Raw genomic sequence first — 71,155 nt, forward strand, 5'->3', positions numbered from 1 at the left:
CCAGGGATAGGGTTTCAATCTCCTCCCTGGGCAGCCTGTGCCAGTCCTTGAGACCCCTTTCAGTCCATGAGTTTCTTCTCATCTCCAACCTGAACCTCCCCTGGGACAACCTCTGTGAGCAGCCAGTTTCCCCAGGAGGATGTTGTGGGAGACAGTGAAAAAAAAAAAATCACAGAATCCTAGAATGATAGAATTGTTTCTGTTGGAAGAGACTTCCAAGGTCATGCAGTCCAACCATCCACCCAACATCACTATGGCCATTAACCCACATCCCAAAGTGCCACCTCCAACACCTCCGTGGTGACTCCTCCACCTCCCTGGGCAACCTGCTCCTGCTAAGGTCGAGGTAAGCCACATCCACACCTACTGCTGTGTTGGAGATGTGTCCTTTGGGAGCAGAGCCCATGGAGGCCATGCCCCTGTACCAGCAGAGCACTGTAAGATGAGCAGAAGAGTCCTCTCTGTCCCATGAGGACAGACTGAGAGAGTTGGGGCTGTTCAGTCTGGAGAAGAGAAGGCTCTGAGGAGACCTTCTTGTGGCCTTCCAGGATCTGAAGGGGGCTACAAGAAAGCTGGGGAGGGACTTTTGAGAGTGTCAGGGAGCGATAGGATTGGGGGAATGGATTCAAGCTAGAGGAGGGAAGATTCAGATTGGATGTTAGGAAGAAATTCTTCCCCATGAGGGTGGTGAGAGACTGGCACAGGTTGCCCAGGGAGGTGGTGGAAGCCTCACCCCTGGAGGTTTTGCAGCCAGGCTGGATGTGGCTGTGAGCAACCTGCTGTGGAGTGAGGTGTCCCTGCCCATGGCAGGGGGCTGGAACTGGCTGAGCCTTGAGGTCCCTTCCAACCCTGACAATTCTGTGGTGCCATGATTCTAAGAGGGGGAGATCCACTTCTGCCTTCATCCCAACCAGCCCTCCACCATCTGCAGATCTCAAGAGCTAGCAACTTTCTTATCAGCCCCCTGAAAATATGCTGCTCAAAGGAAAATTCTTCAAGATCTTCAGTTCCAACCAAATTTTAATGATTAATTAAGAGCATGTGAATAAATTTGAATAAATCAGGGTGGTTTGGGGGTGTTCAACTGTTTGTTATCTTCATCTTCTTATTTTGGGGAATGTCATGGCTATACAGCAATCCTGTTTGCTGAGAAGAAGAGGCAGCAGAGGAATTGGGGAAAGGAAGATGCTCAATTAATTAGTAGGGTACTAGTTCCTGCTCCTAATTAAAATCTAACTAAAAGAGGAATTTGACAGGTGTTTGGCCAGAAAGGGAACATCAGACACTTTTTAACCTTTGGGGAAGCGAGGAGGGAAAGAGAGAGCTTGAAACGCATTTTGAGGGCATTTTGTAATAGCGTTTATCTCATGATTTAATAAATTCTCTCTGACAGCAAGGCCAGGACAGGCTGTTTTCATTCTTCTTCTTTTTTTTTTTTTTAATCAAATATATTTATTTTTAACATCAAATCACTGCATTCCCAGCCTTTGTTTCTCCCTAGATGTCATAAATCACCTGGGAGGCTCTTGATTAATTTTTTTCCCTCTTTCTTTTTTTTTTTTTGGGTCTTAAAATTCTTCCTTTTTCTGTGTTTATGTCTGAGTGCTTTGTATTCCCCACTAATTACTCCCTGAGAAGTCAAAAGCTTAAGCCCTGATCATCCTGATCTCATTGGAGGTGTCCATGGTGACTGCAGGGGGGTTGGCCAAGGTGACCCTTGAGGGTCCCTTCCAACCTGATGCAATCTGTGAACTTCCACCACCCCACCTCATCCTGCAAATCTGTGCAAAAGCCTTTTGGAGGAAGGACACCTGCTGAAGGTTCTCTTGGACTTGATGATCTCAGAAGTCTTCTCCAGCCTTAATGACTCTATGAGCCTATGATCCTTCCATTTTCTCCTGTATGGACAGGAGAGAGGAGCTCCAGCACAGAGAAAGCTGCAAGGTGCTTTCAAGTTAGATCTGGAAGATGGTTTATAAATGTGCAGCCAAAAATCCTTTAGTATTATAGAATGGGTTGGGTTGGAAGGGATCACAAAGATCATCCAGCTCCAACCCCCTGCCATGGGCAGGGACACCTCCCACCAGCCCAGCTTGCTCAGAGCCTCATGCAGCCTGGCCTTGAACACCTCCAGGGAGGACAGAGGGCATCTACAAGCCCCCTGGGCAACTCGTTCCAGTGTCTCCCCACCCTCACTGTGAAGAACTGAATCCAGTACTCAAGGTGTGGCCTCACTGGTGCTGGGTTCAGGAGGACAATCACTGTCCTACTCCTGCTAGTTCCTGATACAGGCCAGGACACCACTGGTCACAGCTGGTTAACAGCAAGAGGAGACTTCACTGTGAGACAGCTTCTGACCAGAACCCTTTCCATGGGCAGACCACTTGGCTGTTGAGGCTGTCCCAGGCAGCCCCACACCAGGTCTCTGGCTGCAGATGACATCACAGGGTGGAAACAAGGAGCACATTTTGGTTTGGAAACGAGGAATCTGTCCCTGCTGCAGTGGTGCTGTGGTGCTTCCTAAAGCAGATGTTGTGGAATTAGAGGTTTACAAAAGTGTCATCAGGGAGGGCTTGCATGGCTGTGATTTTGCCACTTCAGGCTGTCCTTGCTAAGAACTCACCTGCAGCACTGTGTTCAGCTTTGAAGCCCTCAACACAGGAAGGACATGGACCTGATGGAGCAGGTCCAGAGGAGGCCATGAAAATGATCAGGGTGATGGACAACCTCTGCTGTGAGACAGGCTGAGGGAGCTGGGGGTGTTCAGCCTGCAGAAGGGAAGGCTCCAAAGACACCTAATAGCAGCCTGCCAGGACCTTAAGGGACTACAAGAAGGCTGCAGAGGGACTGATTGCAAAGGCCTGCAGGGACAGGCCCAGGGGCAATGGTTTGAAATGAGAGCAGAGCAGATTGAGATTGGATGTGAGGAACAAGTTCTGCACCAGGAGGCTGCTGGAACACTGCAACAGGTTGCCCAGGGAGGTAGCTGAGGCTCCATGCCTGGAGCTATTCAAAGTCAGGCTCAATAAGGCTCTGAGCAACCTGCTCTAGTGGAGGATGTCCCTGCTGACTGCAGGGGGGTGGACTGGATGATCTTTGGAGCTCCCTTCCAACCCAAACCATTCTAGGATTCTAGGACTTGCTTTATAGAAATTTCATCTCCAAAACCTTGTCTCATTTCTGGGCCGGATCTAACAGCAAAAAAGAAAAAAAAAGATAAAAGAAAAAAATTCCTTGTTGGAAACAAAGGTGATTCCAAATGAACAGCAAGCCTCAGGAGTCCTGCAGATGACTTTGTCAGAGCAGAGCAGAGCCAGTTTATCTGCAAATTATTCAACTAACTTGTCAAGGGAGCAGCTGAAGAAATTGTATTGTGCTGGAACCAAGATGATTATTACATGGTCCAGAATAATTAGGCATTTTTCCACCTAGATGATTCTTCCTTCTGTCTAAAGGTATAAAAGCAAAAGCTGCCTCCTGACCTGTGAATACATTTCTCCACTCTGTGTCCATTCAACAATTGCATTCAGAGAGGACAGGCTGCAGTTGGGTCTGTGACTAATTTCTCCAGGGACAATCCCATGCTATTCAGCTCTCTGTGCTAGGAAGCAGAGAGAGAGTTTTTTTGTAGAATGAATGTAGAAGTTCAAGCTTTTGCTGTTCAACAGAGAAGCACAGAATGGGTTGGGTTGGGTTGGAAGAGACCAGCCTGCACCCAAAATAGTTCTCAGAGGACTTGATGGGTCTGAGTCATAGAATCAGAGTCATGGAATCATAGAATCATGGAGTCAGAGAATCATAGAATCAGAGTAATAGAATCAGACAATCACAGAATCATAGAATCAGAGAGTCATAGAATCATAGATTTATAGAGACACAGAATAGTTTGGGTTGGAAGGGACCTTAAAGCTCATCTGGTCCCAACCCCCTGCCATGGGCAGGGACACCTCCCCCCAGCCCAGGTTCCCCAAGGACTCATCCAACCTGGCCTTGAACACCTCCAGGGAGCGGGGACCCATGGCACAATAAAGCCACAGCTGGCAGGCACTATTCTTTTTTCCCCTTAGCATTTGATAATATAATTAATTGGTGAGTGGAAAGCTTGCAATCCTTTTCCTGCTGTAAGCTGCCCTCGGCTATCATTATGAACAGATGTTAAAGTTCAAGCTAATTGCAGTTCACTTAATAATGCAGAAACAGATTTGCATCAGTCATCAAGGTGGGGTTTTGACAAGTTCTTGTAGTGTAGAACATCAGTTATCTCCAGAGAGAGAGATGTTCAGGTCAGCATGAAGAGTTCAGGGCAATGGAGTGGTTCTACTGCAGCATCCTGATACTTGGTGCTGGAGCAGGTCCAGAAAAAGGCACCAAAGCTGGGGAAGGGTCTGGAGAAGAGGGCTGGGGAGGAGCAGTTGAGGGAGCTGGGGTGTGCAGTGTGGAGAAGAGGAGGCTGAGGGAGACCTCATTGCTCTCTACAGCTCCTGAGAGAAGGCTGCCGTCAGCTGGGGGTTGGGCTCTGCTCCCTAGTGATAGAATGCGAGGAAATGGCCTCAAGTTGCACCAGGGGAGGGTTAGGTTGGAAAGGAGGAAAAATTTCTTTGGTTCAAGCATGCTCAGGGATTGGCACAGGCTGCCCAGGGAGTGGTGGAGTCCCCACCCTTGGAGGTGTTCCAGAGCCCTGTGGCCATGGCACTTGGGGCCATGGTTTGGTGGCCATGGTGGGGTTGGGTTGCTGGTTGGCCTGGATGCTCTCAGAGGGCTTTTTCAACAAACTAAAATGATTTTATGATTCTATGTACCCAGTCCCTCTACCTCCTTTTCTTTAGTGCCAGCACTCCCACAGCATTTCATCAAGCACAGAGTGGGAAGGGTGGGGAGAAGAAGATGTCTCTTTTCCTAGTACCCTACAAAGCTGAAGTGATGCCCAGCAGTTGCAGTGGAGTTATCTGTGGTAGTCCAAGAGATTACTCCAGCCCCATTAAGGACATTTATCATTTAGTCACTCTGCTTATGCAACACTTATTCTAATGTTGGAAAAAAAAAAACACCAAAAAAAACCCCACCAAAACACCTTGCCAGCTTGATATTAGAGCTGGGTGAATTCCTTCTGATCAAATGAGAATGCTTCTTAATTTTCCCCAGCCCTGTAACTGAACCAAAACCTAATGTTCATCCATCATTATTTCAGAGCTGAGAGCTGATGCTCTGCAAGCAAGGCCTCAATGCAGCAGCTCAGCAAAGTCCCTAATGCAATAGTGGAGGGCAGAGAAGAAGAAGCTGACCAGAATGAAACAGATTATTGGGGAATTTCTTCATCCCTTTCCATCTGCAAACTTCTCTCCTAGGCTTCTTGCCAGTGGTGAAGCCACAGTGAGGATATAATCTGCTGGCAGGCCAAAAGAAGCACAGTGTCAGCAGTAGGGATTGATAGATAGACTTAGGAAGAGCTGGAATTGAACTCCAGCATGAAACTTCTACTCAGCTTCATCCTGGGAAATGCTAACCAGGAAAATGCTGCACAGTTGGGGTTTTTTCAACTTCTTTCTACTATTTTGACTGGTGGCATTTTTAGTCACATTTCTTTATTTATGAGGCACTGCAATATTCATGGCACTCAGGAGCAGCTGGCAGCAAGTTCTGCTTCTGCAGGTTCACAGAGAATCAGAGGATGGTAGGGGTTGGAAGGCATTTCCTAAGATCACAGAGTCCACCCCCCTGCCAGAGCAGGGTCATCCAGGGCAGGTCACACCAGGAACACATCCAGATGGGCCTTGAAAGTCTCTAGAGATGGAAACTCCACAACCTCTCTGAGTAGCCTGCTCCAGGGCTCCAGCAGCCTCACACCATAGAAGTTTGCCTCATGTTGAGGTGAAACTTCCTGGGTTCCAGTTTGTGTCCATTGCCTCTTGCCCTGTCTCAGGACACCACTGAGCCTGGCCCCTGCTTCTTGACACCTACCCCTCAGATATTTATCAGCAAGATCCCCTCTCAGCCTTCTTTTCTCTAAGCTAACCAGCACCAGGTCTCCCAACCTTTCCTCCTCACACTGCTGTTCCAGTCCCTTAAAACCATCCTGATAGCCTGCATTGGACACTCTCCAGTATATCCCTGTCCCTCCTGAACTGGGGAGCCCAGAACTGGACAGAATGTATCTGTAATTAGAGCAAAATTCATAGAAGCATTGAATTATAGACTGGTTTGAGTTGGAAAAGGCCTTGAAGCTCACCCAGTCCAACCAGTCTCTAACTGTCAAGACTGGGACTAAACCACGGCCCTTAGCACCACATCTCTGCCTCTTGGAAACACCTCCAGGGATAAGGATTCAGTCTCCTCCCTGGGCAGCCTGTATCCTTGAGACCCCTTTCAGTCAACAAGTTTCTTCTCATCTCCAACTAAACCTCCCCTGGGGCAACTTCCTCTCCTCCTATCACTTGTGACCAGGGAGAAGAGACCAACTCCACCCCACCCCTGAGGCCACAAAGCTGACCAGAGGGCTGGAGAACCTCCCCTGTGGGGACAGGGTGAGAGAGCTGGCACTGTTCAGGCTGGAGAAGAGAAGGCCCCAAGGAGACCTTAAAGAAGCCTTCCAGTACTTGAAGGGGGATACAGCAGAGCTGGGGAGGGACTTGTGACAAGGGCTGGGAGTGATAGGACCAGGGGCAATGGCTTTGAGCTGGGAGAGGGGAGATTGAGACTGGAGATGAGGTAAAAATTCTTGACAGTGAAAGTGGAGAGACACTGAAATAGGTTGCCCAGGGAGGCTGTGGCTGCCTCCTCCCTGGAGGTGTTCAAGGCCAGGTTGGATGAGGCCTTGGGGAACCTGGGCTGGTGGGAGGTGTCCCTGCCCATGGCAGGGGCTTGGAACTGGATGAGCTTTGGGGTCCCTTTCAAACCAAAGCATTCTGTGATGAATCTCTGATCTCAGTCTCAGTGAGGCTGAACATAACTGCCAAGATTCTGCTTTACAAAATAGTTTTGCAGAGTTATTAAAGCCATTAAGCATCTCCATAAGAGAGACAGAATTGCTCTTGTAGCCAACTCTGGAGCACTTTATAGCTGCATTTCTTAACCAGAACAGCACTTTAAATCAATTAGATCCTGTTCTAATGATCTCTTTGTGCTAAAACACATGATTTGTGGCATCTGGAGGAGACGAGGCTGAGGAGAGACCTCACTGCTCTCTACAACTCCTTGAAAGGAGGTTAGAGCCAGGTGGGGGTTGGGCTCTTCTCCCAAGTCTCAGGTGACAGGAAGCTAGGAAATGACCTGAAATATGCCAGGGAAGGGTTAGGTTGGTGATGAGGAAAAGCTTCTTTGCTGCAAGAGTGGTCAGGGATTGGCACAGGCTGCCCAGGGAGGTGCTGGAGTCCCCATGCCTGGAGGTGTTCACAGAACATGTGGCACTTTGGGCCATGGTTTGGTGGCCATGGTGGGGTTGGGTTGCTGGTTGGACTGGGTGATCTCAGAGGTGTTTTTCAACCAAAACAATTCTATGATGGACTTGAATATCTCTCCTTTGAGGAAAGCTTGAGAGACTTGGGGGTGTTTAACCTGGTGAAGAGAAGGCTGAGAAGGGATCTTACCAATGTCTATAAATATCTGAGGGGTGGGTGTCAGGATGAAGGTGCCAGGGTGTCAGGGTGAAGGTGCCAGGGTGTCAGGATGAAGGTGCCAGGCTCTGCTCAGAGATGTCCAATGATAGAAAAGGAACAAGAGGAACAAGCTGGAACACAAGAGGCTCCACCTCAACATGAGGAGAAGTTTCTTTGTCACCGTAAGTGTGCTGGAGCCCTGGATCAGGCTGCCCAGAGAAGTTGTGGAGTCTCCTCTGCACACTTTCAGAACCCACCTGGCTGTGTCCCTTGATGACCTGCCCTGGGTGACCCTGCTCTGGCAGGGGGATGGGCTCCATGATCTCTGGAAGTCCCTTCCAGCCCATTACATTCTGTGACTCTGTGATTCCACTCTGGTGTTTATTTTTAGATACTAACAATTAGCAGTTTGAGTACAGAGCTTCAGACTAAGGACTGAGTTTCAGACTAAGGACACAGCTTCAGAATAAGGACAGACTTCCAGAGTAAGGACAGAGCTTCAGACTGAGGACAGACTTCCAGAGTAAGGACAGAGCTTCAGATTAAGGACAGAGCTTCAGACTAAGGACAGAGTTTCAGACTAAGGACAGACTTCCAGAGTAAGGACAAAGCTTCAGACTGAGGACAGACTTCCAGAGTAAGGACAGAGCTTCATACTACAGACAGAACTTCAGACTAAGGACAGACTTCCAGAGTAAGGACAGAACTTCAGACTAAGGACAGACTTCCAGAGTAAGGACAGAACTCCAGAGTAAGGACAGAACTTCAGACTAAGGACAGACTTCCAGAGTAAGGACTGAGCTTCAGACTAAGGACAGACTTCCAGAGTAAGGACAGCGCTTCATACTACAGACAGAACTTCAGACTAAGGACAGACTTCCAGAGTAAGGACAGAACTTCAGACTAAGGACAGAGCTTCACACTGAAGACAGAGCTTCAGACTGAAGCCAGACTTCCAGAGTAAGGACATCTCCCTCCACCCATAATTCTCACAGGGCTTGGTCCTGTCTAAGCTGCTGAGAAAAGGCTGTGACCTCATCCAACAGAGCTCTCTAGAAGAAGGACTTCAGCCTGAATGGAAGCCTTGGCTCAGGATCTTCTGTTTTCTCTCAGTTCACAGTCAGCTGGTGAGTAATATTCACCAAAGTTTGCTTGTGTGTGTGTGAGTTCTTGCTCCCATTTGTTGCTCTGTGCTGTATTGTACTTTGGTGTAATAATTACAGGCTAATGTAATTACAGACTTCTTAGTTTTAATTTATTTTCATGGCAACAGTTGTAGGGATTTTTTTTTAATTAAAAAAAAAAAACCAACTACCAAAAAAATCACAAACAAACACAACCCAACACATACAAATTGTAATCAAAATAATGAGTAATTTAGGGGGAATCTGTGCAAACAGATCAGTAAAAACATCAAGTTAATGGCACAGATGAAAAAGCAACCAGCTAGGGAATAACCTCCCCAGGTTGGAAAGCAGGTAAAAAAAAAAAACACAGAATCTCAGAATGCCAGGGGCTGGACCTCCAGAGACCATTGAGTCCAACCCCCTGCCAGAGCAGGGGCACCCAGGGCAGGGCACACAGGAATAGCTCCAGGTGGATTTGGGAAGTCTCCAGAGAAGGAGACTCCACAACCTCTTTGGGCAGCCTGTTCCAGGCACCAGCACCCTCACAGGGACAAAGTTATCCCTTCTGTTCCCATGGCACCTCCTCTGCTGCACCTTGCCCCCACTGCCCCTTGGCCTGTCCTTGGACATCCCTGAGCAGAGCCTGGCTCTGTCCTCCCCCTTGTCCTGTCACCCCCAGCCCTGTTGAAATTCCCTCTCCTCCCCTACAAGGTTTCTTGTAGCCCCTTCAGGTAGGGGAAGGCTGCTCTAAGGTCTCCCCAGAGCCTTTTCTTCTCCAGGCTGAACATCCTGAACTCTCTCAGCCTGTCCTCAAAGCTGTAGGTGACTGAGAGCAAAGTAAATTCTTCTCCATTATCAGTCCTCACCCAGGTCAGATTCTGGCTGCCTCATCCAGCCTGGCCTTGAACACCTCCAGGGAGGGGACACCCACAGCCTCCCTGGGCAACCTGTGCCAGTGTCTCCCCACCCTCACTCTTAAGAATTTCTTCCTCGTCTCCAGTCTCAATCTCCCCTCTTCCAGCTCAAAGCCACTGGGCAAACTGTTTCTCAGCTGAAGATGTCTTCCAAAGTTCTCTGGGTGTTGGCATTCAATCTATCATCAACATGTGACCAAAAAACTGTCAACTCAGATGAACAATGGAACTTCAAACCCTACCTCAGACAGCTGCAGAAAGAGCTTTGTGTGACACTGATCACTGCAGGACGTGAAAGAGATTCCATTCGGAGATGATCTTGAACTAAATCAGAAGGCTGTGAGGCTGTTGTAGGCTTCACAAATTGTTTATGTTCTAGACAAATACCAGTTTTCTATCTCAAAACTGCAAACAAACCTAGGGTGCCAAAGGCATTTGTCTCCCAGCGCAGGAGAATGCTACACACAGGTTTAGAGAAGAAGTGGAAAATAACATCGAATTGAGGCAGCCAAGGGAATTGAGGTAGACAGAACCTAATTACCCATGCTGGACTTTGGCCAAGACACTGGGGCTGACACTCTTTCCCTTTTGAAAAGTGCCAGGAGATCTTTAATGAGAACAAGTACCCAGGGATCTCTAATGAGCACAAGGTCAGGACCTTCATTTGATATCTCAGCTGAAACACAGCAATCTCAGCAGCACCACGCTGCCTAACACCAGGCTGGGCCAGCAGTTCACATCTGACTCAGAAAGAAGAGTGGCACCAAGAGGATCACTGCCACCTTCTCCCACACCTTGCTCTCCAGGGTTTGCTCCCACTCTGCAGCTCAGCAAAGAACTGATTGTCAGGTGGAGTAGAACACAAGGAGACTCCAATCCTGCAGCTCTGCTGTCCCCAGCAGGAGAAGGACACAGAGCTGCTGGAGAGAGTCCAGAGGAGGCCACAAAAATGAATCAAGGGCTGGAGCAGCTCTGCTGTGAGCACAGGCTGAGGGAGCTGGGGGTGTGCAGCCTGCAGAGGAGAAGGCTCCAGGGGCACCTCAGAGCTGCCTGCCAGGACCTGAAGGGATCCTGCAGGAAGGCTGCAGAGAGATTTTTGCTGAGGGTGTCTGAGACAGGCCAAGGGGGAATGGTTTGAAGCTGAGGCAGAGCTGGATTAGATTGAATAATCTTTGTGGCCTCCTCTGGACTCACTCCACCAGCTCTGTGTCCTCCTTATGCTGGGGACACCAGATCTGCAGGCAGGATTGGAGGTGAGGTTTCAGCAGAGCAAAGGAAAGGGGCAGAATCCCCTGTCTTGCCCTGCTGCCCACACTCCTCTTGATGCAGCCTAGGACACAATTTGCCTCCTGGGCTGCACTACCATTCCATGTCCCAGGCATGGCACATCAGAGCCTATTTGCCCACTATGTGACATTCCCCAAAGAGCTACAAAGACAAAACAAAGGCAAGGGGGGACAAAAGGCAGCTTTGTTTTCAGACACTCCTCAATTCAAAGGGAATAAAGAGTCCAGGTTCCAGAGGCACTCAGCACACTCTCTTGGTCTTGGTTTTATTTCTACTTGATGGCACATGACCACATGTTAAAAATGTCCCTGGCAGGATGAGGTCCCCCTTCCAAACTGAAACAAACCAGTTTATAGACACTTGAATGGTATTTGCAAGGGCAGCAAAGAGAATGGCAGGCAGAGGCTCTCTTGTCTTCCATTTAGGTCAACAAGAAGCACAGCTGGGCCCAGATGGCTCCTGGCTTGCACAGCCAGAGGTCACTGTCCTGGATTGATTGATCAAGCTACAAAACACCCTCAGTGCTACCACAGAATTGGCAGAATCATAGAACTGTTTTGGTTGGAAAACACCTCTGAGATCATTGAGTCCAACCATCAACCCAACACTAATGTGGCCGTTAAACTATGTCCCAAAGGGCCATTCCCACACATCTTGAACACCTCCAGGGATGGGGACTCCACCAACCTCCCTGGGCAGCCTGTTCCAATCCCTGACCACTCTTTCAGCAAAGAAATTTCTTCTAATACCCAACCTAAACCCTCCCCTGGTGAAACTTGAGGCCATTTTCTCTTGTCCTATCACCTGATCTTAGGGAGAAGAAACCAACCTCCACCTCACTGCAGCCTCCTCTCAGGGAGCTGTAGAGAGCAATGAGGTCTCCCTCAGCCTCCTCTTCTCCAGCTCCCTCAGCTGCTCCTCCCCAGCCCTCTTCTCCAGACCCTTCCCCAGCTTTGTTGCCTTTACAGGTGGTAATGTCCCCCCCTCCAAACACTGCAGATACCACCATAAGAAAGGTTTAGCTCTGACTCTGTTTCCTTTTCTTTTATGCTCACTATCTCCAAGGCTGGGAGTTGATCCTCAAAGTAACACCAAAGAAAAGCATCCCTGATTCATCTGCACCAAACAGAAAGACAGATCTCCCCAGCTGGACAAGCCACCCTGTCCATACGCTTTGGCAAGCTCACCACTGCATCAGTCTGTTGATGGACTTCATGCATTGCAGTATAGGAGCATCACTGCTTAATATCTTATGGTCAAAGCTTCAGCTTTGACTTCTCTATGAAAAAGAGACCTTTCCTACAAAGACAGGGTGAAAGAATTGGCACTGTTCAGCCTGGAAAAGAAAGGCTCTGGGGAGATGTTAGAGAAGCCTTGCAGTATGTGAATGGTACCTACGAGAAGGCTGGAGAGGGACTGTTTAGAAGGGCCTGTGGTGATAGGATGAGGGGCAAGGGTTTGAAACTGGAGCAGGGGAGATTTAGGTTGGACATCAAGAGGAAGTTCTGCACAGTGAGGGTGGAACAGGTTACCCAGGGATATGATCAAGGCCCCGTCCCTGGAGACATTGAAGATCGGCCTGGATGTGTCCCTGGGCAGCCTGCTCTAGCTGGAGGTGTCCCTGCTGCCTGCAGGGGGTTGGACAAGATGCCCTTTGAGGCTCCCTTTCAACCAAAAGCAATCTGTGATTCTGTGAGTTACAGAGAGCCAGAAGGTCTCTCCTCAGACTCCTCAAACACCCCCAGGTCCCTCACCAGACCTGTTCTCCAGACCCTTCCCCAGCTTCTTCAGACCCAAGGACAAAACCAACATCTCAGAGCCTTCTACAAGGTTTAGCTGTGGCAATTCACAAAGGGTTAAAGGCAAAGAGAGTTTGTGTTTTATGAACCCTGCCTCACTCTTTCTTTGTTAAGATACTGCCTAAGCCCCAGTATGGTAGGAAAGAAGCTGAAGAGGTCTTTGCTTGGCAGTGGGTCAAGAACAGCTGTGAAAATAAATGATGACTAGAGAGAGAGAGGGAGAAAGTGTCTGAGGTTCCAGTGTGCCTTCCCCTGCTTTTAAATTTATGCTGCAGATGGTGGGGTGGTTTGGAATCTCAGCACTCTGAAATAACTAACCTGGCAGGTGCACACCTGGTGGACTTCTAAGGGGAGAGAGCTCAGATGAGAGAGCAGAGCCCTTCCAGTTGCTCAAGGTGCAGAACTGCACAGCCAGGCAGTTTGTGGTGCTTTGGTTTCTCTTAGGGGGGTGGGGTTTGGGTTGTTTTATATTTTCTTAGCTGCATGCCAAATCTGCACTTCAAACCCCAGGCAGAGATTAAAGTCTGCAGATGGATTCATGGACAGAGACACTGTGAGGGTGACAGAGCCCTGGAGCAGGCTGCTCAGAGAGATTGTGGAGCTTCCTTTACTGGAGATAACCAAAACCTATCTGGATGTGCTGCTGGGTGACCTGCTCTAGGTGATCCTGCCCTGGCAGGGGTGTTGGACTGGATGAGCTTTTGAGGTCCCTTCAAGCCCTACTCTGACTCTGGGACTGCTTCATGCAAAGCTCCACTCATGAGGAGCTGGAGTTGAGGGCAGATTGGAGCATTCCAAACCATTTTAATTATTTCTTTCATATTTTTATTTCAGCTTTCTTTTTTTCTTTCTCTTTATTTCTTTTTTTTCCCACCCCTTGCCTTCTTATTATCTCCTGTCCTGCTAGCAGGAAGAAGGCTCTACCTCCAAGTCACAAACAGAACACAAATCTCCCTCAGCCAACGTGAGTCCTTTTCAACATCTGCCTCTTTTCTTCTCTTTCACAGAAAGCAGGCATGGATAATCACGAGCACAGTGCTGCTGTTAATTGTCAAAAATCATTAGCAAACTTCCAGGTGCTGTTTACTAGAGAACCATTGTAATTTTCTATCCTAAAATCAGCAGCTCACCAACATCATTGTCTGCCCTGGGGCATGGGGGATTGTGCAGCATTTTTCCATTGTCAAAGGCAGTTGCAGCCCCATTTGCCAGCAGTGAAAGGAATGGATCCACACCTGCAGCGTTGGAGGCAATAATTCCCAATATTAGGCAGACCTCATGAGGAGAAGGCCTTTTTTTTTCCCCTTTTCACCAATCCTTTATGATTCAACACTTTACAATCCATTTGGAAATCATTTAAATATTCTTTTCTTTAGTGACTCCTACCCCCATGTTTATTCTTCCTTTCATTTCTCCCTCTCCTGAAGCAGACCTAGGAATAAGAGATAGGCACCAGACCCTACCATACCTATGCAGCTCCTAAATAAGCTGGAGAATGAAAAACCACCTCTGATTTTAGAGCCTGAATTATTAGACCTTGGCAAGAGAAGGGCAGAGAGATATTCCACAACACACAGTGACTAAATACAGCTGAAACCCAAATCTCACTTCTCCACAAAGCTGGTGGAGGGTCTCTGATTCCAAGGCAGTGTGGAAGGCTGCAAAAGAACCAAGAAAGACTAATTTAATGTAAAGGAGGTTCTGTTCCTGGGGGATTTAGGGGCATTCGCTCCAAGAAGGACACTGAGGGGCTGGAACAGGTCCAGAGATGGGCTACAAAGGTGGGGAAGGGTCTGGAGAAGAGGGCTGGGGAGGAGCAGCTGAGGGAGCTGGGGGTGGTTAGTGTGGAGAAGAGGAGGCTGAGGGGAGACCTCAGTGCTCTCCACAGCTCCCTGAAATGAGATTGAAGAGAGGTGGTTCTTGGTCTCCTCTCCCCAATACCCAGTGACAAGAGGAGAGGAAATGCCCTCAGGTTGCACAAGGGGAGGTTTAGGTTGGATCTGAGAAGAAACTTGTTGACTTTTCTCCCTCCTCAGGAAGGCTGTGGAATCCCATCCCTGGAGGTGTTTGAAAGAGGCAGAGATGTGGTGCTGAGAGCCACGGTTTAGCCCCAGCCTTGGCAGAATCAGATTAGGAAAAATTTCTTTGCTGTAAGAGTGGTCAGGGTGGTGGTGGAGTGAAATTAGCATATTCTGGATGCCCAAGAGGTTGCCCAGGGAGGTTGTGCAGTCCCCATCCCTGAAGGTGTTCAAGAAATGTGTGGATGTGGCACTTGGGGACAGGATTTGATGGCCATGGTGGCGCTGGGTTGATGGTTGGACTTGACATCTTAGAGTTCTTCTCCAGTTGAAGCAGTTCTATGATATTATAACATCTGTTTCTACCTAAAAAAAACAACCAAAACAAACAAACACAACAAAGTTATTTCAAAGTCAGGATGGAATCTCTGGGCCAGAAAAATCTTCATCCCATGTGCCAAGCTAGAGACAGCAAGACCTCAGCTGGCTCAAATCAGCCTTCCAAAGTCCCTCTCAATCATTGCTTGGGAATTGGTAGCTTGATCTGTGTCTCTGGAATGCCTCCAGAATGGGCACCTTCAGCTTCCCCAACAGACCTTGCTCAGAACAATTAGGCTGCCCAGGGAGGTGGTGGAGTCACCATCCCTGGAGTTGTTCAAGAAATGTGTGGACTTGGCACTTCAGGACGTGGTTCAGTGGCCATGGTGGTGGTCAATGGCTCAGAGGTCTTCTCCAACCTGATGAGGAAATCCTGGGAGCCCTGGGGCTGTTTAGTCTGCAGCAGAGCAGCCTGAGGGGGATCTGATCAATGCTGATCAATACTTTAAGGGTGGGTGTCAGGAGGGTGGCACCAGGCTGTGTTCAGTGGTGCCCAGGGACAGGACAAGGGGTAAGGGGGACAGAGTGGAGCAGCAGAAGTTCATCTGAACAGGAGGAGGAACTTCTGTGATTGAAGGGTGTGAGAGCCCTGGAGCAGGCTGTCCAGAGAGGTGGTGGAGTCTCCATCTCTGGAGTCATTCCAAACCCACCTGGATGTGTTCTGTGTGACCTTCTCTAGGTGACCCTCCCTTGGCAGGGGGGTTGGACTGGATGACCTCCAGAGGTCCCTTCCACCCCTCACCATTCCATGGTTGTGTGCAAAGACAATTCAAACCATCCCAACCACAACGTGGCTCCTGATAAACTTCAGATGATGCTGGCTGCCTGTCCAGAACTTGTTGAAAATTTGATAAGAGTGAATTTCATCCTTAGCATCCCATAAATAGCATTCCTGGGGTAAAATTAATGCTAAACCACCTTCCCATAGCTATTTTTTGACACAGCACACTCTTGACAGGATCAGTTCTGAGGAGCTGTTCTCAACTACAAATTTACAACTTGTAGCATAAGACAAGAGTTGAAAAGCCACCTGAGAACACTTCTTTAGATGCACCAGAAAATTAGAACAGGATTTAGAAAATGTCTGCTTTTCATGAGCTGGTTTGGGAGGCAGTGAAGGCGTTGGGAAGGGGTAGAGGTCAAAGGAAGGGAGTGGAGGCCCTGACTGCTATAGTGCTGAGTCCCCAAAGAGCTTGTGGGGTCTCTGAGAAGTGGTGAATGGAGCCAAGCTCAAAAGAAGAGGGACTGAGAAAAAAAAACCAGAGGAAAAACTCAGAAACCTCCTGGAATTCACTAAAGGCAGTGTAGGGTCCTGCATCTGGGGACCACAACCCCAGGGGTCAGTGCAGCCTGGGGGCTGAGCTGGAGAGCAGCTCTGAGGGAAAGTACCTGGCAGTCTGGTGGGCAACAGCATGCCCAGGAGCCAGCAATGTGCCCTTGGGCCAAGAAGGCCAGGGGCCTTGTAAGGATTTGTAAGCTATTTTCCGTACTTTTAACCTTCTACTCAATGGGAGACCCCTTGAAACATAGCCTGAACTAATTTGGGAAGCCCTAAGACCCCTGTGAAGACATCTAGGAAGGCTTTAATCTGCCTTCTCAAACAGTCAGCCTGATTCCAAGCACTTGGAAGTAAATGCAAAAAAACTTTAATAGTCATCAACAGGTTAGAGTGGAGATGAGGAAGAAATTCTAAAGAGTGAGGGTGAGGAGGCACTGGAACAGGTTGCCCAGAGAGGTTGTGGATGCCTCCTCCATGGAGGTGTTCAGGGCCAGGCTGGATTAGGCAGGCAGAGAATCTGACTCGTGAGGACTGATAATGGAGAAGAATTCAGTTTGCTATCAGTCACCTACAGCTATGGGGACAGGCTGGGAGAGTTGGGGCTGTTCAGCCTGGAGATGAGAAGGATCCAGGGAGACCTTAGAGCAGCCTTCCAGTACATGAAGAAGCTACAAGTAACATGGAGATGGAATTTTAACAAGGGTTTGGAGTGACAGGACGAGGGGAATGGCTTTGAGCTGGGAGAGGGGAGATTGACACTGGAGATGAGGAAGAAATTCTTGCCAGTGAGGGTGGGGAGACACTGGAACAGGTTGCCCAGGGAGGCTGTGGATGCCTCCTCCCTGGAGGTGTTCAAGGCCAGGCTGGATGAGGCCTTGAGCAGCCTTTGGCTGGTGGGAGGTGTCCCTGCCCATGGCAGGGGGTTGGAACTGGATGAGCTTTAAGATCCCTTCCATCCCAAACTATCCTATGACTACGATTCTGTGATTCTATGACTCTGATATGATTGAGACCCACCAGAGAACCTCTCTGGGTGCAGGCTGCCTACTCTGCTCCTCACCTTTATTCCTGACTCTCTTCTGCATCCCCAGAAATGTCTTTAAAGTCTGCTCCATAAACACTCAGGTATTTACCCTCAGCACTATTACAGTCTCATTTCCCTCCTTGGCTTCCACATAGATTGTTCCAGATCCTCAACATGGAAGGTTTTTAGTGGGTTTAATTTTCATAACTCTGAGAAGTTTGTTCCAAGATTTCCAGGTGTGTCTGATCACTGAGTTATTCGTCTTTAAATCTTGCAGGGTGAATTCTTGGTAGGTGCCAACCTTGCCTGTGTCTGTTAATTGATGCTCTGTTTTCACCCATGGCAATTGCACTTCAGCTGCCTGCCAGCACTGGAAAGCTTGAGCCAAATTCAAAGCCCACTGCTAGAGCTCCACATTGGGTAATTCCAAACCTTCATATCTAAGGTTGGCAAAAGGTTTTCTACTTCCCATCCTCAACGTGGGTCAGTGCCAACTGCAGGAGGTTCAACAAGTCAAAGTGCAAGGTCCTGCATCTGGGTTGGGCCAATCCCAGGCACACATCCAGGCTGGGTGCAGAATGGGTTGAGAGGATCTCTGAAGAAAGAGCCTTGGGGGTGGTGGTTGCTGAGCAGCTCCCCAGGAGCCAGCAGTGCCCTCCTGCAGCCCAGCAGGCAGCTGTGTGCTGGGCTGCAACCAGAGGAGTGTGGGCAGCAGGGCAGGAGAGGGGATTCTGCCCCTGGGCTCTGCTCTGCTCGGACCTCACCTCCAATCCTGACTCCAGCTCTGCTGTCCCCAGCAGGAGAAGGACACAGAGCTGTGGAGAGAGGCCAGAGGAGCCACAAAGATGAGCCAAGGGCTGGAGCAGCTCTGCTGTGAGCACAGGCTGAGGGAGCTGGGGGTGTGCAGCCTGCAGAGGAGAAGGCTCCAGGGGCACCTCAGAGCTGCCTGCCAGGACCTGAAGGGATCCTGCAGGAAGGCTGCAGAGAGACTTTTCCTGAGGGTGTCTGAGACAGGCCAAGGGGGAATGGTTTGAAGCTGAGGCAGAGCAGGGTTAGAGTGGAGCTGAGGAAGAAGTTCTTCAGTCCCAGGGTGGTGAGACTCTGGCACAGGCTGCCCAGGGAGGCTGTGGCTGCCTCCTGCCTGGGGGTGTTGAAGGCCAGGCTGGATGAGGCCTTGAGCAGCTGAGTCTAGCTGAGAGGTGTCCCTGGGCATGGCAGGGGCACTGGGACTAAATGATCTTTAAGGTCCTTTCCAACCTAACCCATTCTGTGAATCTAAAAAAGCTGAATTGTTCTGCAGCCTTTCAATCTTCTGTCAGAAGCTGTTTCCTCATCCACCATCTCCTCAGTGCCTTTCTCCAGCAAGCAGGATGGTTTTGCTCTGAATTCAAACCTATTTGGTGTTTAATGTGATTTTTTTTTTAAAGTGATTATTTAAGGCACAATTTCTGTTTATGGTCCCAGGGTATATTCTAATCACCTTTGTTTACTTCATATTCCTTTCCTAATTAACTGACAACCTATTAGCATATATTTTATATTTACTTTTTTTGTTTTAATCCCAGGAGTATTAATTATACATAATTTATATCATAAGCAGTTATTCCTTATCAGTCAGCTGAATAAAACATTTACCTGTTTATAGCTACTGGAGGTTAACACTTTTATACAAAAAACTCACCTGAGACTCCAAATCAAATCATCAGATTTTTAATTTTCTCTTACATAATGATCCTGGATTAGTCATTGTGGTATTTTTCTTTTTTTTCACTCTTCCACTCTAGGCTAAACAATCATTTAGTGGAGCAGAGTGTGTTGGCAGCATTAATTAACCAATGATACATGCTCAGTTGAACAATAAGCTGCAAAGAATCAAAATGCAAGAGGAGATAATGTACAGAGCTTTGGTGTTAATTGGGTGCTGGAGAGCTGCACTAAAGCCTGCCCTCCACTCTGCACAGCCAAGGGTGGGCTCTGGCTGACAAGGAAGGACTGAACACAGAGAAGTGATTTATGGGTGAGTCTCTGGAAGGTTCTTGGTATTAAAGAGTAGAAATCAGAGAATCAGAGTATCATAGAATATCAGGGGCTGGAAGGGACCTTGAGAGATCACCCAGTCCAAACCCCTGCCAGAGCAGGGTCACCTAGAGCAGTCACACAGGAATAGCTCCAGCTGGGTTTGGAATGTCTCCAGAGAAGGAGACTCCACAACCTCTCTCACCATCACGAATCACAGAATGTTAGGGGTTGGAAGGGACCTCCAAAGATCACCCAGTCCAAACCCCTGCCACAGCAGGATCACACAGGAACACATCCAGGTGGGGTTGGAAGCTCTCCAGAGAAGGAGACTCCATAACCTCTCTGGGCAACCTGCTCCAGGGCTACAGCAGCCTCACAGTAACAAAGTTTTCCCTTCTGTTCCCAGGGCACCTCCTCTGCTCCAGCTTGCCCCCAGTGCCCCTTGTGCTGTCCTTGGACATCCCTGAGCAGAGCCTGGCTCTGTCCTCCCCACACTACCCTGCACATATTTGCAAACATGAATGAGGTCTTGGTTCTCCTGTTGGCCTCCTCTTTTTTTGCCTCTCACCCCTCATTCCTTCTATTCTGAGTGGTCAGGGCATTTTTTCAGTCCTTCTGTGAATTTCTGAACTATTTCCACATTATTCACCCATTGTGAATTTGTTATTTTCATAAAATATCTTCTTTGCCCATTTGGTTTTCAGTTTCCATTCCCCTTCCACCCACTCCTGTGGCACTGTGACTTTTCACCCTTAGTCTCCAGCATGTTTCCTACTTCATCTCCTGCTTCTTTCTCCCATTCCCTTTTGTTTCTGGTCTTTTCTGCTATCAGTGTCCATCTACTCCCCTCTCCCTCACTGTAGTTCTCTATTTACTTAGCTTTGACTTCATTTCCTATTCATTATTCTCCTGCTTTTTGTGCAGGCATTGTGCCTTAGAGCTCTGGCCACAGAGCAGGCTCAGTGGAGCCTGTGGAAACACAAAGCAAATCACATGAGTCTCTGACCCAAGCAGCCACATACAAGAGGAGAAACTAGAAGAGATGATTGTAAGATCAAAAGAAAACTTTCTCCTTTCACCCCTTCCACACAGATTGTCCAATTTCCTTTAGAAGGGGGAGAATAAGGACAGTGTTGTTAAACAAAAGGAGTCAGGGTTGGAAGCACATGAGCATTTAGGGGGAAAAATGATAAAACAACACAGGAGAAAAGCTGAAAAGACAAAAATTTTCATGGTGGGAGACCTCTAAGGGCAAGAAGCAGAGAGGAGGCCACTGAAAAGAACATCCAACGTGCATGGAACACAGCTAAAATGATCACTTCTTGAGGCCAGGATTCATCTGCCCAAGTTAGAGATCTAAAATCTCACCTAGGTTCTTGATTCTTTCTCCAGTCAGCCAACAAAGAGAGCTTTGTGGGCTGCAATTCATCACTGAAGTAAATGTCTAAAATAATCAAACTTGACTGCACCTTGAAATTGTGTCCACCTTTCCCTTTTGACTGAAAATCTGCCTGAACAACCTCAAAGTTTAACTCTCTGGAAACTTAAAGCCAGGCAAGAGATACTCTGCAGGGCAGGTCCATCCTTCATAACAAACTGGCCCCAGTCCTAATTTTGTCCTTTGTGCTCCTGTGAGCCCAGCAGCAGCAAACCAAGGCATTGCTGGAGGTGTGTGGGAGGCCCCTGCCCAAGCACAGAATCAGGTGTGACAGCACCTCAGGGCTCTGCCAGGATTTCCTCCTCCTCCTCCTCTGTCAGCCAGGATGGTGACTTTGGGCTCTCAGAAGACAGGCAAGGCCAAGAGACTCAATTACCTTCTGTATCTTGTCTCAAAGCTCATCACTGTCTTTTGCAACACCATGGAATCATCAAATTGCTTAGGTGGGAAGGGAGCTTAGAGCTCATCTACTCCAACCCCCTCTCATGGGCAGGGACACCTCTCCACTAGACTTGGCTGCCCAAGACCTCATCCAACCTGGCCTTGAACACCCCCAGGAAGGAGGCAGCCACAACCACTCTGGGCAACCTATTCCAGAGTCTCACCACCCTCAAGGTGCTACTTTGAGGTCTTCTTACCCTGCCATGGCTGACCTCTTAATTTTGAATACTATTTTTGATTGGATTGGATATTCAGAGAGTGCTGCAGATGTAACCTCCATGCACCTCTAGGTTTGTCAGGAGCAGAATGATCCCAAGATGCTAATATTACAAGATCTTGTCTGGGTTTTATTAACAGGATCTAAGACCATGACATTATCTTGTGATGCCCATGGCATAGAGCTTAGAACCAGATGATCTTTAAGGTCCCTTCCCATTCTATGAATCTATGATTCTACGCCCTTACTTGTTACAAGAAGGTGAAGACCTTGAAAGATCATTTTCCTGACTGCTTCTAAGATGCTTCTTTTGCTTCTTAAGACCAGTTTGCTTCTTCCTGTGCAGTTCTACTTTTCTAAACACAAAATCAAGCAGTTAGGCTTCCCCCTGGACATTAGTGACTGGTGGTGGTTAAATTTAAACAGTGCTTGGACCAAAAGAATTTCCTTATTTCCACAGATTGCTTTTAGGCTGGATGTTAGGAAGAAATTCTTCCCAGAAAGAGAGATTGGCCATTGGAATGTGCTGCCCAGGGAGGTGGTGGAGTCACTGTCCCTGGAAGTGTTTAAAATAAGACTGGATGAGGAACTTAGTGCCATGGTTTAGTTGATCAGATGGTGTTGGGTGATAGGTTGGACTTGATGATCTCAAAGGTCTTTTCCAACCTGGTTAACTCTGTGATTCTGTGAAAACTCTGATCTCCAGAGATGCCAGAGGTCTCAGGGAGTGACTGAGGTGCTCTTTGTGGAAGTTCCTTGGCTCGTTGCTGTGAGTAGTCTGCACTGAACAAATCTTCCCTACTCCCAGATCCTTGGAGAAGAGAAAGTAATTCCTTTGGCTGGAGACCCTGTCCATGGATGTCCACACAGACATCTCCATTGTAGTCAGCCCTTCCTTCAGGATGAGCTTCCTGTCTCCCTTGATGTTTTCGTTTTTATCCAGCAGTTGACAAAGGAGGCTGGGATTTTGCAGAGGTTCAAAACATTTTCTGAATCAAGTTCTCCTGTCTGTATTCATTGGCCAAGAAGGTCATGAGCAGCCTGGCCTGGATCAGCAATGGTGTGGGCAGCAGGACCAGGGCAGGAATTGATCCCCTGGAATTGGCACTGATGAGGCCACAGCTTGAGTCCTGGGGTCAGTTTTGGGTCCCTCACTCCCAGAAGGACTTTGAGCTGCTGGAGCAGGTCCAGAGGAGGGCAACAAAGCTGGGGAAGGGTCTGGAGAAGAGGGCTGGGGAGGAGCAGCTAAGGGAGCTGGAGAAGAGGAGGCTGAGGGGAGACCTCATTGCTCTCTACAGCTCCCTGAGAGGAGGCTGCAGCCAGGTGGGAGTTGTGCTCTGCTCCCTAGTCACAAGGGATAGGATGAGAGGAAATGGCCTCAACTCACACCAGGGGAGCTTCAGGTTGGAAATAAGGAAAAAATTCTTGAGTGCAAGAGTGGTCAGGGATTGGCACAGGCTGCCCAGGGAGGTGGCTGAATCCCCATCCCTGGAGGTGTTTCCAAGAGGCAGAGACGTGGTGCTGAGGGCCATGGCTCAGCCCCAGCCTTGGCAGAGGTAGAGAACGCTTGGACTGCGTGCTCTGAAAGGGCTTTTCTGACCCAACCATTCTATGATTCTGTCTGTGATTCCCTCTTTACTTTCGCAACTCCAAAGGCCCTCTCCCAGAAGCAGAGCGAGGCTTCTCCAGTTCACTGCACCGGGCAAGCCTGGATGGCAGCTGCGGGACTCTCCCCTCGGGGCCAGCCTCCTCCCGGCAGCGCCTCTGCCCCGCTCCCGGCAGGGCACTGCGCTGCGCCGGGCAGGGCCGAGCTGAGCCCCGGGCTGGCAGCCGGGCCCGGCAGCTGGTGCTGCAGGCAGCCTGCCCGGCCGCTCCCCCGCGCTGGCTGCTCGCCGCCGCTGCCACCTGCCAAGCCTGGCCGGCGAAGGAGGCTGCCTGCTGCCCAGCCGCGCCTGGGGCTCGGCCCTCTCAGAATCACAGCCTGGAGGAGGTTGGAAGGGACCTCTGGAGATTCATAGAGTCCGACCCTCCTGCCTCACTCTGAGGCAGCACCTGAGTCACTCCTTTGCTCATTCTGCTTTCCTCCGGCAGAAAAAAATTCCACCTGACATTCATCGTGTATTAGAAGAATCTTGGTTGCTGAAAGGGTTCTCAAGGACTGGCCCAGGCTGCCCAGGGAGGTGGCTGAATCCCCATCCCTGGAGGGGTTTGAGAGAGGCAGAGATGTGGTGCTGAGGGCCATGGCTCAGCCCCAGCCTTGGCAGAGTTAGAGAGAGGTTGAACTGGATGAGCTTTTAAAGATCCATGAAAAAGACACAAAGATGATCCAAGGGCTGGAGCAGCTCTGCTCTGAGGCCAGGCTGAGGGAGCTGGGGGTGTTCAGCCCGCAGAAGAGAAGGCTCCAGGCAGACCTAATAGCAGCCTGAAACATGAAGGAGGCTATAAGGCACCTGCAGAGGGATTGTTCCCAGAGGGCTGCAGACACAGGACCAGGGGCAATGGTTTCAAACTAGAGCAGAGCAGATTGAGATTGGGTGTGAGGAACAAGTTCTGCACCAGCAGGCTGCAGGAATACTGCAGCAGGTTGCCCAGGGAGGTGGTTGAGTTTCCATCCCTGGAGATATTCAAGGGGAGGCTGGAGAAGGCTGTGAGCAACCTGCTCTAGTGGAGGATGTCCCTGATGAGTGCAGGGGGTTGGACTGGCTGAGCTTCGGAGCTCCCTTCCAACCCAAACCATTCTGTGATCTTTACCAAACAAAACAATTTTATGACTTCATGTTTGTATGAACAGAGAATGTTTAAAGACCTTCCCTCCCTCTCTGATATTGTTGTGGTGCTGCTTTCCTATTTCTTCAGAACCTGGAGGTCTTGGTGACTATTTCTTCAAGACCATGGGGATTAATTCTTCAGACCTGAGGAATATTTCTTCCATTTCTTGCTCCTAAGTTTCACCTCCTACCAGCAGTAACCACCAAGTAGGTAACTGGTATCTTTGTTCTGGCCCCAGCTTTCCTCTAGGCTATATTCCCATATGTTAAAAGTTTTGAGTCAATTTTATAGCCTCTAAATGTATTTTTGTTGGTTTTTCTTTTTTTTTGGTGTATTGTGGCTTTTTTTTTTTATCAATACTGTTCACAATTTAATTACAATAATTAACGTAGTTTTCCAATATTTTTTTTTGTGTGCCTTTGATTATATGCTTTAAAAAATGTTGCAGCTGTGTTTACCTACAATCCCTTTTGTCTCAGGCTTCATCTGAAATGAGAATATCATTTTATATATAGCTTTCCCACTGCCTTTGTGAACTGGTTTTTGATAATACCCCAGTTTAGCTTCATACACATTCATACAAAGGAGTGTCCTCAGCTCTCTCAGTTTGAGTGGTTTCTGGAACAGAAAGCAGGAAAAGGCAAAAATTTCCCAGTGTATATTGTGGGACTCTTCAAGAAACAGGAAAATATCTGTTGGAACAACACAAAAAAATAAATGTAACCCAGAGAATGGTGCAAAAAAACCCAGTGGTGGACAGAAACACCTTTGCCTATTGCTTTTGAACAGAGAGAAGGACCTGGAGCTTTGGAGCAGGTCCAGAGGAGCCCACAAAGATGATCAGAGGGCTGCAGAACCTCCTCTATGGGCACAGGCTGGGAGAGTTGGGGCTGTTCAGTCAGGAGAAGAGAAGGCTCCAAGGAGACCTTAGAGCTGCCTTCTAGTACCTGAAGGGCTGCAGGAGAGCTGAGGAGGGACTTTTGACAAGGGCTGGGAGTGCCAGGATGAGAGACAATGGCTTTGAGCTGGGAGAGGGGAGACTGAGACTGGAGATGAGGAAGAAATTCTTGCCAGTGAGGGTGGGGAGAGACTGGAACAGGTTGCCCAGGGAGGCTGTGGCTGTCCCCTCCCTGGAGGTGTTCAGGCCAGGTTGGATGAAGCCTGGAGCAAGCTGTGCTGGTGGGAGGTATCCCTGCCCATGGCAGGAGGTTGGAACTGGATGAGCTTTAAGGTCCCTTCCAACCCAAACTATTCTACAGATCTATGATTCTGTGCTGTAAGAAAAGGGGTTTGGTTTGAAAATTTACTTGTTTGTTTTTCTCCGTGTTTTAGCAATCCATGCAAGGACTAAATGCTCTTCTCTCATCTTTTGTCCAGAGTGCCTAGTTTATCTTCCATGCAGCTGACCTACTTCTGGGAAAAGGGCAAGGTGAGATATAATTAAGCTTTGTACAGCTGATGTGGACAAGAGATCTCTCACTCATTATCAGAGCGTCAGCTACCATATGTGGTCTGCAGAGCAGCCAAACATTTGTGGGCCAGCAGCTGCGAACACGAATTTCTGATGGATTAGGCTTAGGAGTCTCTTCATAGATTTCATTGGGAATTGGGAAAGTCCACAGAGTTTCCAGGCTGGTTATTGGGATTCCTTTCCTTCATGAACAGAATCTAAGAGGGCCTATCTGAAAGCAATTGTTTCATCTAGATTGCTCTGCTGCCAGCTCCTGGAGTCAGCTAACCAACAGAGAAGAGCTGCTGCTGGGGTGGGAATTTTCATAGAATCATTGAACTGATTTGGTTAGAAGAGGCCCTTAAGATCATCAGAGAGTCCAAGTCAGCACAGCTAGGTCCACCACTAAACCATGTCCCTTAGCACCACCTCTACACAGCTTTTAAATCCATCCAGGGATGGGGACTCCACCAGCTCCCTGGGCAGCCTGGGACAGGGCTCAACAACCCTTTTAGGGAAGACATTTCTTCCTAATATCCAACCCAAGCCTCCCCTGGCCCAGCTTGATGCCATTTCCTCTTGTCAGAGCTCACCAAAGGAGTTGAGAACTGGTAACTAGGCAAAGATAAGGTTAATGTAAAGATGTTAATTATGCAAAGATAAGGCTCATGTTGATCTGCATCAGTGCAGGCTTCTGATGTACTATGAATCAGACTGGAGATGTTGGCTGCCTTCTCAAGGAGCAAACCCTGTTATTTAAGGTGCTGATGTTCTTATTATGTGCTCTCTGGTTTAAGTAAGATAATTTGACCTTATATATTTATTTATTATTATGTATTTCATCATAAATTATTATTTATTTAATAATAATTTATTATTTAATAAAATAATTTGATCTTTTGTCTGTTCCATAGGGGAGGTTCTCCAGCCCTCTGATCATCTTCATGGCCTCCTCTGGACCCCTTCCACACTTCCATGTCCTCCATGTGTTGGGGACCCCAGAACTGGACTCAGTACTGCAGGTAGTGTCTCTGACCAAAAAAAGCACAATGCTGTGTCCAAGCTCAGCTGAGCAGAGACTAACACAAATACTACAACCTGCTGAGGAATTGGTTGTAATGACAGAAATGAGCAACAGATTGGGGTTCCTCCATTTCTGGGCTCTAAAGGTTGAAAGTTTAGGTTTTGTCTTCTTTTGCTTTTGCTGAGGAATCACAGAATGGTAGGGCTTGGAAGGGACCTCCAGAGAACACCAAGTCCAAACCCCCCTGTAAAGCAGGATCCCTTAGGGCAGGTCACACAAGAACATGTTCAGGGGGGGTTTGAAGGTATCTAGAGAAAGAGACTCCACAACCTCCCTTGGCAGCCTGCTTCAGTTCTTCAGAACCCTTTCAGTTTCTTCTCATAGCCAACCTAAACCTCCCCTGGTGCAGCTTGAGGCCATTTCCTCTCTTCCTGTCACTTGATACTGGGGAGAAGAGACCAACCCCCAGCTTGCTCCAACCTCCTTTCAGGGAGTTATAGACAGCAGTGAGGTGTCCCCTCAACCTCCTCTTCTCCAGACCAAACAACCCCAGTCCTTTGCTCCATGTAGGCTGTGAAACCTCAGTAGTCCTGAGCAGAGCCTGAAGAACAGAGTCACCTACTCTTGAAAGGCAAGCAAGCCTTAAAGCAGGGTGTGAGAAGACACCACAGACCTGAAGAGCTGCCCACTCCATGTTTGTAGAGGTGAGCTTCTGCTGCTTTTCCATCCAGAAACTGTTTTTTCTCAGTTGGTCTTGTGGAAGGAGAGCTGACACCTTCCTTTCACACAGAAACCATTTTAAGAGGAAAGGAGAGAAATGAGAGAAGTCATTTTAGGATGATTTCCACCTCATGCTTGGCTTTTGCATCACTTCAAACCCAATAGCTACTCATTAAGATAAAGCAAGGATGAGCAGACTGCAGCCCCTGAACAGAGCCTGCTGGCAGCACAGAGCAGCAATTTAATGACATTAAGACTCAGGTTTTTTAAAACATTCAAAAAATAAATCAAATTTTAAAAGAAAGGGAAAAAAAAAGATAAAAACCACAAACCAGTCCAACACTGTCTGAACAGCACAGAGTCACTTGGAGGTCCTTTGTAAATGTGGAGGGATTGGCTTCACCTAGAGCCCCTAACTGCTGCAGCTGGTCATTACCTGAGCACTAAATCCCTTTGGAGGGGTCAGCAATGGATAAAGAATCCCCATCCAGCCCCTGCCTTCCACCTTCCTCAGTGAGCCTCCACAATTAATTAACGCTGGGACCAAACCCAGAGTCTCCAGCTTCCAAAACAAATGCTCAGCCACGGAGCCAGCAGCACAGTTCCAGTGGCACAAGCCAATTTACTGTCTGTTTTATTAAACTTTCACAGTGTTTAGAATCACTAAGTCACTGTGGTGGGCCTGGCACATCAGGAGATGAAGTTTGGTGAGCATTTTCTGGCCCTCACAAACATGCTTCCAAGCCTGTGTTGGTAATTCCTCTATCTGAGGAGTTGCTGGTTTGCTCCAGATCAGGTGTAACAATGGGAATCATGGAATCACAGAATGGTTTTCGTTGGAAAAGGCCTTTAAGGCCATCATGTCCAACCAACATCTGATTCTGTCAAGGCTGGTGCTAAACCATGGCCCTCAGCACCACATCTCTGCCTCTTTCAAACACCTGCAGGGATGGGGATTCCACAGTGTCTCTGAGGAGGGAGAAAAGTCAACAAATTTCTTCTCAGATCCAACCTAAACCTCACATTATGCAAACTGAGGGCATTTCCTCTCCTCCTATCACTGGGTACTGGGGAGAGGAGACCAACAACCAGCCTAACCTGGTGGTAGGGAATAGAACATCTCAGATAGATGGAAGCCTAACCTGGTGGTAGGGAGCAGAGCACTGTATTTAAAACTAATTATTTTTATAGACATAAAAAACAACTTATGTGTAGACTTAATGTTCCATTGATCAGCTCATTAATGTCTCCTGAAGAGAAAATCCCAACATTTCATAGAATCATGGAATAATGGAATCATGGAATCACAGAATCATGAAATCATAGAGGTCATTTCCAATCATAACCACTCTAAGATCATCAAATCTTTACTGCAAGAATGGTCAGGGATTGACACAGGCTGCCCAGGGAGGTGGTGGAGTCCCCATCCCTGGTGGTGTTCCAGAAGTGTGTGGCCATGGCGATGTTGGGTTGGTGGTTGGACTGGTTGACCTTGGAGGGCTTTTCCAACTCCAACAAATCTATGATCAGAAGTAGTCTCAAAGACAAAGGACAAAGCCTGTGCCATTTGCTTTGACCTGAGCAATTTCATCCAGGACCTTTTTCTGTTCCACTTCAGCACCTTTCTGCTCAGATCTTAGCATCCTTCTGCCAAATTCTTTTTGCCTTTCTTTTGCCCTCCTTCCCAACACTCTGATCTTTTCTACTGATGTTCTAAATGATGTTCTGATGAGGTCATGTATTATTACCCATCAGCTAATAGGACCCAGGAGTTCCAGTGTGCCACATTTCAGTGCCATATATCCTCCAGAACTTTGCATTTGCTGCTGCTTTTGGGGCCAAGTGCCTTGACTGAGCCGAAACCAGTGGAACTGAGAGCAGTTTCTGAACCTTCACACCCAAAACTAAAGGTATCAGCTGAACAGAATGAGAAGCAAGAGCCATGTCAACACTTTTCCAGGGTAATTTGGCTTGGTGCTAATGCCTCAAATTCATTTTGTTGGAGTGACTGATCTGCTGTGGATGTGTGTAATGAGTGGCCAGCTAGGTTAATGTCAATGGGCTGTTAAAGGCAGGAGCCAAAAATTCTCTTTAATGTGGCCTCATTAGGAAGCCCCTGTGGCAGCATCTTTCCCAGAGTACTGCTGTGAGAATCTGCGTGCCTGGTGCTGGGAGGGATCCCCCCCCAGGTGCCAAACATGACATTTCTGGACAGGCTGCTGAACCCTCAGCAGGTGACATGTGTGAAGCAGCCTTTCATCTTCCTGTCTGTCAGTGGCTGCCTACCTGCAAGGGGTGGGGGTCCCAGAGAGGCTCTATGAATGCAGCCTGTCTGTTTCTCCCAGCTGGGCATCCACAGCCACAAGCTGAGGAGCCCAGAGTTTGAGCTTCCAGTGTCAACATCTGCTCTCAGAGCCTCTTTTGTCCATTTCTCTCTTTCTGTGCTGACAGCTAAAGCCCCATCCAGCCATTATAAACTCTCTGATCAGCAGAACACAATCTCCTGCCTGTTTACAGCTTACAAGCAATAGATGACTTCTGTAACTTCTGCACTGTATGTAAGTGAAGAGGAGAATGATGGACCAGCAGACAAGATGGGGAAGTTTAGGTAATTTCTAGTTGCTGTAAGAAGAAGAAAAACAAAGAAAACTTTAAAGCATAATCCAAGAGAAAATTTACTGATACACTTGAGAAGGTTGGACTTGATGGTCTTGGAGTCTTTTCCAACCTTAATGGTTCTATGAGTCTATGATTTTATGCTAATAACATGAGAAGCACTAAATTGTTAAATGATTGATCACAGAGTCATAGAATCATCAGTATCCTCCTGAGCCATAGCCTGGGCTGCAGCCAGAGGAGTGTGGGCAGCAGGGCAGGAGAGGGGATTCTGCCCCTGGGCTCTGCTCTGCTCAGACCTCACCTCCAAGCCTGCCTCCAGCTCTGGTGTCCCCAGCAGAAGAAGTACAATGAGCTGCTGGAGAGAGTCCAGAGGAGGCCACAAAGATGAGCCAAGGGCTGGAGCAGCTCTGCTGTGAGCACAGGCTGAGGGAGCTGGGGGTGTGCAGCCTGCAGAGGAGAAGGCTCCAGGGGCACCTCAGAGCTGCCTGCCAGGACCTGAAGGGATCCTGCAGGAAGGCTGCAGAGAGACTTTTGCTGAGGGTGTCTGAGACAGGCCACGGGGGAATGGTTTGAAGCTGAGGCAAAGCAGGGTTAGACTGGAGCTGAGGAAGAAGTTCTTCAGTCCCAGGGTGGTGAGACTCTGGCACAGGCTGCCCAGGGAGGCTGTGGCTGCCTCCTGCCTGGGGATGTTGAAGGCCAGGCTGGATGAGGCCTTGAGCAGCTGAGTCTAGCTGAGAGGTGTCCCTGGGCATGGTGGGCAGGTTGGAGCAGAGGAGCTCTGAGGTCCCTTCCAGCCTGAGTCACTTCAGGATTGTACGATTCTGTGATTCCCTGGTCATGCAATCAGAACCATAGACTCATGGACTCAAACTCATAGACTCATAGGATGGTAGTGACTGGGATGCACCACACACCTTTCTCTTTCATTGTATCTTGCATAGTTAAAGTAACTTTTTTCTGAAATTAAAAAAATTAAATAGATATTAAATAAAAAACAACACAAAATGGAAGAATAAAGAGGAAAACTGCTTTGCTTTTCTCCTTTCCACTCTGCCACCCAAAAGGCAAATGCTCTTCTCCATTCCAGGGGCTGCTCCATGTAATGTATTCAAGGCAATTAATGTTCTCACAATGAATACCAAATGAGTTGCTAATGGTTGGCCACCCTCTTCTCAAACATTTACCTTTCCATCTGTCTGTTTTGCTGAAGGGACTTTTCACAGCATATGTTTCTTTTGGCTCTTTCAGTGCCACCAGCAAAGGCAGAGTCACCCATCAGAAGGACATTCACATCAACAGCAAGCAGAAAGTTGCTTGAGAGCATTTCTGTGGCTTTGCTAGATCCTGCTGGTAGAGTTTTCTTCATAGAATCCTCAAATAGCTTGGGATGGAAGGGACCTCCAAAGCTCATCCAGTCTAACCCTCCTGCACTCAGCAGGGACACCCTCCACTAGATGATCTAGTAGAGCAACCTGAGGTTGCTCACAGCCTTGTCCAGCCTCACCTTGAATATCTCCAGGGATGGAGCCCCAACCACCTCCCTGGGCAATGTTCAAGCAGCCTCCTGGTGCAGAACTTGTCCCTCACATCCAATCTCATTCTGCTCTGCTCTCATTTCAAACCATTGCCCCTGGTCCTGTCCCTGCAGCCCTTTACAAGCAGACTCTCTGCAGCTTTCTTGTAGCCTCTTCAGGTTCTGGCAGGCCACCATCAGGTGTCCTTGGAGCCTTCTCTTCTCCAGGCTGAACACCCCCAGCTCCCTCAGCCTGTCCTTGTAGCAGGGGTGCTCCAATGCCCTGATCATTGTTGTGGCCCTCCCCTGGACCCACTCCATCAGGTCCATGTCCTTGATGTGTTGAGAGCTCCAGAGCTGGATGCAGTGCTCCAGGCCAGGTTTTCCATGATCCTTTTGTTTAGAGCAGATTCCTTATAAAAAGGATTCTCTGAAACCACTGATGGTCTTTTGCTTGGTGTTGACCAGTAAGGAGGGCAGGGAAGCCCCCTAGTTGTGCCTGGAACTCTGCTTTTTAAGTCCTGTTGCCTTCAAATGAGGTCATCTCCAGTTCTTAGAGACTGTTGGCATGAAAATGCTCTAATTTCTTGCAGACTTATTTCCTTAATGGCAGGTATGCAATTATTTTGTCACTTTGAAGTGCAGAACATCACTTTAAAAAAAAAAATCCCAAAACCAAAAGAACCTGAAAAGAAAAAAAAAAAAAAAACAACAAATTGGGAACAAAATTAGGTGTCCAAGACATTAATAAACTGTTAAGAGTGTTGGCTAGTGAAGAATGTGGTGAGTAGGTCAGGGGAGGTTCTCTTCCCCCTCTGCTCTGCCCTGCTGAGGCCACATCTGGAATATTGTGTCTAGTTCTGGGCACCTCAGCTCAAGAAGGACCTCAGAGAACTGCTTGAATGAATCCAGCACGAAGGCACAAGGATGCTGTGCGCAGTGGAACATCTCCTGTGAGGCCAGGCTGAGGGAGCTGGGGCTGGGAGCAGAGGAGCCTGAGGGCTGCCCTCATGGCTGGGGATAAAGATGTGCAGGGCTGGAGCCAGGCTCTGCTCAGGGATGTCCAAGGACAGCACAAGGGGCACTGGGGGCAAGCTGGAGCAGAGGAGGTGCCACAGGAACAGAAGGGAAACCTTTGTCCCTGTGAGGCTGCTGGAGCCTGGAGCAGGCTGTCCAGAGAGGTTGTGGAGTCTCCTTCCATGGAGACTTTCCAACCCCACCTGGATGTGTTCTGTGTGCCCTGTTCTGGCAGGGGGTTAGACTCCATGATTTTTCAAGGTCATTTTCCAACTTCAACCATTCTGTGTAGTGGAGACCCATCAGCCGTGAACAAACCTTCTTTGTGTCTTTGAATTTATTGACCAAGTGCATTTTTTTGTTTGCTTTTGTGTTTAAGGCTTATCATTTTTTATTGATCTATTGTCAAGGCATTTGCATGCTCATCTTTGTGGGAACAATGCTGCCTTCCATCTGATTCTCATTTGGTGGCAGGGAAGGGAAAGGGCAGAATCCTTCAACATTTATCTGTGCTGTTTGAAAGTGCTCTGCAAAAGAAGCCACCCTGTCTCTGGTGGGGGCCCTTTGATGGAAGTTGGGATGAAGTTAATGTAGCAGAGAGAGCCTTGGGAAGCCCCCAGCCAGGGGGCTGCGGTGTGTCAAGCGGTCAAACGATTCCAGCTGTAGACCAAGCTGCTACTGGAAGCATTTATCAACCTCCCAGTTGTTTAATTGAGGATCCTGCTGCTCCCACACTCGATCTGGATTTTGTCATTTACCAGAGCAGCACCCTGGTTAGGGAAGCGAAACCATCCAACTGTCTCAGCTGCTCTCAGATGCCTCTTTCAGAAACCAGGAATACTTCAAAAGCTTCAATCTCCTTAAAACCTTCAACACATACTCAGAGTTTTGGGGTTGGTGTCTTTTTTGGGGGGGAGGAGTTTTTTGGGTTGCATTTTGGGTTGTTTTTTTTTTTTTTTAGACCAATGATGGAGTTTTGAGTGAAGGATTCCTTGGACACTTCACTGACAGTGTTAAGTAAACTCTACTAACTCCATTCTAAGCCCAGCTCTATACTAGAGGGACTCAAAGCAATAGGAGCTCTCCTCCCTTGAACTTGTAAAAATCCAGATCTGATGTTTATAGCTTCAGTCTTCTTCTCCAAACAGCTCAATCCAGCAGCCTCAGACAGCTTATTTAACACTTGGTCCTCCTCTCCCTCAGCTTCACCAGCAGCTTTCTAACAGATCAGCTGTGGACCCGTGGAAGCTCTCAAAACAAGGGGACCTGAGAATTTCTCCTCTCAGATCATTTCATAGAATCACCTGGTTGGAAAACACCTTCAGATCACCAAGTCCAACCCTCACCTAACATCTCCCTGTACACTACTCTAAATCTCTTTTAAACACCTCCATGGATGGGGACTCCACCACCTCCCTGTTCCTGTGCCTGATGACCCCTTTGAAGAGGAAATTTTCCTAATCTCCAACCTGAACTTCCCCTGGGGCAACTTGAAGCCATTTCCTCTTGCGCTGTCACTCTTTACCTGGGAGAAGAGCCCAACCCTCACCTGGCTTCAACCTCCTCTCAGGAGCTGTAGAGAGCAATGAGGTCTCCCTCAGCCTCCTCTTCTCCACACCAAACCCCCCTAGATCCCTTAGCTGCTCCTCCCCAGCCCTCTTCTCCTGACCCTTCCCCAGCTTTGTTGCCCTTCTCTAGCCCTAAATGCCCTTCTTGGAGCGAGGGCCCCAAAACTGACCCCAGCAGTCAAGGTGTCCTCACCAGTCCAGGGCACAATCCCTTCCCTGGCCCTGCTGCCCACACCATTGCGGATCCAGGCCAGGATGCTGGTGGGCTATACCTGAGAAAGAGAGAAAAAAACACCATGAGAGGGGAAGGAAAACAGGAAAAGGCATGGAATGGAAGCCCATTGCCATGGTTTCTAGGTGGCAACCATGCTGGATATGTTGATCTCATTGCTCTTTGGAACAGAGCATTGCAGCTCTCATTCCAGTGCTGGCAGCCTGGTTAGAATATCCTCTTGCTCAGTGTGATCTAGGCACCAATACCTTCCTGTTGGAAGCAGTTACAATAGGACTGCTTTCAGAATATTTTTTGCCTTTGATAGAGGCAAGAATTAATTTCAGGCACAATAACTTGCCTTCCTGTCAGCTATGTCTGCTATACTTCTCCCATTCAAACCATTATAAAGGAAAAGAAAAGCAGAAGGAAGAATGAAAGCTGACAAATAAATAGAGGAGGGAGGGGAGGAAGGAGAGGAGAAAATGATAATAAAACACCCAGATTCAGAGTCATAGAATTGTTTGGGTTGGAAAAGGCCTTTAAGATCATCCAGTCCAACCAGCAACCCAACCCCACCGTGGCCATTAAACCATTGGCCACCAGTTTCTGGAACACCTCCAGGGATGAGGACTCCACCACTTCTCTGGGCAGCCGGTGCCAATCCCTGACCACTCTTGCAGCAAAGAAACGTTTCCTGATGTCCAACCTAACCCTCCCGTGGCACTATTTCTAGGCCATTTCAAAGGGTCAACCTTACCCACATTCTCCCCAAAAGACAGACATCCCCTCAAAAGATGACAATGCCATGCTTTAGTCTTGCTAAGGAGAAATAGACCTCCAGGGAGCAGGACCATCCTCCCCCCTGCCTAAACAGCTCCTGCTCCACCACCACCATCATTTTTGCACCCATCCCAGAGCTGTGAGCAAGACCCTCAGCCAGCCAAGATAGCAGACAGAGGAGCTCAGCCCCACTAGGGAAGCAGAGCCAGCATCTATGGATGATATTGGAGTAGTCATTTGCCCTATTCCTACCTGACCAGGGGGCCACCAGGCCCCCCGGCCTTTTGGGATCACCATCACCCAGTGTGCACCAGAGGTACTCACTAGGGAGGAGAGGATCCTCAGCCCAGATGGGCTCAGCTTGGGGCTCCTGCTTCTCCTGGCAAGGATTAAATAGGGGAGTGGGTGGGGAGGGCAAAGTGGCCACACCTGGGGTGGGAGGAGACTGCAATAGAGCCCAGGTGCTCTGGGATTTGAGGGGGAAAATGAGGCAGGTGGCGTGGCAAAGAGTGTGAAACCAGTGTTGTTGAGAAAGAATGGAGATTAAAATAATATTCAACTAGGAATTATTGACTTACAGTGGTTGCTGGATGCTCAGTCTGGCTCCTTTCAGGGTGTTCCACTCCTCTTGGACATTAGATAACTTATTGATAAACCCAGACATGATTTTGATAGACCAATATTCATTTCAATAAACAAAAAACCCCACACAGTTTCTGCTAAGCTAATTGCATGGCTATCACCTCAGCGAAGTCTTTATCTCCTTCCTCCAGCAGGAGAGCTGCACTGGTCTACCAGGAGCTGTTCTCTGGTCCTTAGGACATGGGCATCAGATCCAAGTCTGAGTAGGGGAAGATCTGGATGAGGCACTCAGTGCCATGGTTTGGTTGATTGGGTGGTGCTGGGTGATAGGTTGGACTTGAGGATCTCAAAGGTCTTTTCCAGCCCGGGTGATTCTGTGGTTCTGTGATCTCCAGAGCTGACTGCACTGGGGGCTGAAGTAAGCATGAGTGGGAATGAGTGGGAAAAGCAGCCCTGTAGAACCATAGCAGCAGTAAGGCTGGAAAAAACCTTTGGTACCCTTGGCTTGATTGACAAGAGGCCAGGCCTGCTGGCAACAGATGGGAACAGCCTATCCCACAAGGGGAAAAAAGGGTTTTGGGAAGGGAGTTGGCAGGGCTCATTGACAGGGCTCTGAACTAGACTTGAAGGTGGAAGGGGACAGAGTCACAGTTGATAATCACAGAATCAGACAGCTTGGAAGAGACCTCCAAGATCATCAAGTCCAACCGATCACCCAACCCTAACTAATCAACCAGACCATGGCACCAAGTGCCTCATCCAGGCTCTTCTTAAACACCTCCAGGGATGGTGACTCCACCACCTCCCTGGGCAGCACATTCCCATGGCCAATCTCTCTCTCTGTGAAGATCTTTCTAAGACCAAGCCTAAACTTCCCCCTGCACACCTTGAGGCTGTGTCCTCTCCTTCTGTCACTGGTTGCTTGGGAGAAGAGACCAACCCCCACCTGGCTACAACCTCCCTTCAGGTAGTTGTAGACAGCAATGAGGTCTCCCCTGAGCCTCCTCTTCTCCAGGCTAAACACCCCCATCTCCCTCAGCCTCTCCTCACAGGGCTGTGCTCCAGACCCCTCCCCAGCTTCGTTGCCCTTCTCTGGACATGTTCCAGCATCTCAACATCTTTCTTGAACTGAGGAGCCCAGAACTGGACACAGCACTCAAGGTGTGGCCTGACCAGTGCTGAGCACAGGGCAGGATGACTTCCCTGCTCCTGCTGGCCACACTATTCCGGATCCAGGCCAGGATGCCATTGGCCTTCTTGGCCACCTGGGCACAAAACCAGTCTCTGCAGACAGGAGACTGAGGGTGGTGAGCCAAAGTCAGGGTGAAACCAGCAGCCCAACTGCAGTGCAAGTACAGCAATGCAGGCAGTGTGGGGAACAAACAAGAGGAGCTGGAAGCCTTGGTGCAGCAGGAAAGCTGTGATGTAGTCACCATCACAGGAACCTGGTGGGATGGCTCACACCATGGAGAGTTGTCATTGATGGCTGCAGGCTCTTCAGGAGAGACAGGCCAGGGAGAAGGGGTGGAGGGGTGGCACTGTGCATAAGGGAGGCTCTAGAGGCCATGGAACTAGAGACTAAGGAAGATAAGGCCGAATGCCTGGGGGTGAGAGTTAGAGGGAAGGTCTGTCACAGACCACCCAACCAGGATGAAGAGGTTGATGAATTCTTCTATAAGCAGCTGGAGGCTGTCTCAAGATCACCAGCCCTTGTCCTTGTGGGTGACCTTAACCTGCCAGGGATCTGCTGGGAACTTAACTCAGCAGAGAGGAGGCAGCCTGGAAGGTTCCTGGAGTGTCTGGGGGATAGCTGCTTGTCACTGCTGCTGTGTGAGCCTGCCAGGGGTGAGGCTTTGCTTGACCTTCTTCTTGTGAAGGGCTGGTGGGAGGTGTGGTGGTCAGAGGCTGCCTGGGCTGCAGTGCCCATGAGATAATTGAGTTTTCAATATGCAGCCAAGCTAAGAGGGGCAACACCAAAACCTCTGCTCTGGACTTCTGGAGGGTGGACTTCAGATTACTTAAGGAACTAACTCAGAAGGTACCTTGGGAAACAGCCCTTAAAAAGCAAGGGGTCCAGGAGGGCTGCACCTGCTTCAAGAAGGAAATCCTAAAGACAGCAAGAAGAGGCTGTGCCAGAAGTGGAGCTGCCAGGGTATGGCAGGCCTGGGTGGGCAAGGAGCTCCTGAATGAATTAAGGGGAAAAAAGAGGAGGTACCACCTTTGGAAAAAGGGGAGATGACCCAGGAAATGTGTAAGGATGGTGCTAGGTCATGTAGGAAAAACATGAGAGGGGCAAAAGCCCATTTAGAAGTTAGACTGGCCACTGCTGTGAAGGACAATAATAAATGTTTTTATAATTGGTTTGAAGGCAGTGGTTTGAAATGAGAGCAGAGCAGATTGGGATTGGAAGTGAGGAACAAGTTCTGCACCAGGAGGCTGCTGGAACACTGCAACAGGTTGCCCAGGGAGGTGGTTGAGGCTCCATCCCTGGAGATCTTCAAGGTGAGGCTGGAGAAGGCTGTGAGCAACCTGCTCTAGTGAAGGATGTCCCTGCTGAGTGCAGGGGGGTTGGACTGGCTGAGCTTTGGAGCTCCCTTCCAACCCAAACCATTCTGGGATTCTATGAACCCTCAGCACAACTCCAGCTGAATCTGCTAATCCCTGGGAGACACAACTGCTCTCTGCTAGAATACATCCAGGCAGGAAAAAAAAACCAAAACCCAACCACCCAAAACAAGCAGAAGAACAAGATTGAGTGATAAAAGCCACATGTTTACCCAGTGGCAGAGTAGTTTGATGTTGATACCAGCTCACAAAAGCAGTGTATGATGATCTCCAAATTAATTACACGCTTGGCTTGCCAGAGATAAAATGTCTGCAGCGTTTGCTGGGATTTGCATGAATGCTGATTCCAGGCTTCAAAACATCACTCCACGCTCACATGAAAGCCTGAAGCACCTCCTTCAGTCCCAAGTGACAGCCAAAAGAGGTCAGGAAGGGGACTTTAAAGAAAGGACCTTGAAGATTCATAGTTTGCATCAGGTTGGAAGGGACCCTCCAAGGTCAGCTTGTCCAACCCCCCTGCAGGCAGCAGGGACACCTCCAGTTAGAGCAGGCTGCCCAGGGCCACATTGAGTCTGATCTTGAATGTCTCCATGGATAGAGCCTCAACCAGCTCCCTGGGCAGCCTGTGCCAGGTTCTCACCACTCTCATTGTGCAGAACTCTCTCCTGATGTCCAACCTGAATCTGCCCTGCTCCAGTCCCAAACCCTTGCTCCTCATCCTATCCCCACAGCCCCTTCTGAACAGTCCCTCCCCAGCCTTCCTCTTGGTCCCCTGCAGATATTAAAATGCAGCTCTGAGGTCTCCCTGGAGCCTTCTCTTCTCCAGGCTGAACATCCCCATCTCTCTCAGCCTGCCCCCATAGCAGCCCTCTGAGCATCTTGGTGGCCTCTTCTGGATCCTCTCCATCAGGTCCATGTCCTTCCTGTGCTGAGGGCTTCAGAGCAGGACACAGCCCTGCAGGTGAGGTCTGAGCAGGGCAGCAGGGCAGAGGGGCAGGATCCTCTCTCTCCAGCTCTGGCAATGGGCACTGGCAGCCCAGAAGGCCAAGGGCAGCTGAGCCTTGGCCTTCTGGGCTGCCAGTGCCCATTGCTGGCTCCTGTCCAGGTTCTCCCCCACCAGCACCCCCAAGTCCTTTTCTGCAGGGCTGCTATCCATCACCTCATCCCCCAGCCTGGATTGATAATGAGAATTTTTCCTACCCAGGTGCAGGACTCTGCTGCCCTTGATCTTTTTGACCCTCATGAGGTTCACCTGGGCTGAGCTTGTCCTGGTCCTTCTGAATGGAGCTCCATATCCAGTTCTGGAGCCTCTATTACAGGAAGGGTCTGGAGGTGCTGGAAGAGAAGGGCCACGAGGATGAGCAGAGGGCTGGAGCTGCTCTGCTCTGGAGACAGACTGAGAGAGTTGGGGTTGTGCAGTCTGGAGAAGAGAAGGCTCCAAGGAGACCTTCTTGTGGCCTTGCAGTATCTGAAGGGGGCTCCAAGAAAGCTGGGGAGGGACTTTTGAGGGTGTCAGGGAGTGATAGGACTGGGGGGAATGGAGCAAAACTAGAAGTGGGGAGATTCAGATTGGATGTTAGGAAGAAATTCTTCCCCATGAGGGTGGTGAGAGACTGGCACAGGTTGCCCAGGGAGGTGGTGGAAGCCTCATCCCTGGAGGTGTTTGCAGCCAGGCTGGAGGTGGCTGTGAGCAACCTGCTGTGGAGTGAGGTGTCCCTGGCCATGGCAGGGGGGTTGGAACTGGATGATCCTTAAGGTCCCTTCCAGCCCTAACAATTCCATGGTTCTAATGACATCTCATGCCTCTGGCATATCAACAGCACCACTGCCTGCTCTAAGGTCTCTCCAGAGCCTTCTTTTCTCCAGGCTGAACAGCCCCAACACATTTGGAACTAATAGAATAAATAAAATAAATAAAAGAAGAAAAGGGAAGATTTCACTCACCCTTATCTACCCTCCCCAAGCCTCCCATTCTTTTCTCCAGCAGTGAAGACAAGATTGCAGTGGTGGCCCCAGGAGCATGACAGCAGTGCTCATGAGAGTTTCTTCTTGCCTTTCTTCCCCCTTTTTTCCCCTTTTTTCCTTTTTTTTTTTTTTTGGTGTGTTTTACACTGCTTTCCAAAAAGCTGCTGCCATATGTGCTGTGAGATGGAAGCAGCAGATGCTGTGAACTCACTGAGCTGAGGGCTGCTGAGGGTTGGGGCTGTTGGAGAGCAGGGTTTTCCAGGCAGAGCTGACTGCTCACAGGGCTTTGCATTCATTCCAAGCATTTCATTACCAATTACAAGAAGGGGCCATAGGATGGAAAAGAAAAAGTCTTTCTACCCCTTATTGCTTCTGTCTTGGGGCACCTAATATATGGGCTGTCCAGATTTTAAATGCTATTGCTCTTCCAACATCCATTAGGTGCTCTTTGGAGGTCCCTCCCAACCCCTACCAGTCTGGGATTCTGTGGAAGCTGTCAGCAGCTCTGCTTGCAGCAGTCCTGATGCTTCCATTTCAAAGGAGTTGAGCATCCTACAATCATCAAATCCTAGAATGGTTTGGAAGGGAGCTCCAAAGCTCATCCAGTCCAACCCCCTTGCAGGCAGCAGGGACATCCTCCACTAGATCAGGTTGCTCAGAGTCTTCTTCAGCCTCACCTTGAATATCTGCAGGGAAGGAGTCTGCATTTCCATTCCTTGGCTTAGCCAGAGTTTGAGCTAAGGATGACATCCAGCCACCAAACTGACACATGCCACAAGGACATTGAGGAGCTGGAGCAGGTCCAGACAAGGGCAAGGAAGCAGGGAAGGGTCTGGAGAAGAGGGCTGGGGAGGAGCAGCTGAGGGAGCTGGGCGTGTGTGGTGTGGAGAAGAGGAGGCTGAGGGAGACCTCATTGCTCTCTCCAGCTCCTGAGAGGAGGCTGCAGCCAGGTGGGGGTTGGGCTCTGCTCCCTAATAACAAGCAACAGGGGAGGTCATGGCCTCAAGCTGTGCCAGGTGAGGTTTATCTTGGATCTAAGGAGAAACTTCTTGACTGGAAGGCTTCTCCAAGCCTGGCACAGGCTGCCCAGGGAGGTGGCTGGATCCCCATCCCTGGAGGTGTCTCAAAGAGGTGTCTCAAAGAGGCAGAGCTGTGGTGCTGAGGGCCATGGCTCAGCCCCAGCCTTCGCAGAGTTAGAGACTGGTTGGACTGGGTGATCTGAAAGGGCTTTGCCAACCACAGTGACTCTATGATTCTTTTGGGTCTGTAGCTACCTGTGTTTCCCTCTCTACCCCACAGAATTTCTCCTGACATTTTTCTATTGATGCCTTACTTGTTCCAGGATCAGTTTTCCCCCCAGAAACTTTCTTTTCCTTTGCTACAAAATGATTCATTTCTCAAAAAAAACCTCCAAAAGTGGGGAGGGAAATTAAAAATTAAAATCCTGGTTGCCAGTTTGATGCCAAACTGGAGGCCTTTTTAGCTTTTTAAACTTGCTGCACAGGGGAATGTCTGTGGTGGGATAGAAATCTGGGTCACAGCCTGAAATCCCTGGTTTGGGATTCATAAGAAACAAACTCCACATATCAGAGGCAGAAGGTGTGAAGCAGTAAAAAAGCAGAGTAAAAGCAGTCTAAAATATTCCTTGATAGCTCTCAAAAGTATTCTGAGATCTTTTCAAACATTGGATGATTTCTGCTCCCCAGGACTGGATCAGAAATGTTCACTGCTGTGCTAATAACTGCTCTGAACTCCAGCTCTCTTCTGAAGATGAATCCATGACATAGCTTCAGCTTTCCAAGTTTTTTTCCCCCATCAAAAGTGGTCCCAAACCCTCTGCTCTCAGGAGCCTATTCCAATGCCTGACCACTCTTTAAGGAAAGAAATTTTTCCTAATACCCAAAAGAATCTAAATTTAAAAGAAAAATAAATAAGTTTGCTTCTTGGAGATCAGGGATTAGACTCGATGATCTCCTTGGGTCCCTTCCAACCCCTAACATCCTGGGATCCTGGGATCATGGAGGCCTTTTCCACCTGAAATTTTATCATTCTAGGCAGACAGTATATTATTTTTATTATTTATTTTTAATTTTCACAGAATCATAGAATCAGTCAGGGCTGGAAGGGACCACAAGGCTCATCAAGTTCCAACCCCCCTGCCATGGGCAGGGACACCTCACACTACATCAGGCTGCCCAGAGCCTCATCCAGCCTGGCTGCAAACACCTCCAGGGATGGAGCCTCAACCACCTCCCTGCACAACCCATTCCAGGCTCTCACCACTCTCATGGGGAAGAACTTCTTCGTCACATCCAGTCTGAATCTCCCCACTTCCAGCTTTATTCCATTCCCCCCCGTCCTGTCGCTACCTGACAGCCTATTCATGAGGCAAAAGGATGCAGATTGCATGAGGTTGGAAGGGACCCTCAAAGCCCCCTGCAGTCAGCAGGGACACCTCCAGCCAGAGCAGATGCTGCTCTATCTAAAATGTATTCAGCTTTCCAGCTGGTAATCTGAGAGAAGCCCTACCCACCCTGAACATCTCAGCTTCAGAGAACCACACATTGGCTCAGGCTGGAAGGGACCTCAGAGCTCATCTCCTCCAACCTCCCCACCATGAGCAGGGACACCTCTCAGCTAGACTCAGCTGCTCAAGGCCTCAGCCAAGCTGGCCTTGAATTGTTTCTGAGAACTGGAAAGCACACAAGTGGGGAGTCCTGCATCTGGGAAAGAGGAACCCCATGGACCAGCATAGGTTGGGGGCTGAGCTGGTGGAGAGCAGCTCTGGGGAAAAGCACCTGGGGGTCCTGGTGGGCATCAGGATGGCCATGAGCCAGCAATGTGCCCTTGGGGCCAAGAAGGCCAAGGGCATTCTGGGGTGGATTAGAAGAGTTGTGGTCAGTAGGTCAGAGAGGTTCTCCTGCCCCTCTACTCTGCCCTGCTGAGGCCACAGCTGGAATATTGTGTCCAGTTCTGGGCCCTTCAGGTCAAGAAGGACCTCAGGGAACTTACTGAGAGAGTCCATCCCAGAGGCACAGAGCTGCTGCAGGCAGTGGAACATCTCCTGTGAGGCCAGGCTGAGGGAGCTGGGGCTGGGAGCAGAGGAGCCTGAGGGCTGCCCTCATGGCTGGGGATAAAGATGTGCAGGGCTGGAGCCAGGCTCTGCTCAGGGATGTCCAAGGACAGCACAAGGGGCACTGGGGGCAAGCTGGAGCAGAGGAGGTGCCACAGGAACAGAAGGGAAACCTTTGTCCCTGTGAGGCTGCTGGAGCCTGGAGCAGGCTGTCCAGAGAGGTTGTGGAGTCTCCTTCCATGGAGAGCTTCCAACCCCACCTGGATGTGTTCTGTGTGCCCTGCCCTGGGTGACCCTGCTCTGGCAGGGGGTTGGCCTGGATGATCTCTGGAGGTCCCTTCCAACCCCTAGCATTCTGTGATTCATCGCCCAAAGTCCTGAATTCTGGAAGGCTCTTAGAGCAATGTTCTGCTAGGAAAGAAATCTCCATCCTGCTTGTTTGGTTAATAGTTCTTCCATTAGAGGCAATATTAGAATTTCAGCTTTTGATCTCTCCTTGTGGACCCCTTAAAATCCAAGCTGTGAAACAGCAGCTGATGCTTTACATCCTATCTCCACAGATAGGAATACATGAAGCCTGGAAATGGTGGGCAAGGGAAATTAATGATGGGCTGTTAAGGGATGGAGAGAGGAACTCAACCTTTGCATTACACAACCTACAGCAAATGGAAGCTGCCTGTCCTTTGTTGTGCTGCTGGCAGAGCAAAGCAACAGCAAAGCAGCAAGGCAGCATGGCAAGAGCTGAGATGACTCTGGGTTGCTAGAAAACCTAGGAAGAGGGAAAAAACCCAAACCAAACAATAAAAAAAGGAATATCAGGATTGGGATTGACCTGCTGGAAAGCAGCTCCATGGAGAAGGACCTTGGAATGCTGGTGGGCAGTAAGTTATCCATGGGCCAGGAAAGTGCATGTGTGGCCAATGAAGAAGGCCAATGGGCTCTTGAGGTGTATTAAATTGAGTGTGGCCAGCAGGATCTCCTATCCCTCCACTCTGCACTGGGGACACCACACCTGGAGTGTTGTGTCCAGATCTGGGCTCCCCAGTTCAAGGTGGACAGGGAACTGCTGGAGAGAGTCCACCACAGGCTATGAGGATGCTGAAGGGATTGGAACATCTCTGTGAGGAGGAAAGGCTGAGAACCCTGGGGCTGGGTAGCCTGGAGAGGAGAAGGCTGAGAGGGGATCTGAGCAATGTTGTAAATATCTGAGGGGTGGGGGGCAGGAAGCAGGGCCCAGGCTCTGCTCAGTGGTGCCCAGTGACAGGACAAGAGGCAATGGACACAAACTGGAACCCAGGAGGTTCCACCTCAACATGAGAAGAAGATTCTTTGGTGTGAGGCTGCTGGAGCCCTGGAACAGGGTGCCCAGAGAGGTTGTGGAGTCTCCTTCTCTGGAGACTTTCCAAATCCACCTGGATGTGTTCTGTGTGCCCTGCCCTGGGTGCCCTGCTCTGACAGGGGGCTGGACTCAATCTCCAGAGGTCCTTTCCAACCCCCACCACTATGTGATTCTATGTCAAGCAGCCAGGAGATTCTCCTAACTGAAAGTTTGCCTTAGCAGTGGAGCAACAACCAAAACAGAGCGGAGGAAGGCATGGACTGAGACCTTCAGGTGCTACTTCTGGGCAAATAAACAGCTCTGTCTCCTCTGGATCTGTTTGGGGGTCTTAGGTTGATGGTTGGACTTGATGATCATTTCCAACCAAAGCTATTCTATGAATTCTGTGTTTCTGTCCCTTCATGTGTCAGTTCCTGGTGGCTGTTCTTAACCTCTGTCATAGCTGTGCTGGAAAATCTCTGCCCTTTGGCATTAATTTATTTCATGTTGCATTTATAATCTGCCCATCATGGAGCATTCCCATAACTGAGAGCTCACCGGAAGACAAAAATCACAGAAGGCATTGGGTTGGAAGGGATCCTCAAAGGTCATCTTGTCCACCCCTCTGCAGTCAGCAGGGACAGCTCCAGCTAGAGCAGGCTGCCCAGGGCTCTATCAGGTCTGATCTTGAAGGTCTCCAGGGATGGGGCCTCAACCACCTCCCTGGGCAGCCTGTGCCAGGGTCTCACCACTCTCATTGTGCAGAACTTCCTCCTGATGTCCAACCTAACTCTGCCCTGCTCCAGTTCCAAACCCTTGCCCCTCATCCCCACAGACCCTTTTGAACAGTCCCTCCCCAGCCTTTCTGTAGGTCCCCTGCAGATGTTCAGATGCAGCTCAGAGGTCTCCCTGGAGCCTTCTCCAGGCTGAACAGCTCCAACTCTCCCAGCCTGTCCCTACAGCAGAGTTTCTCCAGCCCTCTGATCATCTTGGTGGCCTCCTCTGGACTCTCTCCAGCAGGTCCATGTCTTTCTTGTGTTGTGGGCCCCATAGCTGGACACAGCACTGCAGGTGAGGTCTCCCCAGAGCAGAGCAGAGTGGCAGAAATCCCTCTTGAAGCTGTGTTTCAGGCTGGTGTTTTGTGTACAACCATCAGGTCAATAAATCTGCCAGAAGCCCCACTTGACACCAGTGCTGCATCAAAAAAAAACCCCAAAAACTCCACCTCTCCTCCTCTAAATGATATTCAAACAGACCAAATGATCCTTTTCCTGCTGCAGAGCAGGAATTCAAACCTTATTTGTTCAGGATGTCAAATTGCTGGCAGTGAGTCCATGGCTTGGCAGGCTCTAAATCCTGCACTTAAATTGAAGCTGATACCTTTGGAGTGAAAACACTCTGCCAGTTCTGAAGGCATAGACAGCCCAGGGGGAAAAGCCACTAATGGTGCTTTGCTTCAGGGTGGCACCAGTCACAGGAGGAAAGCAAAAGCAGTCAGATGGCTTTCAAAGCTGTGATGGCTGAGACATTAGAGCATTGCTCAGGGATGTGGTTGTGGCCCCCATCCCTGGAGACATTCAAGATCAGATTCAATGTGGCCCTGCGCAGCCTGATCTAGTTGGAGATGTCCCTGCTGAGTGCAGGGGGGGTTGGACAAGATGCCCTTTGAGGGTCCCTTCCAGCCCCATGCAGTCTGTGGATGAGCACAGTATTGTGTCCAGGTTTGGGCTTCCCAGTTCAAGAGAGACAGGGAACTGCTGGAGAGGCAGCAGAGGCTCTGAGGATGATGAAGGCATTTGAACACCTGTGAGGAAAGGCTGAGACCCCTGGGGCTGGTTAGCCTGGAGAAGACTGAGAGGAGATCTCCTCAATGTCTATAAATATCTGCAGGGTGGGTGTCAAGAAGCAGAGGCCAGGCTCTTTCCAGTGGTGTCCTGTGTCAGGACAAGGGGCAAGGGGCACAAACTGGAACCCAGGAGGTTCCACCTCAACATGAGGAGAAAATTCTTTAGTGTGAGCAGGCTGCCCAGAGAAGTTGTGGAGTCTCCTTCTCTGGAGACTTTCAAACCCCACCTGGCTGTGTTCCTGTCCTAGGTGACCCTGCTTTGGCAGGAAGTTGGGATGGATGATCTCAAGAGGTTCCTTTCACCCCCTACCATTCTTTGATTCTATGATTAGGGCTGGATTGGACACAAAGATCCCAGAGTACAACCACTGAGCAGCATCCAGACCTTTATCATGTAGCATAAGTGGCTCAAAGCCAAACCTTTGTGGCCCTCTTCATGCACGTCAGGTTTACTCCATGTCAGTCTTCTCCAGGAGCAGCAATAAACTCCTTCCTCTTTCTGCCTCCCAATTTATTCATCCAGGGAAGCAATAATTATCCCAGCACCCCGTGCCTGTCCTCAGGCACACACACACACATCAGGAACATTTACAGTCCTAGCCTGGACTGCTCCAAAAAGATCTCAGCTAAGGTTTTTCTTCAGCAAAACATGAAACAAGAGTGATTAACAGAAGAGTTCTGTGCTGCCAATAGCCTCTGCAAGGAGTGGTCCTCTGAAAATCCATCAGCTGGAGCTTCCTAAATGGCCAATGGACATAAAGGAGGATTTTTATGTGCAGTTTATCCCAACTCTTCTAGGGTTCTGTTTGGGGATGAGATGAGGGCAGATTGAGACTGGAGAGGAGGAAGAAGTTCTTGAAAGTGAGGGTGGGGAGACACTGAAACAGGTTGCCCAGGGAGGCTGTGGATGCTCTCTCCTTGGAGGTGTTCAAGGCCAAGCTGGAGGAGGCCTTGAGCAACCTGGGCTGGTGGGAGGTGTCCCTGCCCATGGCAGGGGGTTGGAACTGGATGGTCTTGAAGGTCTCTTCCAACCCAACCCATTCTGTGATTCTATGACTTGCACCCCAGAATGAAAGACTCCTAGAATCATTTCAGCTGGAAAAGACCTCTAAAATCATCAAGTCAGCTGCTCTCCCTTCTTCAAGGGTCTCTCCTCCATCCTCTTTGACAAGATTTCCATCCTTTTTCACAAGGTTTCCATCCTCTTTGACAAGGTTTCCATCCTCTTTGATGAGGTCTTCATCCTCTTTGATAAAGTTTCCATCTTCTTTGACAAGGTTTCCATCCTATTTCACTCCATCCTGTTTCACAAGGTCTCCTTCCACTTTCAGAAGGTCTTTTAGTACCTTATTGGACTTTTCTTCCAAATCCTTGGGAATGGGCAATTTTGTAAAGAATTCCCTTGTGACTCTGAAACCATCTCAGCCACAATCCCTTCTGCACCTCCTCTTAATGTGGCATGAAGTAAATTCACACTGAGAGAGGCACAGCCAGGCCCATGCATGGCTTCAGATGGTGAATAGTCCTTATGCTGGCTCTGCAAAGTCAACTTCACCCCTTGGGAGGAATTTCAAGTCAGAAGAGAACAGAAGGCAACTCTGTTCTCTTTCCCCATCCAAACTCTCTTCCCCTTATAAACAAACTTTGAATGTGAGAGTCTCTGTATTGCCAAACCTTCCAATTTTATCACAAGCCCAAACACAGTGGATTTTCTTCTATTTTTTCTTTCCTCCTCCCCCCACAATCCCCCTCCCCCTTTCCCTCCTCTCTTTTAAATCCCAGCTCCTGGAGTCATGTGAACACCCAAGGAATGTCAGTTGTCTTATGGAAAGATTTCCCTTCCTGGCCCACACAGATGCAGAGGAAACCCTGAAAATGTGACTTCTCCCTCCCCCGACCCCTCCATTGCACCCTAAACACTCTCAAAAAGCAGAAGGCAAAGAAAACAAAAGGAGCCAGGTTACATTCAGTGACATGATTTTGCAGGCCAATCTCTCCTGATTATATTTCTAAGCCCAATTCAAGTTTTTTTTTTTTTTTTGGATGGTTTGGGTTGGCAGAGTTGAAGACTTCATTATAGTTTCAAAGACTATAAAAAGTAAAATTGGGGGGGGGGAGAAGGGGGGGAGAAAACCCCAACATAAAAACATTAAAAGAAATAAAATCAAGTTTCCAAGTTGTGTAATTATCAGAATGATGGAGAGTTTGAAATAGAGCAGAAATGACAGGAACACTTGGCCCAGCACTTCCAAATGGGGGCTGATGGAGCCTGCTGCAGCTCTTTCACTGCCACATGCAGACACAGTGAACCTGATTAGCCTAAATATAGCTCTCACTGGAGATCAATTGGCTTAGGCAGGAGATCAGTGCCACAGGGGCTTGCTCTTGACAAGTGCCAGGGGTGAATTTCACCCTGAGAAAGTCAAAAGGAGAGGAGGGGGAAGGATTGCTGACCTTCCTCCGACTGGGACTCCAGAAAGCAATTTGTGAAACACGGCAGAGAGAAGTATTCAAAAGCATGTGGAAGTGATTTGTGGATTCTCTTGGAGGTTCGTGGTGTTAAAGACTGGAAATCAGAGAATCACAGAATGTCAGAGGTTGGAAGGGACCTCTGGAGATCATCCAGTCCAATGCTCCAGCTCTGGCAAGGGCACCCAGGGCAGGGCACACAGAACACATCCAGGTGGGTTTGGAAAGTCTCCAGAGAATGAGACTCCACAACCTCTCTGGGCAGCCTGCTCCAGGCCTCCAGCAGCCTCACACCAAAGCAGTTTCTCCTCATGTTGAGATGGAACCTCCTGGGCTCCATCTTGTACCTGTTGTTCTTTGTCCAGTCACTGGGCACCAGCACAAAGAGCCTGGCAGCTTCATCTTGACACCCACCCTCAGATGTTTGTAGACACTGATCAGATCTCCTCTCTGCCTTCTTTTCTTCAGGCTAACCAGCCTCAGGGCTCTCAGCCTTTCTTCACAGGAGAGATGCTCAGGTCCCTTCATCATCCTCATAGCCTCTGACACTGGCAGAGGTTGCCCAGGGAGGCTGTGGCTGCCTCCTCACTGGAGGTGTTGAAGGCCAGGTTGGATGAGGCTTAGAGCAGCCTGTGCTGGTGGGAGGTGTCCCTGCCCATGGCAGGGGCTTGGAATTGGATGAGCTTTATTTTGCCTTTTCTTCTTTTTTTTTTCTTTTTTTTTCTTCTTTTTTCTTTTTTTTTTCCTTTTTTTTTTTCCTCATCACCAAATTTGACATATTTATTTATTTATTTATTTATTTAGTTTCTTTCAGGTCATCATTAAATTGGAATTTGTGTTTCTTTATTTATTTTTTGGGGGGTCATCACCGAACTGGAATTTCTTTCTTTATTTTTCTGAAGGTCAGCACCAAATTGGGATTTTTTTTCCTTTTTTTTTTTTTTTTATGGTCATCACCAAACTGGGATTTCTTTTCTTTTTTTTCATGTTGTCATCACCACATTGGATTTCTTTTTCTTGATTCCACATAGAGCTCTGTGCAGAAACTATCCTCTCAACTTCAATTCTTCAGTTGGAATTTCTTTCTTCATTTCATTGTTTTGGGGTCATCACCTAATTGGAATTTCTTTCTTTATTTATCTGGAGGTCATCACCAAACTGGAATTTCTTTCTTTGTTTTATTTTTTTTGGGGGGGTGGTCATCACCAAATTGGAATTTATTTATTTATTTTTCTGTCATCACCAGATTGGAATTTGGGGTTTGTTTTGGCAGTCTCCAAATTGGAATTTTTTTCTTTATTTATCTGATTTTCATCATCAAATTGGAATCTATTCATTTATTTATTTTGGGGTCATTACCAAATTGTAATTTCTTTCTTTATTTTTCTGGGGGTCATCACCTAATTAGAATTTGGCTTTGTTTTGTTTTGGTTTTGTTAATCACCACACTGGAATTTCTTTATTTTATTTTTTTGGGGTTATCACCAAATTGGAATTTCTTTTCTTTTTTCTGTTGTTTTGTTGTTGTTGGTTTTTTTGGGGTGGGGGAGGTCATTACAATGGATTCTTTCTGATTTTTTTGGAGTTCACAAATTGTAATTTCTTTATTTATTGGGGTATCCAAATTGAATTTGGTTTTTTCTTTTTTTTTTTTTTTTTTTTTTTTTTTTTGTTAATCACTATACTGAATTTCTTTGGGTTTTTTTTTGGGGGGGGTCATCACCAAATTGGAATTTCTTTTCTTTTTTTCTTTTTTTTTGGGGGGGGGGGGTGATGGTGTGGGAGGTCATCACCAAATTGGAATTTATTTCTTGATTTTTTTGGGCTCATCACCAAATATGAATTTATTTATCTAGGGGTCATCACCAAATTGGAATTTCTTTTCTTTTTTATTTTTCTTTGGGGGTGGGGGGTCATCACCAACTTGGAATTGCATTTCTTGATTCCAAGCAGAAACTCAACTTCATCTCCAGAAAGCACAACCCACAGCAAAATCCTTTTGGGTGGCAGCTGCTGGTTGGGTGGTTTGGGTGGGTGGTGGTTTCTGTATCACCAGCGAGGAAAAATGGAGGAAAGATGCAGGAGTTTATGACTTAGCAGGGCCAAAAGATTTCCCATCAGTTACTTAACACTACATACAGAGGAAAATCTCTTCACTTATTTATTTATTGTAGGGAAGGAGGGGGGAGGCGAGGGCTTCTTCAGAAACCCCTTGGGCAGGAGGCCCCACATGGTGTGGGGTGTTGGAGGGGAGGAAGAAGGAGGTTATTTCACTCAAAGCCATCCTGGTATCTATTCTGCCTCCCTGGAACATTTTTCCCTGACAGTTTTAAAAAATAAAAAAAAAGGGAAAAAAAAAGAAGCCAAGTCCCAATTTGCATTTTTAATACTGAAATGTAATCTGCTGTTACCGGGAGACACCCCTGAGTGTTATTACTTAGCACTGGGCCATTATAAACAATCAAGGAAGGACTGCAGTTTGATCTTACCCAGCCAGATGCAGTCTTGGAAACCCAGAAAGAGGGTTTGAAATGAGAACTAACATATGTAAAAGGTTCACAGTGTTGTATTTCAAATAAGAAATAGGTCAGGAGTGGAACGGATTAAAAAAAGGGGGAAAAATAGAGGGGAAAAAATAGGAAAAAAGAGAAAAATATAGGAAAAAAGTAGAAAAAATTAAAAATGGAAAAAAGAAATTAAAAAGGGGGAAGCAGAAAAAAATAAAAATAGAAAATTAAAAGGAATATTAGGGAAAATAGAAAAATATTTTAAAAGAAAAAAGAAAAATCAGGGAATTTTTTTTAAAAATGGAAAAAAAGAAGAAAAGAAAAATAGGAAAAGAAAGGTAAAAGAACAATAGAAAAAAACCAGAATATAGAAAAAGGAAAAATAGGGGAAATAGGAAAAATAGGGCAAATACAGGGAAAAGGAAAGAATGAGAGAGAAAGAAAAATAGAAAAATATAAAAAGGGAAAAAAGAAAAATAGGAAAAAAGAAAGAAGGAAAAAAAGGGAAACAGGGAAAACAAGGGAAACAGGGAAAATAGAGAAAAGAAAAAATAGAAAAATAGGGGGAAATATAAAAAAAGATAAATAGGAAAAGGGGGGGGGGGAAGGGGGGAGGAAAAATAGGGGAAAAGGAACAATAACGCCCAGAATATTTATAAAAGGAAAATAAAAATGAGGAAAGGAAGATAGGAAAAGGGATGGGAATAGGGGAAAAAAATGGGACAAAAAAAAAGTTAGGAAACAAAAAAAAATAGGAAAATCAGGGGGAGGGAAAAAATCGAAACCCCAACCCCCCAAGGCAAGGAGCAGGGTGGTTAAAGCAAACCTGCAGCCCCCCCCAGCTAATTGCGGCCGCCCGTCACTTCTCCCCGCAGCGCAGTAAATAAGAGCTCTGCTGGCTACACGCCGTTATCAAACAGTAACAAATTAGCCCTGCGCCATCTGTGAGCCGCGCCGGGGGGGTGGCAGTCGCAGGCCGGATTCGCCCGAGCTGCAATCCTCTTCTTCTGCGCCGACTCCGGCGCCTCCGCCGCCTGCTCAGCCACGAGAAAGGGCTGGGGGGTTGCGCAGCTAACGACGGCAGAGCTTGCGGTCGCGCTCTTTAAGCGCCGCTAATTGCCTCCTGACATTGGTAAACAAGAGGCCTCCTGCCTGGCCCCTGCCCGCGTCGGCTCGGCAGCGCCCAGCGAGAACCGAGCGGGATCCTGCCCCTGACCTCAGCTAATCTGATCGCTGGGAGCTGCTTCGTGCTGCCAGCACTCACCTTTCGCTGCGTGCTGGAGCGACTGCTTCACAAATGCTGCAATTTCCCCTTCCCCCTTTTTTTCCCCTTTTTCTTCCTTCTTCCTGCTCCCCCCGCCTCCTTTTGCTCCATGCAGAAGGCTGAGAGCAATCCAATCTCCAAGCCAAGGTGGTGATTTGCTCTTGCTTGGGATGTGAGAGCATTTGAAAAATCACTCTGCACAGATCTAGGGTTGTTGTGTGTTTGTTTTTTTTTTTCCCCACTTCCTCAGTGGAAGAAGCAAAGCAGAATTTAAGGCCAGAGCTGTTTGGAGCCTCCATTCCTCAGGAACTGCTGAGAAACAATTTTTGTTTTTTTTTTTTTTTAAACAATGGTTTGGTTTTCTTCCAGTTTGGGGCAGTGTGAGATAATAAATCAATACCAACTGGAAGGGTTTTCGTTCACATGCTGTGGATGGTTGGCCTTGGTGGGCCAGCCCAATGTGTCAGATTTTACTTTCAGGGGAACACAATGGACATTTCAGCAGGAACCCCAAAGTGAAAAGGAATTGGAGCACTGCTTCCCACAAACACCCCCCCCCCCCCCCCCCGCGAGCCAAGAGCTCTTGCAGTTAGGCTAAGAGGCTCAGACCGACACCAGTGGCTTTCTCTGCTGTCATCAGCTGCTTCCAAGACAATAAAATATCTTCATGTGGGAAATCAAAACAGGGCTGGGTACAAAGAGGCAAAAGCAGATACACACAGCCCGGGAGGCAAATCATGTCCTGGGCTGCAGCCAGAGGAGTGTGGGCAGCAGGGCAGGATAGGGGTTCTGCCCCATAGCTCTGATCTGCTCAGACCTCACCTCCAGTCCTGCCTCCAGTTCTGGTGTCCCCAGCAGAAGAAGGACACAGAGCTGCTGGAGAGAGTCCAGAGGAGGCCACAAAGATGAGCCAAGGGCTGGAGCAGCTCTGCTGTGAGCACAGGCTGAGGGAGCTGGGGGTGTGCAGCCTGCAGAGGAGAAGGCTCCAGGGGCACCTTAGAGCTGCCTGCCAGGACCTGAAGGGAGCCTGCAGGAAGGCTGCAGAGAGACTTTTGCTGAGGGTGTCTGAGACAGGCCAAGGGGGAATGGTTTGAAGCTGAGGCAGAGCAGGGTTAGAGTGGAGCTGAGGAAGAAGTTGTTGAGTAGGAGGATGGTGAAGCTCTGGCACAGGCTGCCCAGGGAAGTTGTGGCTGCCTCCTCCCTGGAGGTGTTCAAGGCCAGACTGGATGAGGCCTTGAGCAGCTGAGACTAGTTGAGAGTAGTGAATAATGTTCAGCCCATGCTGTGTTGGTCAAGGTCTTGGTGGCACCAGTAGTGAATAATGTTCAGCCCATGCTGTGATGGGCAAGGTCTTGGTGGCACCAGTAGTGAATAATGTTCAGCCCATGCTGTGATGGGCAAGGTCTTGGTGGCACCAGTAGTACGAATGTTCAGCCCACACTGCTGTGGTCGAAGTCTTGGTCTCACCAGGAGCAGGGTCACCCCACTGTTAAAATGTGACCCTTTGAATTCCACCCTGCTAAGTGATTTTAGAGAGCTGTTATGACATCATAGATCCAAGAGCCCAACGTGGCTCTGATCTGCTAAGGGTTTGTCAGCAAGGTGCAGTTTAAGTCCTCTTGAGGATCCTCATGACTCAGAAACGCGAAGGCTACACAGGTTGCAGCCTGAGCTGGAAGCAATTTGTCCTGCTCCTTTCAGTGCTCCTGCTGCTTCTAATGATGCTTCTGAAAAGGATCTGAGCCTGCTTTATTCTTGCCTCTTGTTAAACAAACCAACTTCTCAACTTCTGCCTCCACTGTCAAGAACTACCTGAGAGATTTCTCTCCTAATTCACATCCATCTCCTGGAGTCCTCCAGCTCCATTCCTGCTCCATTTTCTCCAGTGTGTGACTCTGGCTCTGCTGAGGCAGTAATGATTTTTGCTGGCTTCCAGCTGTGCTTGTTTGGTCTCAGGTGGCCTGGCTACCAGCCTGGGCAGCACTTTTCCACGTCTGTCATAACATTGCTGTTTCTTTTGCCTTTCAGCTGGGTTTGGGGAAGTTGGTATTTGCTCACAGGTTTTGGCTCTTGTGAAAAGCAGCAGTCAATTAACATCTGGTCAGAAGTAGGCAGCCTTGCTTCAGTTCTTCTGTTTAGCCATGGAAAGAGGCATTTTCATCTCTGCTTTCATTTGCCTTCAATCTACAGCTGAGTAATAGAGCTCAGGAGGAAAAAAAAGGAGGCAAAAAACCTTAATCTGTGACCAGCACAAGAATAACTGCAGGAACATCATAGAATGGTTTGGGTTGGAAGGGACCTCTAAAGCTCATCCATTCCAACACCCCTGCAGTCAGCAGGGACAGCTTCCACTAGATCAGGTTGCTCAAAGCCCCATCCAGCCTGACTCTGAATGTCACCAGGGATGGGGTCTCCACCACATCTTTGGGCAACCTGGTCCAGTGTCTCACCACCCTCATAGTAAAGAACCCTCATAGTAAAGAACTTCTTCCTGATGAGGAGACCTTCTTTTGGCCTTCCATGATCTGAAGGGGTCTCCAAGAAAGCTGGGGAGGGACTTTTGAGGGTGTCAGGGACTGGTAGGACTGGGGGGAATGGAGCAAAACTAGAAGGGGGGAAATTCAGATTGGATGTTAGGAAGAAATTCTTCCCCATGAGGGTGGTGAGACACTAGAGCAGGTTGCCCAGGGAGGTGGTGGAAGCCTCATCCCTGGAGGTTTTTGCAGCCAGGCTGGATGTGGCTGTGAGCAACCTACTGGGGTGTGAGGTGTCCCTGCCCATGGCAGGGGTGTTGGAACTGGCTGAGCCTTGAGGTCTCTTCCTACCCTGACAATTCTGTGACTCTGTGATGCCCAACCTAAATCTGCTTTACTGTAGGTGATGCTGCTGTATCAGGAGGGGTTGGACTGGATGCTATTCAGAGGTCCCTTCCAACTCCCACCATGCTGTGGTTGTGTAAAACAAGCCACAGCCTCATTCCTCTGGCAGACCATGTGTGGCCAACAAACCTGGAGGTCTAAGAGACTTCTGGAAGGCTCTTCACTTCCCCAAGCTTTTCAGTAGGGAGGGACAGAAGAGAAACCCACTGCTCAGGAGCACAAATGGCTGCTTCCTCGAGTGCTTTTGGATTTAATCAGGGTGCCAGGCTGCAGTAGGATGATCACTAATGAGAACATATTGGAATCCCTTAATTACTCTGTTAGCTGAGCCACAGGCTCTGTGAGTACGTGATCTCATAGCAGCACTACATGTGTCTGCAGAAGCAAGGGTGGAATGTTCTCAGGAGCTGGGGAGTAACCAGCACAGCATGTGGCAGATAACCACCATGGTCATAGAGTCATGGAATGCTTTGGGTAGGAAAGGACCTGGAAGGTCATCTAAAGAGCCAGGCTGAGTCAGGGCTGCTCAGCCTGGAGGAAGAACTTAGAGCAGCCTTCCATTCCTGAAAGGACTGCAGGAGAGCTGGGGAGGGAATTGTGACAAGGGCTGAGAGTGCCAGGATGAGAGACAATGGCTTTGAGCTGGGAGAGGGGAGAGTGAGACTGGAGATGAGGAAGAGTGGAGAGACACTGGAACAGGTTGCCCAGGGAGGTTGTGGATGTCTCCTCCCTGGAGGTGTTCAAGGCCAGGCTGGATGAGGCCTTGGGGAACCTGTGCTGGTGGGAGGTGTCCCTGCCCATGGCAGGGGGTTGGAACTGGATAATCTTGGAGGTCCCTTCCGAGCCAAACCATTCTATGAATCTCTGAATACATAATTGTCCCAGAAAGAAATCTCTTTACTGGCTTGATTGAGAGGAAACTCTAAACTTTTCACATTTGGGTTCAGTTCAGAAGAGCAGAAGGCAGCTTGGATGCTTACCTGTGTGTCTTGTGTTGGAAAATGTCACTGGAAATCTTAGAAGAGCCTAAATACTTCCTGCTCTAAATCAGGCCTGAAGTATCTTAAGCACTGCTCTTTGTTGTGGTTTTTGGTACTGCAGGTTTCTAGTCTCAGACAGAAACCAGAAATGCAGAAGCTTGTACAAACTAAAAAGGAATGGGAAAAAAGATTAACCAAACATTTCAGAACCCTCACAGATGGATGAGTGTTTGGAGGTCTGAGGGGCAGAGCTGAGGGTGGGAGCCACTGATCTCCAGAAGAACAATTCAGAGCAGGTGTACTTCACACAGTCACAGAATGGGTTGGGGTGGAAGTGACCTCAAAGATCATCCAGTTCCAACCCCCTGCCATGGGCAGGGACACTTCCCACCAGCCCAGGTTGCTCAAGGCCTCATCCAGCCTGGCCCTGAACACCTCCAGGGAGGAGGCATCCATGGCACAACAATTTCAGGCTGTTTCCTTTTGTCCTACCAACTGATACTAGGGAGCAGAGCCCAACCCCCACCTTGCTGCAGCCTCCTCTCAGGAGCTGTAGAGAGCAATGAGGTCTCCCTCAGCCTCCTCTTCTCCACACCAAACCCCCCCAGCTCCCTCAGCTGCTCCTCCCCAGCCCTCTTCTCCAGACCCTTCCCCAGCTTGGTTGCCCTTCTCTGGACCTACTCCAGCTCCTCAATGTCCTTCTTGGGGTGAGGGTCCCACACCTGCAGTTGATCTGCAGGACAGAGCTGCTCCAGTGGTACCTGCAGTGGGCTGGGGATGTTGGCAGCAGCAGCCTTTGTGATAGGATTTCTTGTCCCTGGGCAGCACATCCCACCATGCTCTTTGCCACCACTTTATTTAATAGGATCATTCCCCAAGTCCTTCTGGAGGACTCTCCAGTTTCATTGCTCACAGTGGCTTCTTAGAAGTTCATTTTCCTTCACATGACTCCTTCATAAATGAGCCAGGAAGGTCTTATTTTATTCACCATCTGTTTGTACTCCTTCAGTGCTCCTTCCCTGCATTACCTTCCACATCTGGTTCCAGGCTTTCTGCAGAAGGCCCAAATTATGGCTGCAGCCATCATCTTCACAACTTTTTCTCAGGAATGTATCCATAGGAAAAGCTGCCAGAGCATCAAAGTCATCTGGAGTCTTCTGAGAAGCTCAAGGCCTTTGGGTGCTTTGTCTTCAAGTGCCCTTCCACTTCATAGAATCAGTCAGGGTTGGAAGGGACCACAAGGATCATCCAGTTCCAAGTCCCTGCCATGGGCAGGGACACCTCACTCTACATCAGGCTGGCCAGAGCCTCATCCAGCCTGGCCTTAAACACCTCCAGGGATGGGGCCCCAACCACCTCCCTGGAAAACCCATTCCAGGCTCTCACCACTCTCATGGCGAAGAACTTCTTCCTTACGTCCAGCCTGAATCTCCCCACTTCCAGCTTTGTTCCATTAAGGTCCACTTGGTCCAACCTGAGTCAAAACTCAGAAGGGGAGTGGATGCTGACCCACCGGCAGGTGTGTTCAATAAAGTCATTGTCCAATGTCCATCAGATAAAGACTAAAACCTGAATCCTTCCCTGAGACCAGCTGGGACCACTGAGTAGTCAGAAGGCTCTGCTGCCATTTAGCAGCACCTGAGTGAGAGGCTGGAGAGCTGGGCAGAGGAGAACCTCATGGAGTTCAGCCAGGGCAAGTGTGGGGTCCTGCTCCTGGGGAGGAAGAAGCCCCTGCACCTGTGCAGGTGAGGAGGTGACCTGCTGGAAAGCAGCTCTGGGGACAAGGACCTGGGAGTGCTGGGGGACAAGTTCCCCACGAGCCAGCAATCTGCCCTCATGGCCAAGAAGGCCAATGGTGTCCTGGGGTGCATGAAGAGTGTGGTCAGCAGGTTGAGGAAGGTTTTTCTCCCCCTCTGTTCTGCCCTGGTGAGGCCACACCTGGAGTATTGTGGCCAGTTCTGGGCTCCCCCATTCAAGAGGTCTCCCCTCAGCCTCCTCTTCTCCACGCCAAACAGCCCCAGCTCCCTCAGCTGCTTCTCCCCAGCCCTCTTCTCCAGACCTTTCCCCACCTTTGTTGCCCTTCTCTGGGCATGCTTCAGCTTCTCAATGTCCTTCTTGGAGTGAGGGCCCCAAAACTGACCCCAGCACTCAAGCTGTGGCCTCAGCAGTGCTGAATCCAAGGGGACAATCCCTGCCCTGCTCCTGCTGCCCACACCATTGCTGATCGAGGCCAGGCTGCTGGTGCCCTTCTTGGACACCTGGGCACCCCCTGGCTCATCTTCAGCAGGCTGAGAAGAAACAATAATGAAGCATTCCTGTGCAACACTTTTCATCCCAAAATATCCTGACTTTCTGGATCCCAGCATGGAAGGGGTTGGAAGGGACCCCCTGAATATCATCCAGCCCAACCCCCCTGCTAGAGTAGGGTCACCTAAAGTAGATTACCCAGGATCACGTCCAGCCTGCTTTTGAATGCCTCCAGAGATGGCAACTGCTTCACAAAGCTACAGACACACAAAGTGCCTCCCACTTTGCAGAAATTCAAGTACCCCAGGGTTCTTCTGAGACCAAATTCTTGTCATAGCAACCTGTGATGACTTCATGTTGTGTCATGATGCCACTTCTAAGCTCTGAGTCCCTTCCTCCAGGTAAGGAAGAAGAAACAGTGGTGAACACCTTGTGGTTTTGAAGGCCAGGGGGTTGAAGCAGGGAGTTTGAGTAGGGGAAGAGAGGGAAAAAAGCAACAAAACAACACAAAGGAGAAACCCCAACGGACAAGGAAAGTATAAAAACAAACCAAGAAACCAGCCAGCAACAGCAACAAAACCTGAAACAAACAAGACCTGAAACAAAACCCAAACAAAAAAAAACAACAAATCCCCCAACAACCACAACAAAACCAACCACCACTACCAATAAAACAAACAAACAAATCCAACCATAAAACCAAAAAGTTTGTAAAGGATTCACAGCACAATTCCTGGTGTGCCACCAGATTCTTCTGTCCCCTGGACATCTGACACATCTCCTCCTGTATCAGACAAAGGTTCCCCCTTCCTCCCTCCCAACTTGATCCCATGGAGCTGAAGTCTGATAATCCTAGATTTTAGAAGTTTCAGGGATTTTCTCCTCTCCCCTCCCCTCCCTACTCTTTCATGGTGTGTGCCAGAGGTCCTGTGCTTTCTGTCTCCAGCTGATAGTGGTGGGAAGTTGGAGGGTGAGGGAGAAATGGAGGGAGCCAGCCCCTGCCTTGCTGTCTCCAGCTGATAGTGGTGGGACCTTGGAGGTGAGGGAGAAGGGGCAGGTACCAGACCCTGCCTCGCTGTCTCCAACTGATCCCAGCAGTGGGAAGTGAGGGAGAAGGGGCAGGAACCAGTCCCTGCCTCGCTGTCTCCAGCTGATCCCAGCGTTGGGAAGTTGGGAAGTGAGGGAGCAGGGGCAGGAACCAGCCCCTGCCTCGCTGTCTCCGACTGATCCCAGTGGTGGGAAGTGAGGGAGAAGGGGCAGAAGCCAGCCCCTGCCTTGCTGTCTCCAGCTGATCCCAGCAGTGGGAAGTTGGGAAGTGAGGGAGCAGGGGCAAGAACCAGCCCCTGCCTCGCTGTCTCCAGCTGATCCCAGCGGTGGGAAGTTGGGAAGTGAGGGAGCAGGGGCAGGAGCCAGCCCCTGCCTCGCTGTCTCCATCTGATCCCAGCGTTGGGAAGTTGGGAAGTGAGGGAGCAGGGGCAAGAACCAGCCCCTGCCTCGCTGTCTCCAGCTGATCCTGGCCCGGGACCGTGGCGGGTGAGGCAGAAGGGGAGGGAGGGGGTCCCTCGGTGTCGGGGGAGGGGGAGCAGGAGGTGTGTGTGCTGGGGGGGCTGACAGCTGGAGCAGATGATGCCTCACACCACCTATGTAAACAGAGCGGGGCTGGGGCTGATGGAGCACAGAGATATGACCCTGCCCATAGAGCCGCTGAGTCTAGACTCCAGATGTGCTCTCTCTGTTACCAGCCCCAGTCAGATCCAACTGGTAAATATTTCTACCAGATGACACTGGGCTCAGTTACAGAAATGAGGACAAAGGACAAAAATAGGCAGGAGGGAGAAGAAAAAAAAAAAAAAGAGTCCTGGGCATTATTGCTGCTTAGAAAAATACTCTGCATAGTTCTGGGGATGTTAAGGGGTAATTATTTAAATGGAGCCTATACCTCCTTTTATTTTCTTACCATGCTCAGCTGAAAGAGTTCCAAGGCAAACTGAAGGCTATTTAAGCAAATTAGTCACTTCAAAAATGAACTGAAACAGAGGTCTGTAAAGGATAAAATAAAATTTATACTGGGGCTCTACCATATGGACATAAAGAAAGGAGGGGGGGAAGCATTGCCTGGATAACCTGGGGCTGGCAAAGTGTTTATTGGGCAGCGAGTGTTGGGTGATTCATTCAGAGAGAGGAGGGATTAGGAGCAAGGGAACTCTGCAGAAACTGAATTCAGTTTGGAAAGACCTGGCCCTTGCTGTTTCATCTCCACTGATGAAAATTCCCCCCCATGGGGACAGGCTGGGAGAGGTGGGGTTCTTCAACCTGGAGGAGAAAAGGCTCCAAGGAGACCTTAGAGCTGCATTTCAGTACCTGAAGGGGCTCCAGGAGAGCTGGGGAGGGACTTATGGCAAGTGCTGGGAGTGACAGGGTGAGGGACAATGGCTTTGAGCCATGGCATTGAGACTGGAGATGAGAAAGAAATACTTGAGAGGGAGGGTGGGGAGACACTGGAAGAGGCTGCCCCGGGAAACTGTGGATGCCTCCTCCCTGGAGGTGTTCAAGACCAGGTTGGATGAGGCCTTGAGCAGCCTGGGCTGGTGGGAGGTGTCCCTGCCCATGGCAGGAGGAGTGGCACTAGTCCATAGAATCCCAGAATGGTTTGGGTTGGAAGGGAGCTCCAAAGCTCAGCCAGTCCAACCCCCTGCACTCAGCAGGGACATCCTCCTCTAGAGCAGGTTGCTCACAGCCTTCTCCAGCCTCACCTTGAAGATCTTCAGGCATGGAGCCTCAACCTCCTCCCTGGGCAACCTGCTGCAGTGTTCCAGCAGCCTCCTGGTGCAGAACTTGTTCCTCACATCCAATCTCAATCTGCTCTGCTCTCATTTCAAACCATTGCCCCTGGGCCTGTCCCTGCAGGCCTTTGGGAACAGTCCCTCTGCAGCTTCCTTGTAGCCCCTTCAGCTACTGGCAGGCTGCTATTAGGTCTCCCTGGAGCCTTTTCTTCTGCAGGTTGAACACCCCCAGCTCCCTCAGCCTGTCCTCATCTGCTTCAGACAAATAAAAGGAAGCAGCAGAGCTCTGCAGGGGCTCTTCTCTTCTGCCTTTTTCATCCTGTATGGTGTGGTGCCTCATAACCACAGGCAAAGGATTTGCCTTTGCAGAGAGTTTCAGTCCCAGGCAGTGTGTGCCAAGGGACAGCAAGCAAGCATTAGAATCACAGAATGGGTTGGGTTGGGTTAGAAAAGGCCTCTGAGATCATCCAGTCCAACATCAACCCAACCCCACCATGGCCACCAAACCATGGCCCCAAGTTGCCATGGCCACAGGTTTCTGGAACACCTCCAGGGATGGGGACTCCAACACTTCCCTGGGCAGCCTGTTGCAATGAATCATCTACAGCCTTGATGGAGACATCTGCAATCTGCACAGATACTGCTTGAGTCCCATGTTTGCAAGATGACTGCCAATAAGTGATTGCAGCAGGAGATATGTCAAGAGGAGATACCTGAATGGAAAAGGTCATGAAGAGTGCAGCATCTCTGTGAGGGGAGGCTGAGAGCCCTGGGGCTGTTGAGCCTGCAGAAGAGCAGCCTGGGGAGGGATCTTCTCAGTGCTCATCAAGAGGATGGGGCTGGGCTCTTCCATAGTAGCTCCAGGGGCAGGAGAAGGGGCAATGAACACAGAGCAGAACCCAGCAGGTTCTGCTTTGAACTTCAGGAGAAACTTCTTTGGTCCTGCGAGGCTGCTGGAGCCCTGGAGCAGGCTGCCCACAGAGTCTCTTCTCTGGAGATTTTGCAAACCCACCTGGATGTGTTCCTGTGTGCCCTGCCCTGGGTACCCCTGCTCTGGCTGGATGATCTCCAGAGGTCCTTCCACCCCCTCCCATTCTGTGATTCTGTGACTCTTCACTGATTGGGAAGTTCAGGGCTCCTGCTTTCCACATTTCATGATGAGCCTTCCTGAGATGAATTTTGTTATGAGGAGGACAAAAATCACAATCCATGAGCAGAGGGATAGAGAGCTCCCATGATAGGGAGCTGAAGCTCTGAAAAGAATTGAAGAAACAAAAGTGGGGTTTAAGTGTTTCCTTTCCCATCATGAGAAGTCTGCTTGGCTGTTGTGACATTGCTTAGGGAACCATTTGTGAGCACCAAGAGGTTTCTCAGGAGAAAGCTGTTTCCTAGCATGTCTAATACTGAATGTGTTGGTACCAAATGTATGACCTCAGCCTTTCAAGAGAGAATTGTGAGGTCTTTCTTTCCTCCTCCCAGAAACTGGTAGCCAAATAGTTGCTTTTATGACAAACAGGCAAAGAAGGGTAAAGCAAAAGCAGCAATTCAGAGCAGCAGAGAAGTTGGGGCCATGCTACCTATAAAGGCCAAGTCAGAAATGGCTTAGCTGTTAAAGCCATCAAACAAGGAATCCCAAGCACCCATACAGGATGGGCAGGGAATGGCTTGGGAGCAGCCCTGAAGGAAAGGCCTTGAGGGTGCTGGAGAATGAGAAGCTGAACAGGAGCCAGCAGTGAGCACTTGCAGCCCAGAGAGCCAAGCAGAGCCTGGGCTGCAGCAAGAGAAGTGTGGCCAGCAGGGACAGGAGGGGATTCTCCCCCTCTGCTCCACTCTGCTGAGACCACACCTGGAGCTCTGTGTCCAGTTCTGGAGCCTCTATCACAGGAAAGATCTGGAGGTGCTGGAAGGTGTCCAGAGAAGGGCCATGAGGATGAGCAGAGGGCTGGAGCTGCTCTGCTCTGGAGACAGACTGAGAGAGCTGGGGTTGTGCAGTCTGGAGAAGAGAAGGCTCTGAGGAGACCTTCTTGTGGCCTTCCAGGATCTGAAGGGGGCTACAAGAAAGCTGGGGAGGGACTTTTTAAGGTGTCAGGGAGTGATAGGACTGGGGGGAATGGAGCAAAACTAGAAGTGGGGAGATTCAGATTGGATGTCAGGAAGAAATTCTTCCCCAGGAGGGTGGTGAGAGACTGGCACAGGTTGCCCAGGGAGGTGGTGGAAGACTCATCCTTGGAGGTTCGTGCAGCCAGGCTGGATGTGGCTGTGAGCAACCTGCTGTAGTGTGAGGTGTCCCTGCCCATGGCAGGGGAGTTGGAACTGGCTGAGCCTTGAGGTCCCTTCCAGCTCTGACAATTCTGTGATTCTAAGGAGTGGCTTGGTTCCTGACTTTGGACTCCAACCAGCAGCAGGAGCTTTGAACTGCAGAAGGAAGGCTGCCCTCATCTAAATGTTCCTTGAGATGACCTTTTAAACAGTTAACCTTCTGGCTAGGTTGGAACTTCAGCTTTTGCTGTGCACACCTGGGAAGCTCTTCCTTTGCCTTCAAGAGACAGAGTGGATTTCCTTACTAATTGGCTCTGCTTGCACTCTCTTCCTTTGCTTCTTGTTGTTTGGCTGGTTTCTCTTTTATTCCTCTTCCCTTTCATCTTCCCTTGGTGCTGGAGGATTTCTAGCCAAGTGCTCCAATACTTCTGAGGAGAAGTTTGCAAGTGCTGGGACAGAAATGGATTGGCTGGGTGGAGGCTCTCTGGTGGGCAGTGGGGAAATTGCTTCCTTAATTGGGTTATAGCTGCTGATCGTTTTGGGAAGCTGTGCTTGGAGGTTACCAAACAGAGTCTCTGACTCAAGAGTTTCTTTCCTTGGACCTTTTTACCCTCTTTACCTTTTAATCCTATTTACCTTTTTACCCTATTTACCTTTTTAACCCTCTTTACCTTTTTGTCCTATTTACCTTTACCCTCTTGACCTGTTTTACCTGTTTTATTTATTTACCTTTTCACCATACACAGAGGGTGTAATTGCAAGAGGGAGGAAAGGTAGAATAAAAGAACCTCCCCAGGTTCTGTCTGTGCAGGACCCAACACCGCTTCCTTCTTCCACACTTTCAGCATTTATTCACCTCATGGCTTGACACCAAGGTGGCTAAGTGCAGCTAAATGCAACATTCAAGGCCTGAAGATTCTGAGGACACAAGAGAAGTTTTGCTTTTTGGTGGAGAAGAAAGAAGAGCATTGAGCAGACCCTACAAAAAAAGAGAAAGCAAAGCACTTTTGGTTTCCTTCACTGGAGGCTCTCACCATCCACAAATGACTCTTCTCAACAGGATCAGCCTCTAAGAACTGACCTCATTCTCCACTCCCTTCTCTCCTGAGAAGACCTTTTCAAACAGGGGATGGCTCTTTGATCTGCTGGCTTCCTGGGGTTCTCCCCACCATGGGTTTTGAGCAGCTTCACCTCACTGCCCAGGTCACTAACCATAAGGCTTGACCTCGTCCTGCTGCCTACAGAAGATCACAACTGTGCTCAAGCCTCATCTCCCACAGCCTGAAGCTCGGAATTTCTGCTGACTTCCCAGCCTCCATCCCCATCAATCACCTGGCAGACATGGACTAGGTGAGGATATTCATGTCCCAAGCCAAGAGCATCCACCTCTAAGAATGGAATGCAGCATCCCATGTTTTCTGCAGTAAGTGCCAAATGTTTTTCACCTCAAGCTTAGCTACCCCCAAGGTCTACAAAAAAAATCACTTTCCCCAGGAAAAAAAATAAAGGATGGGAGAAACAGAGACAGAAATCTGAGAGCGAACTCCATAGAATCATAGAAGTGTTGAGGTTGGAGAAAACCTTTGGGATGAAGATTGGATGTTAGGAGGAAGTTCTTCCCCATGAGGGTGGTGAGAGACTGGCACAGGTTGCCCAGGGAGGTGGTGGAAGCCTCATCCCTGGAGGTTTTTGCAGCCAGGCTGGAGGTGGCTGTGAGCAACCTGCTGTGGTGTGAGGTGTCCCTGCCCAGGCAGGGGGTTGGAAGTGGATGAGCCTTGAGGTCCCTTCCAACCCTGACAATTCTATGATTCTATGAAGTTCAAGAGCTCACCCAGAGCTCCCAATGCCACCACTGCTGCTGAGCCACTGCCACTGAACCACATCCCTCAGCACCACATCCCCTCGGTGTCCAGTACCAGGAGAAGGAGCAATGGACACAAACTGGGACCCAGGAGGTTCCATGGAAACATAAACAAAAAAAAAAAAAAATCTTGACTTTGAGGGTGGCAGAACCCTGGAACAGGTTGCACAGAGAGGTTGTGGAGTCTCCTTCTCTGGAGGCATTCCAAACCCAGCTGGATGTGTTTGTGTGTGACTTACTCTGGGTGACCCTGCTGTAGCAGGGGGGGTTGGAGTGGCTGATCTTCAGAGGTCCCTTCCAACCCCTCCCATTCTGTGATTCTGAGGGATAGATTCCTCTCCTTTAAGAGGGTATTTTTGTTCCCAGGCCCATGCTATGAAATCCTTCCAGGTCGTATTTTTCTCTCTCTCTCATTTCACCATTAGCTTTTTTCGTTTTGCCTTGTTCAAAACCCTTCATGGCCCCAGGAACAGCTTCATCACCCAGCAACTGGGTTGTCATCATTGCAGAAAGGAAAACCCAGTTCCTGTGCATCAGGAATGGGATTTTGGCTTCAAGATTAGCAGAGAACATGGAAATTGCAAGCCCAGGCTTTCAGGAACTGGCCAGCCTGGCCAGGCTTGACACCCAGTAGTGATCTGGCTGTGCTCTGTGAGTGTTTTATGGCTTGGACAATGTTCTTCCTTCCTTTGGTAGTCATCACCGAGTTGTGGTTAAGGAAGTTTGACAGAAGCTGGACACCATTCTTCTAACCACCCCCCTGCAAACATCCAGGCTCCTAAACAGCTGAAGAGATGCAGAAGAGAGAAGGGAAATTGAGAGCAGACAAATTATCCATTCCAGCAGGGAGGTATTCTGAAGTGTGGTCATCTGTCAAGCTGAGGAGAGGTCTCCTGGTTGCCTTTGTTCTACAGCACTTCTACAGCCAGCGTGGAGCTTGCCTCCTGAATGCGCTTTGGAAAGGCTCTAAGCACATTTCACTGAACTGAGGATTGGTCTAGGCTGGTTTATTGTCACAGAGTTGTTGTGGTTGGAAAAGACTTCTAAGATCATGGAGTCCAACCAGCAACCCAACCCCACCATGGCCACCAAACCATGGCCCCAAGTGCCATGGCCATACCTTGCTGGAACACCTCCAGGGATGGGGACTCCACCACCTCCCAGCCCCATCCTCATGACCTCACCCTTCAGATACTGAGCAGCATTAATGAGATCCCCTCTCAGCCTTCTCCTCTCCAGACCAAGCAGCCCCAGGGCTCTCAGCTTCTCCTCCTCACAGAGAGGCTCCAGGTCCCTCAGCAGCTTTGAAGCCTCCCTTGGACTGTCTCCAGCAGTCTCCTGTCTCTCTTGAACTGGGGAGCCCAGAACTGGGCATAATACTCCAGATGAGGCCTCAGCAGGTCAGAGCAGAGGGGGAGGAGAACCTCCCTTGACCTTCTGTGCCACACTCTTAATTCACCTCAGGAGACCACGAAGGTGCATTGCTAGAAGCTTGTTGTCCACCAGCACTCCTGATGGTAGGTAGGTAAAAGGAGGTAGAGAGCCAAAGATATCACCATGGAGTGGCACCTAGAGTCAAAGACAAAGAATGGGATGGGAGGGAACTGGATCCTCTCAGGAGAGATGCTCCCAGCTGAGGAGCAATGGAGAGACACAGTTCCTTCTCCTGCCAAAGAACACAGTTCTGATTCCAGTGAAGGACTCGGGCATTGCCTTGCAGATGCTGTGCACTGGCTGGGATCAGCTCCTGCAGCCTCCTCTATTAAGAGCACATGGGGCAGGCAGGTCCCACCCAGCGTGCTGCTGCCTCCCCCCTGCCAGCAGAGGCCACATCTGCTCCCCCAGCCTGCCTCCCGGGCGGGTGGTGTGCATGTGTGCAGGCAGCAAACCACACCACCAGCTTCCTGCTCTCTCTCTCTGCTCTTCAACACTCCAGAAGATGCTTGGGTTTGAAATGTAACAATTGAACAAATTATCATTTCCAGAAGGCCAGAGGCAGAGCCTCTCTTCCCCCCCCACTTCCAGGCTTTACAGGCAGAACATTTCCTGTTACATCCAAGAGACTGCTGGCTGCCTGGGGTGTGGCACACAATTAGGTACAGCTTGGTTAAAGCCATTGCCTGATTTCCAACAAATGGAGAATAAAGCCTGAATCATTCCCTGAGACCAGCTGGAGCCAGTGATTATTTATTTAGAAGGCTCTGCTGCCATTCCCCAGCACCTGGGCAGGCTGGAGAGCTGAGCTGGGCAGAGGAGAACCTCATGGACTTCAGCAAGGGTAAGTGGAGGGTCCTGCACCCAGAGTTCTCCATGGTTCATGTAAACAATAGAGAAAAGGCAATTATTAGAGCTAAGTAAAATATCAGATATCTGGCTTTGGGGGTGTCAGCTGGTGACAAACTCCCCAGGAGCCAGCAATGGTCCCTGGCAGCCCAGCAGGCAGCTGAGTGCTGAGCTGCATCCAGAGCAGGGAGAGCAGCAGCACAGGGAGGGGATTCTGCCCCTCTGCTCTGCTCTGCTCTGCTCTGACCCTACCTGCAGCACTGCCTCCAGCTCTGGCACTCCCAGCACCAGAAGGACCTGGAGCTGCTGGAGAGGGTCTAGAGGAGACCACAAAGATGATCAGAGGGATGCAGAACCTCCCCTGTGGGGACAGGCTGACACAGTTGGTGCTGTTCAGCCTGGAGAAGAGAAGGCTCCAGGGAGATCTCAGAGCAGCCTTCCAGTACCTGAAGGGACTCCAAGAAAGCTGGGGAGGGACTTGTGACAAGGACTGGGAGTGACAGGATGAGGGACAATGGCTTTGAGCTGTGAGAGGGGAGATTGAGACTGGAGATGAGGAAAAAATTCTTGCCAGTGAGGGTGGGTAGACACTGGCATAGGTTGCCCAGGGAGGCTGTGGATGTCCCCTCCCTGGAGATGTTCAAGGCCAGGCTAGATGAGGCTGGTGGGAGGTGTCCCTGCCCAAGGCAGGGGGTTGGAACTGGATGAGTTTTGAGATCCCTTCCAACCCAACCCATGCTATGATCTACCCAAACCTGTACCAGACACAGTGAGTAGAAGGAAGATGGATGGATGGGTGCTGTCTGGGACTCTACATGCTGCTAGCTGGTAAATGGTTGATGTCTTCTGCTCCTATCTCCATTTCCAGCTGACAATCCCCAGCCCTCAGCTTACAGCAGAGAGTAACTCAAAGGGGGCCTCCTGCAAAGCCACCACAGTGGTGCAGTTGAGAAGACCTCCCAGGTGTTGAACTGCCTGCAAAGTGGCATCAGCCTCCTGGGGCATTTGGCTCATGCATTTAACTGAGTTCAGTAATTGCTGTAGCAGTCCCAGACCACTGCCAGGCTGTTTCCTACTCTGTGCTCCAGCCCAGTTCTTTTCCTTCCTTTTGCCATCCACTGCTGACTATTTTTTATTTCCTCCTTTGCTCTCTCATTGTAGAATGCTTTGGGTTGGAAGGGACCTTAGAGATCATCCAACCCCTCAGTTTGCCAGCTAGCACACAGTGATCATGAAAAATGTCCTTCTCTGGAGAGTTACATGAATATCAGCTGTCCCTGTCCCCCTTCCAGGCCAGCAGTGTCTGTCAGGGTCAGCAAGCTCTGGGCTCTCAAGCCACAGATGGTCTCTCTGGTAGCATGGCTGCTGCCTCTGATGTTTATTGATCAGCAGCAGACAAACCTTGCTGTGCACACAAGCTCAACAGCTGTTCCTTCTTGAGCAGTTCATAATTCATGCTTCCTAGCTTCCTTACCTCTAGCACACACCAGCAGACCTGCACTTGGCTTTTTGGGGAAGCAGGAGAGAGGGCAGCAGTAGTGGTGGCACTGAGAAGAAGGACATGGAGCTCTGCAGGAGGGGGATGGAAAGGTGGCAGAGACATCCTGAGGGGAGAGCAGGAGGTGGTCAGAGCTGAGGAATCCTGGAATCATAGAATCACAAAGCCATAGCATGGGTTGGAAGGGACCTTCAAGATCATCCAGTTCCAACCCCTTGCCATGGGCAGAGACACCTCCCACCAGCCCAGGTTGCTCAAGGCCTCATCCAGCCTGGTCTTGATGCCCCTTCCCTGGAGGTGTTCCACAGCCTCCCTGGGCAACCTGCTCCAGTCTCTCCCCACCCTCACTGGCAAGAATTTCTTCCTCATCTCCAGTCTCAATCTGCTCTCTCCCAGCTCAAAGCCATTGTCCCTCATCCTGTCACTCCCAGCCCTTGTCCAAAGTCCCTCCCCACCTCTCCTGGATCCCCTTCAGCTACTAGAAGGCTGCTCTGAGGTCTGCTTGGAGCCTTCTCTTCTCTAGGCTGAACAGCACCAAGTCTCCCAGCCTGTCCCTACAGGGGAGGTTCTCCAGCCCTCTGGGAGCCCCAGAACTGGGGCACTGCTGCAGGTGGGGTCTGAGCAGAGCAGAGCAGAGGGGCAGAATCTCCTCCCTGTGCTGCTGCTCTCCCTGCTCTGGATGCAGCTCATCACACAGCTGCCTGCTGGGCTGCCAGGGACCATTGCTGGCTCCTGGGGAGTTTGCCACCAACATACAAATAGAGTCTTGTATGTGATGAGAGGCCATGAGGGAAACACCGCTTGAAGACTGAGTCCTATGAATGGTCCTTGGTAAGATGGGAACTGGACCAAAGCTGGGAGCTGGGTGAAGAGCCAAATCAAGCAGCAGAGACCTAAGGGAAGTTCATAGCAGTGATCAACTGATCCAGTTAAAGGGTCGGATGAGATGACCTTTGAAGGTCCCTTCCAAGCCAATGCATTCTGTGAGTCTCACAGTAGATCAGAGGTTGGAAGGGACCTCCAGAGATCATTAGGTCCAACCCCCCAGGGTAGTCTGCACAGGAATGCATCCAGGTGGGTTTGGAAAGCCTCCAGAGAAGGAGACTCCACAAGCCCCCTGGGCAGCCTGCTCCAAGGCTCTGTCACCCTCACTGCAAAGAAGTTTCTCCTCATGTTGAGCTGAAATCTTCTCTGTTCAAGTTTGAACTCATTGTTCCTTGGCTTATCACTGTGCACCACCCACAAGAGCCTGGCCCCCTCCCCTTGACACCCACCTCTCACATATTGATAGATATTGATCAGATCCCCTCTCAGCCTTCTCTTCTCCAGACTAAACAGCCCCAGGGCTCTCAGTCTCTCTTCACAGAGGAGTTTATGATTGATTCCATGACTCCATGATTCTCTTCCCAGGACTAACCTTCAGTACCCTTAGCAGTGTCATTTCTACCCAACTCAGTCTGAATATGTATTCACCCAAGACTGGCTGAGATTCCTGATGGCTGCTCAGTGCCTTTTGTGAAAGGCAGTGTCCTCCTGGTCCAGCTCCTGGTGGATGGTCCACATCTCCCA

The sequence above is a fragment of the Indicator indicator genome, chromosome 9 (genome assembly GCF_027791375.1).
Source record: "Indicator indicator isolate 239-I01 chromosome 9, UM_Iind_1.1, whole genome shotgun sequence".
In the NCBI taxonomy this organism is placed as follows: domain Eukaryota; kingdom Metazoa; phylum Chordata; class Aves; order Piciformes; family Indicatoridae; genus Indicator; species Indicator indicator.